The following is a 72,089-nucleotide window of genomic DNA, read 5'->3' on the forward strand; positions in this document are numbered from 1 at the left end:
CCCAGGGGACTTTGCAGACAAGTTTCTTGGGCTGAAGTTCGCCCTTCGGAAGTCCAAGGTGAAGGTTCTGTTGGTTTCGGCTGGTTATGAGGCAATTTAGGGCAGAAATCAGTTTTCTGAGGATGAACTCTGCTGGTTTCCCATGAAAATCAAGGCGTTGCAGCAGGAAATCAAAAGATTGGTTCTGGAAATCTTGTGCTTTGATTCTGAAATCTTATGGTTTGTGGCGAAAAGTTGTTTTCGGGTGGTTGTGTGACTATTTAGGTAAGAAATCTGCATGTCTGTGGATGAACTCTGCAGGATTCCCATGAAAATCAAGTAATTTCAGCAGGAAATCGACAGATTGGGTCTGGAACTCTTGTGCTTTGATTCTGAACTCTGCTGGATTTTGGTGAAAATTTTGTTTCGGCTAGATATGAGACGATTTAGGTAAGAAATCTGCTTGTCTGAGGATGAACTGTGCAGTTTTCCCATGAAAATCAAGGCGTTGCTGCAGGAAATAGAATAGAATAGAATAGAATAGAATAGAATAGAATAGAATAGAATAGAATAGAATAAACCAGGTTGGAAGAGACCTTCAAGATCATCACGTCCAACCTATCACCCAACACCACCTAATCAACTAACCCATGTAACCAAGCACCCTGTCAAGTCTCCTCCTGAACACCTCCAGTGATGGGGACTCCACCACCTCCCCGGGCAGCCCATTCCAATGGGCAATCACCCTTTCTGTGTAAAACTTCCTCCTGACCTCCAGCCTGAACTTCCCCTGGCACAGCCTGAGACTGTGTCCTCTTGTTCTGGTACTGGGTGCCTGGGAGAAGAGACCAACCTCTGCCTGTTTACAACCCCCCTTCAGGTAGTTGTAGAGAGCAATAAGGTCACCCCTGAGTCTCCTCCTCTCCAGGCTAAGCAGCCCCAGCTCCCTCAGCCTCTCCTCATAGGGCTTGTGTTCCAAGCCCCTCACGAACTTCATTGCCCTTCTCTGGACTCGTTCCAGCAAGTCAACATCCTTCCTAAACTGAGGGGCCCAGAACTGGACACAGTACTCGAGGTGTGGCCTAACCAGTGCAGTGTACAGGGGCAGAATGACCTCCCTGCTCCTGCTGGCCACACTGTTCTTAATGCAGGCCAGGATGCCATTGGCCCTCTTGGCTGCCTGGGCACACTGCAGATTGGGTCTGGAAATCTTGTTCTTTGACTGTGAATTGTATTGGGTTGAATTGAGGTAGAGTTAATTCTCCTCACAGCATCGTTCTAGTGCTGTATTTTTTTTTTCAGCAGTAGTTGATAACACAGCAGTGTTTTGGCTACAGCTGAATTTGGTATCCGAGCTGTGTCCTTTCAACATTTCTCTGCTCCAGGAGTACATTGAGGGGTGGGCAGGATCTTGGGAGGGGACACAACTGAGCCAGCTGACTCAGACTGGCCAAAGTGGTATTCCATACCATATGATGTCAGCTCAGGTATAAGAAGGACGTGAAAGAAGGAAGTTTGGGGATTCGTCCATGGTGTTTATCCTCCCAAGGAACCACCAAGCTTAGAGAGCCCTGCTTCCCAAGACCGACCACCATCCTGCTGATGGGACTAACATCTCTCTCTCTGCTTTCTTTGCTTCCGCGCGGTCTATTTGCTGTTTGCTTATTAGTGTTATTAAATTGCTCCTATCTTATCCCTGGCTTCTGTTATATTTTCTCTCCCTTCTTCCACTGTTCACTTAAGAGGGGGAGTGATAGAGCTGCTTGGGGGGTATCTGGCCTCCAGGCCAGAGCCAAACCACCACAGTCCTTTTTGGTGCATTGGCCGGGAAAATGAAAATATAACATAGCTGTAGTTTCTGCAGGGTTTTTTTTATATAAGCTTGCTTATGATACAGGCTTCTGTGCTGGTCACGTGGCTTGCTGATAATTTCTGCTTTGCTTTGGTAATACTTTGTTTAGGAACATGCCGAAGCAAATAATGGCTATGTGTCTCTTTCTCCTGCTTGTAGGGCTGCTGTTCTGTGGGAGCGATGCTAGAGAGGTCATCATTTCTGTCTCCCCACCTGAAATTAGTGTAGAGAATTTTATTATGCAGGCCCCCAAGATTTTGATCCATCCATATGTGAGCTCCCTAGTACTGCTTATCAACATTACTGGCATGTTGCGGGTTTTGTGGAGTTTGATTCCATCAGGGCATGAAAAGGACAGTCTTCGGGTGGGGATATATTGAAGTGCGACTTGAAGCGGCCAGTCCCTGGGTGGCAGGGTGTGTGGAAGGACTTGGGCAGATTCCTAGGACGGTTATCACCTCCCATAGCCTGGGACTTTACCCCAGAAGAGGCGAGCGATCCTACTAAACTAACTCGCCATCTGATAGAAGGGTGCCTCGCTTATCCCAATGAGAACAAACAAGTTCTTGCACTTTACTGGGGCCTGGCCTGTGCTTACCGAGCCACAGTTCAATACTCTATGAGGACTATGGCTGAGGCAGGCACCCAAACACTACCTGAGGACACCATGGTGGAGATGGGGACCCAGACAGCAACCAGAGAGATTGCCCCAGTTGTAAAAAGGAAGCAGTGGACAAGGAGGTCAACAGGTCCCTCTCATCGATTGATAAGGGATGAGGAAGATTATGATCAAGAGGCTGGTCCATCAAGTGGGAGATCAGAGGATGTGAGTGAGATTAGACAAGAAGCAGAGACTACTCGGTCCTTGACCTCAGCAGAACTGAGAGACATACGCAAGGATTATAGTCGCCAGCCAGGAGAGCGAATTGCTGCTTGGCTGCTCCGGTGCTGGGATAATGGGGCTGACAGCCAACTGCTGGAAGGCAAAGAGGCCCAACAATTGGGACCCATTGCTAGAAACAGAGGTATTGAGAAAGGCATTGCAAAGGAGACAGGCATATGCAGCCTCTGGAGACGACTCCTGCTAAGTGTGAGGGCCAGGTACCCATGCAAGGAGGACCTTATGAGTTCTCCAGGGAAGTGGAATACAGCAGATGAAGGAATCCAATACTTAAGAGAATTAGCGGTGTTGGAAGTTATCTATAGTGATTTAGATGATCAAAGTGTCTCCACAGATCCAGAAGATGTCCCATGCACACGGGCCATGTGGAGGAAAGTGATCCAAGGTGCTCCAGCATCGTATTCTAACAGCCTAGCAATGATGTACTATTTGGATGAGGACGCACGGTCTGTGGAGATTGTGTCAGCCTGGCTCCAGAATTTTGAAGATAACCTCTGTACTAACTCATTTCCACGCGCCAGTGCCTCATTGACCAGGTCTACTCCAAGAAATCTGTCCCCTCCTGCCTCAGTCGGAGGGAAAGGGAGCCCCAGCCGCACACCACGTGGAATACTCTGGTTTTTCCTTCGTGACCAGGGGGAGGACATGAGGAAGTAGGATGGTGAACCCACTTATAAACTGGAAGCTCGGGTACGTGAACTGAAAGGAAAAACAACAACTAAAAAGAGATCATTTAAGAAAACAGCAAAGGTATCTGCTGTAAAAAGCCAAGAAAGTAATCAACGATCTCTCAGGAGAAAAAGAATTGAGGTTACACCCCTTGATCCCAATGAGGGAGCCTCTGGCCAGGTACTACCCAGATCAGACAGTGAATGCTCTGATGAGGACCAGGAGTAGAGGGTCCCTGCCTTCGGCCAGGAGGAGGAGAGGGATGACAGAGTATATTGGACTGTGTGGATTCAATGGCCTGGCACATCAAAGCCACAGAAATACAAGGCACTGGTAGACACAGGGGCGCAGTGTACATTGATGCCATCAAGGCATAGAGGTGCTGAATCTCTTTGGATTTCTGGAGTGACAGGAGGCTGCCAGGAGCTGTCTGTATTAGAAGCTGATGTGAGCCTAACAGGGGACAAGTGGGAAAGACATCCCATTGTGACTGGACCAGAAGCCCCTTGCATTCTTGGTATTGATTACCTCAAGAGAGGGTACTTCAAGGATTCAAAGGGTTATAGATGGGTTTTTGGTGTGGCCACGGTGAATACAGAGAAGATCAGACAGCTGTCTACCCTGCCTGGCCTTTCAGAAAGTCCTTTCGTTGTGGGATTGCTGCAGGTTGAAGAACAACAGGTGCCAATTGCTACTAGAACAGTGCACCAACGGCAGTATCGTACAAACCGAGACTCCCTGGGTCCCATTCATGAACTGATTCACCAGCTGGAGATCCAGGGAGTGATCAGCAAAACACACTCACCTTTTAACAGCCCCATATGGCCAGTGCCAAAATCTGATGGAGGATGGAGATTAACTGTGGACTATCGTGGCCTGAACGAAGTGACGCCACCACTGAGTGCTGCTGTACCAGACATGCTAGAGCTCCAGTATGAGCTGGAGTCAAAGGCAGCTAAATGGCACGCTACAACTGACATTGCCAATGCGTTCTTCTCAATCCCATTGGCAGCAGAGTGCAGGCCACAATTTGCTTTCACCTGGAGGGGTGTTCAATACACGTGGAATCGATTGCCCCAGGGGTGGAAGCATAGCTCCACCATTTGTCATGGACTAATTCAGAGTGAACTGGAAAAGGGTGAGGCCCCTGAACATCTCCAGTACATTGATGACATCATTGTGTGGGGCGATAAAACAAAGGAAGTGTTCAAGAAGGGAGAAAACATCATTCAAATACTCTTAAAGGCTGGGTTTGCTAGAAAGAAAAGCAAAGTCAAAGGACCCGCGCAAGAAATTCAGTTCTTGGGAATAAAGTGGCAGGATGGACGCCGTCATGTACCTATGGACGTGGTCAACAAGATAACAGCCATGTCTCCACCGTCCAACAAGAAAGAGACACAATCCTTTCTAGGCCTTGTGGGGTTCTGGAAAATGCATGTTCCAGGCTACAGTCAGCTTGTCAGCCCTCTCTATCGAGTAACTCGAAAGAAGAATCAATTTGAATGGGGTAGTGAGCAGCAACAAGCTTTCAAACAGATCAAACAAGAGATAGCTCATGCAGTGGCACTTGGGCCCATTCGCACAGGACCATCGGTGCAGAATATCCTTTACACCGCAGCTGGGGAGCATGGTCTTACTTGGAGCCTCTGGCAGAAGACACCAGGTGAAACCCGAGGTCGGCTGTTGGGATTTTGGAGTAGAGGATATCGAGGATCAGAGGCCCACTATACACCAACCGAGAAGGAGATCTTAGCAGCCTATGAGGGAGTTCGAGCTGCATCAGAAGTAGTGGGTACAGAAGCAACTCTCCTCTTAGCACCAAGGCTGCCTGTGCTTCATTGGATGTTCAGAAGAAACATCCCTTGTACACATCATGCCACCAGTGCTACATGGAGTAAGTGGGTAGCACTGATTACACAGCGAGCTCGACTGGGAAAACCAAACCACCCAGGAATTCTGGAAGAGATTATGGACTGGCCAGAAGGCAGGGATTTTGGAGCATCACCTGAGGAAGTGGTTCGTGCCCAAGAGGCACCACCATACAACGAGTTACCTGAAGATGAAAGGCCTTATGCTCTGTTTACTGATGGATCGTGTCGTGTAGTAGGAAGCCATCGGAAGTGGAAAGCTGCTGTATGGAGTCCTACACGACAAGTTGTTGAGACTACTGAAGGAGAAGGTGAATCAAGTCAATATGCAGAGATGAAAGCCATCCAACTTGCTCTAGAAATTGCTGAAAGAGAAAAGTGGCCAGTACTTTATCTTTACACAGATTCTTGGATGGTGGCTAATGCCTTGTGGGGATAGCTACAGCAGTGGAAGAAGACCAATTGGCAACGCAGGTGTAAGCCTATTTGGGCTGCCTCACTGTGGCAGGACATTGCTGCTCGGGTGGAGAACATGCCTCTGAGGGTACGTCATGTTGATGCTCACGTACCTAAGAGTTATGCTAATGAAGAACATCAAAACAATGAGCATGCAGACAAGGCTGCCAGGATTGATATAGCTCAAGTGGATCTAGACTGGGAGCGAAAAGGTGAACTGTTTGTAGCTCGATGGGCCCATGAAACATCAGGACATCTAGGGAGAGATGCTACGTACAGGTGGGCTCGTGACCGAGGGGTGGACTTGACCATGGAAGCCATCGCACAGGTCACACATGACTGTGAAACCTGTGCTGCCATCAAGAGGGCCACCAGAGCCAAGTCTCCCTGGAACAGAGGGCGGTGGCTGGGTTTTCGCTATGGCGAGGCCTGGCAGATTGACTATATTGGACCACTGCCACGAACACGCCAAGGCAAGCGCTATATCCTCACCATGGTGGAAGCAACTACAGGCTGGTTAGAAACATACCCTGTAAATCATGCTACTGCCCGGAACACCATCTTAGGCCTTGAAAGGCAAATCCTGTGGCGGCACGGTACCCCTGAATGGATCGAGTCTGACAACGGGGCTCACTTCAGGAACAATGCCATCAGCTCCTGGGCCAAGAAACATGGCATCGAATGGGTGTATCACATTCCCTATCACCCACAAGCCTCTGGGAAGGTTGAAAGATATAATGGACTGTTAAAGACTATGCTGAAAGCATTGGGTAATTTGTTTGTTTTTGTCTTTTGCAGCAGCAGTTGATAACACAGCAGTGTTTTGGCTACAGCTGAATTTGGTATCCGAGCTGTGTCCTTTCAACATTTCCCTGCCCCAGGAGTACATTGAGGGGTGGGCAGGATCTTGGGAGGGGACACAACTGAGCCAGCTGACTCAGACTGGCCAAAGAGGTATTCCATACCATATGACATCAGCTCAGGTATAAGAAGGACGTGAAAGAAGGAAGTTTGGGGATTCGTCCATGGCGTTTATCCTCCCAAGGAACCACCAAGCTTAGAGAGCCCTGCTTCCCGAGACCGACCACCGTCCTGCTGATGGGAAGTAGAGACTAACATCTCTCTCTCTGCTTTCTTTGCTTCCGTGCGGTCTATTTGCTGTTTGCTTATTAGTGTTATTAAATTGCTCCTATCTTATCCCCGGCTTCTGTTATATTTTCTTTCCCTTCTTCCCCTGTTCACTTAAGAGGGGGAGTGATAGAGCGGCTTGGTGGGTATCTGGCCTCCAGGCCAGAGGCAAATGACCACACCCGAGCGAGCTGCCAGACGAAGAGAGCCTGCGCGAGTTGCAGCAGAGCCTTTTAAATTCAGCCGCTCCCGCCGCTGGGATCACGAGTCTGACCACGTGAAAGGGCGGATGTTCCTTCCTCGCAGAAAAAACTCGGCAGCGATGGCAATTCCCGCAGCCCGAAAAGGAGAGCAGCGGCTGGTCCCGGCCGGTTGCTGGCCTTGGTGCTGTCCTGAGTGAGGTGCCCAACGAAGAGAACCGATTTCCTGCTGCAACGCATAGATATCTATGGGAAACGAGCAGAGTTCATCCTCAGACAAGCAGATTCCTTGTGTAAATCGTCACATAACCTGCACAAACCTACTTTTCCACCACAATCCAGTCGAGTTCAGAATCAAAGCACAAGATGTCAAGACTCAATCTGTCGATTTCCGGCTGCAACTCCTTGGTTTTAATGGGAAACTAGCAGAGTACATCCTGAGACCTGTAGATTTCGTGCCTAAATCGTGACATAACCTGCAGAAACCAAGTTTTCCAACACAATCCCTTTGAGTTCCGAATCAAAGCACAAGATTTCAAGACTCAATCTGCTGATTTCCTGCTGCAACTTCCAACCCTGAATGAAACTATGAAACTATGAAACTAAACTATCTACTTAGACCAGGTTGAGTCTGTGGCATGATGTGGTGTGGAGCCTTTGCCTTTGAACATCCAATTCAAAACTGGTAATCTGGGAGCTAAGAGAAGTTGTGATTCAGTTCCAATCACTTCAGAAGATGCTTTTACTCCTTCATAGGCAGCTAAAATTTCTTTCTCTGTTGGAGTATAATTAGCCTCTGAACCTCTGTAACCTCGACTCCAGAAACCAAGAGGTCGTCCACGTGTCTCACCTGGAGCTTTTTGCCACAAGCACCAGGTTGGACCATTGTCACTTGCAGCCGTGTACAAAATGTTCTTAATGTCTGGACCATCCCGGACAGGTCCCAGACCCATTGCTTGAATCACCTCTTGCTCTATCTGGTCAAAGGCTGCTTGTTGTTCAGGTCCCCAGTGGAAATGGTTTCTCTTTCGAGTTACATCATACAGAGGTTTCACAATCTGACTGTATCCAGGAATGTGCAGTCTCCAAAATCCCACTATCCCCAAGAAACTTAGGGTCTCTTGCTTGTTTGTGGGACTTGCCATGGTAGAGACTCTATTTACAACATCCACTGGAATGTGTCGGCGTCCATCCTGCCACCGCACTCCCAGAAACTGAATCTCTGTGGTAGGTCCTTTCACCTTGTCTCGCTTGATGGCAAAACCTGCATCCAGAAGAATGTCAATGATTTTGTTACCTTTCTCGAAGACTTCCTCAGCAGTTTTACCCCAGACGATGATATCATCGATGAACTGGATGTGTTCTGGAGCACCGTCTTTCTCCAGAGCATCGTGGATCACTGCATGACAGATGCTTGAGCTGTGGATCCAGCCCATTGGCAGTATGTTGCAAGTGTTCAGAAGGTGCTTCCTCCCACTTCACCAATGAAATAGTTTAGATTCTTCTTCCGTTTACCAACATCCGTCCCCCATATTCCCTTTCTTAAGGGGACAGCCTCAGCCGGTGACAGGGGAAAGGCCGGGCCTTCTCCCCCCCATGTAAGTAAAGGGAAGAAAAAAAAATTGAAAGGGAAAAAAACACACAGCCGGATTAGCGAAGGAGTGTGTGCTGTATATTTAGAAAGCAGTTTAGGGAACGTAGGGAAATATATACAGAATTTACAGTATTTACAATATATACAGAAATATACATCAGATTGAGAGATCCCACTTCTGACAACTGGCGAATCTTTTAGGGACGAGCGGGTTGAATGCCTGTGGGTAAGAATTAGAGGGAAGACCGGCAGGGCAGATATCCTGGTTGGAGTCTGTTATAGACCACCCAACCAGGAGGAAGATTTTGATGAAGCATTCTATAGGCAGCTTAGGGCTGTCTCAAGATCTCCGGACCTAGTTCTCATGGGCGACTTCAACCTGCCTGACATCTGCTGGGATCTCAACACAGCAGAGAGGAGACAGTCTAGGAGGTTCTTAGAATGCATGGAGGACAGCTTCTTATCCCAGGTGCTGCGAGAGCCTACCAGGGGCAAGGCTATGCTTGACCTCCTCTTCACAAACAGGGAAGGGCTGGTGGGTGATGGGGTGGTCGGAGGGTGTTTGGGGTCCAGTAACCACGAGATAATTGAATTCTTCGTTTTTTGGTCAATCTCATGCCGTTGGATTTTGCCCATCTGTCCAGCCTGTCAAGGTCCCTCTGCAGAGCCTTTCTACCCTCCAGCAGATCAACTCCTGCCCCCAGCTTGGTGTCGTCAGCAAATTTACTGATGATGGACTCAATGCCTTCATCCAGATCATCAATAAAGATGTTAAAGAGCACAGGGCCCAGCACTGATCCCTGGGGCACACCACAAGTGAGTGGCCGCCAACTGGATGTGACACCATTCACCACTACTCTCTGGGCTCGGCCCTCCAGCCAGTTCCTAACCCATCGCAGTGTGCTCCCGTCCAAGCCATGGGCTGACAGCTTGGCCAGGAGTTTGCTAGGGGGGACGGTGTCAAAGGCCTTGATGAAGTCCAGGTAGACTACATCCACAGGCCTCCCCACATCCACCAGGCGGGTCACCTGATCATAGAAGGCGATCAGGTTGGTCAGGCAGGACCTGCCCTTCCTAAATCCATGCTGGCTAGGCCTGATCCCTTGGCCATCCTGTAAGTGCTGTGTGATTGCACTCAGGATGACCTGTTCCATGATCTTGCCTGGCACTGAGGTCAGGCTGACAGGCCTATAATTCCCTGGCTCATCCAACCGGCCCTTCTTATGGATGGGCACCACGTTGGCCAGCTTCCAGTCCTCTGGGACCTCTCCAGTGAGCCAGGACTGCTGGAAAATGATGGATAGTGGCTTGGCCAGCTCATATGCCAGCTCTCTCAGTTCATAATCACAGCACACTATTTCAAGACTCAGTCTGTCGATTTCCTGCTGCAGCTCATTGGTTTTAATGGGGAACCAGCAGAGTTCATGCTCAGACAAGCAGATTTCCTATCAGATAACCAGCTGAAATCAACCTTTCACCACAAACCATTAGAGTTCTGTATCAAAGTACAAGATTTCCAGACCCAATCAGTCGACTTCTGGCTGCAACGCATAGATATCCATGGGAAACGAGCAGAGTTCATCCTCAGACAAGCAGATTCCTTGTGTAAATCGTCACATAACCTGCACAAACCTACTTTTCCACCACAATCCAGTCGAGTTCAGAATCAAAGCACAAGATGTCAAGACTCAATCTGTCGATTTCCGGCTGCAACTCCTTGGTTTTAATGGGAAACTAGCAGAGTACATCCTGAGACCTGTAGATTTCGTGCCTAAATCGTGACATAACCTGCAGAAACCAAGTTTTCCAACACAATCCCTTTGAGTTCCGAATCAAAGCACAAGATTTCAAGACTCAATCTGCTGATTTCCTGCTGCAACTCCGTGCTTTTAATGGGAAACCAGCAGGATTCCTCCTCAGACAAGCAGATTTCTTACCAACAGAAACCAACTTTTCACCACAAACCAGTAGAGTTTAGAATCAAAGCACAAGATTTCGAGACCCAATCTGTCGATTTCCTGCTGCAACGCCTTGGTTTTCATGGGAAACAAGTAGAGTTGATCCTCAGACAGGCAGATTTCTTGCCTCAATCTTCACATAACCAGCAGAAACCGACTTTTGCAACACAATCCTGTAGAGTTAAGAATGAAAGCACAAGATTTCCAGACTCAATCTGTCGATTTCCTGCTGCAATGCATTGATTTTCATGAGGAACTTGCAGTTTCAACATGAGACAAGCTGCTTTCTGCCCTAAATCGTGACTTATCCATCAGAAACCAAAATTTCCACCACGATCCATTAGAGTTCACAATCAAAGCACACGATTTCAAGACACAATCTGTCGATTTCCTGGTGCAACGCATTGATTTCCATGGGAAATGAGCAGAGTTCATCCTCAGACAAGGAGATTACTCGTGTAAATCATCACATAACCATCAGAAACCAACTTTTCCACCACAATCCACTCGAGTTCAGAATCAAAGCACAAGATTTCAAGACTCAATCTCTAGATTTCCTGCTGCAACCCCTTGCTTTCAATGGGAAACCAGCAGAGTTAATTCTGAGACAAGCAGATTTCTTACGTAAATCGCCACATCACCAGCAGAAACCAACTTTTCACCCACAAGCCTCTGGGAAGTTTGAAAGATATAATGGACTGTTAAAGACTATGCTGAAAGCATTGGGTAATGGAGCATGGAGGCACTGGGATGTAAATTTAGCAGAAGCCACTTGGCTGGTTAATTCTCGAGGATCTGCTAACCGTCCTGGTCCTGCCCAAACAGAACCCTTGCACACTGTGGGGGGAGATAAAGTCCCTGTAGTACACATGGGAAAGTGGCTAGGAAAGGCAGTGTGGGTTGCTCCTCCCATGGGGAAAGGCAAACCCATTCGTGGGATTGTCTTTGCTCAGGGGCCTGGATGTACACGGTGGGTAATGAAAAGAAATGGGGAGACTCAGTGTGTGCCACAAAGGGACCTAACACTGGGGGAAAGGTAATTTAGAATGTGAATAATGTGAGTTGCATGTTGCAGAAAGTAATGAAGTAAGAAGAACACAGACTGATGAAGTTTTGCAAGGATCAAGAACGACACAGTGGTTGAGACCATCTGGAGTTGCTGTCCAAGGACAGAATATCCTGCTTCTCCTGTCTTGAATATTCCCAAATGACATCTGCAGGAGCAGAAAAAAAACTTTAAGAGAGGACTGAGACATTGATATAAGTCTCTATATGTTGGAGTATTGAGATAGTTTAAGTATGTAGATCAGGTTGTGAATGTAAGCAAGACATTTTTTTTTGTGTTCTTTTGTTATTTTGGTGTAGGAATCAAATGAGATGGTTAAATGTATTGAAATGTGTAGAACCTGAGCTTGATGCAAATGGTATGGAATAAGGGGTGGAGATTGTATTGGGTTGAACTGAGGTGGAGTTAATTCTCCTCACAACATCGTTCTAGGGCTGTGGTTTTTGTTGGTTTCTTTTTTTTGTCTTTTGCAGCAGCAGTTGATAACACAGCAGTGTTTTGGCTACAGCTGAATTTGGTATCCGAGCTGTGTCCTTTCAACATTTCCCTGCCCCAGGAGTACATTGAGGGGTGGTGTGAGAGTCTAATAAGTTTGCCTCTTTCTATGTGGGTCAACAAAGATAAAGTGATAGCAGAGCCACTGGAAAGAAGGTGGAAAGAATCCTGTCCACCAATCCTGGATGCAAATCAGCTTGTGATTGCATCGTGATAACTCGGGACTACAACAATGGACCCAAGGACCCAGCCATCACACCTTTAGGGCAAGATAATCTCCACCTATTTCCTGAGCCTTGTCTGGATGAAGACGGGGTAGACGGAGATTCCCCCCCCTCCAGCCAGGATCTTGCCCAAACACACAGCAATACACAGAACCTAAGGATTATTTCCTGCCACTGGAATTCCTGAGGGACAATATTTGAATACATACCTAAGGACTGAAAACTGTATAAAAGACTGAAGCAACTACTGGTTTGTAGAGAGAAACAGAGGAGAAAAACGGGGAGAAAAACGGAGATGAAGGAAAACACAGGAGACGGGCCAGGCCGCTGAGAAGAGAAAGCCGGGATAATGCTGCTCCGGAGAAAAGAAGCTGCCCGGAGGACCAAGCCTCAGCACCCTTTCTCTACAGACCCAGGCTGCCCAGAGGAGCCTCAGCACTGTTCCTGTATCAACCCAACATCTCCCCAGAGGACCACAGCTGTTCTCCAGCAAAAGCCTCACCACCGTTTCTCTACAAACCCAACATCTCCTGCAGCACCTTTCCTCCACAGACTTTAACTGTCTTGGGGAGGATGAGGGGTGTGGTAATATAATTCCTTTCCTCTTCTCTCTCTCTTCTCTCTCTCCCTCTCTCCTTCTTATGTCCACTTTATTTATGTAATAAATAGTTTAGCTGTTGATACTTTGGCCTCGTTTGTGCCTCTAATTTCACAACACGGGAATATTTAAAAGAACTGTGTCTCCGGACCGAGGCATTTAATGTCTCCGGACCGTGACAGGTGGGCAGGATCTTGGGAGGGGACACAACTGAGCCAGCTGACTTAGACTGGCCAAAGAGGTATTCCATACCATATGACGTCAGCTCAGGTATAAGAAGGACGTGAAAGAAGGAAGTTTGGGGGATTCGTCCATGGCGTTTATCCTCCCAAGGAACCACCAAGCTTAGAGAGCCCTGCTTCCCGAGACCGACCACCGTCCTGCTGATGGGAAGTAGAGACTAACATCTCTCTCTCTGCTTTCTTTGCTTCCGTGCGGTCTATTTGCTGTTTGCTTATTAGTGTTATTAAATTGCCCCTATCTTATCCCCGTGTTCTGTTATATTTTCTTTCCTTTCTTCCCCCGTTAACTTAAGAGGGGGAGTGATAGAGCGGCTTGGTGGGTATCTGGCCTCCAGGCCAGAGCCAAACCACCACACTGAACTCCACTGAATTGAGGTGGAAAAGTTGGTTTCTGCTGGTTATGTCACGATTTAGGTAAGAACTCTGCTTGTCTCAGGATGAACTCTACAGGTTTCCCGTTGAATCCATGGATCTCCAGCAGGAAATGGACAGATTGAGTTTTGAAATCTTGTGCTTTGGTTCTGAACTTGACTGGATTGTGGTGGAAAAGTTGGTTTGTGCTGATTATGTCACGATTTAGGGAAGAAAATTGCTTGTCTGATGTTGAAACTGACAGTTCCTAATGAAAATCAATGTTTTGCAGCAGGAAATCTACAGATTGGGTCTGGAAATCATGTGCTTTGATTCTGAACTCTACTGGCTTGTGTTGAAATGTTGGTTTCTGCTGGTTATGTGACGATTTAGGTAAGAAATCTGCTTCTCTGAGGATGAACTCTGCTGGTTTTCCATTAAAACCAAGGAGTTGCAGCAGGAAATCAACAGATTGAGCCTTGAAATCTTGTGCTTTCATTCTTAACTCTACAGGATTGTGTTGCAAAAGTCGGTTTCTGCTGGTTATGTGAAGATTGAGGCAAGAAATCTGCCTGTCTGAGGATCAACTCTACTTGTTTCCCATGAAAACCAAGGCGTTGCAGCAGGAAATCGACAGATTGATTGTGGAAATCTTGTGCTTTGATTATGAAGTCGACTGGATTGTGGTGGAAAAGTTGGTTTCTGCTGGTTATGTGAAGAATTTGGTAAGAAATGAGCTTATCTGAGGATGAACTCTACTTGTTTCCCATGAAAACCAAGGCGTTGCAGCAGGAAATCGACAGATTGAGTCTGAAAATCTTGTGCTTTGATTCTGAACACAGCTGGATTGTGGTGGAATAGTTGGTTTCTGCTGGTTATGTGACAATTTAGGCAAGAAATCTGCTTCTCTGAGGACGAACACTGCTGTTTTCCCATGAAAACCAAGGTCTTGCAGCAGGAAATCGACATATTGGTTGTGGAAATCTTGTGCTTTGATTCTGAACACGACGGGATTGTGGTGTAAAGTTGGTTTCTGCTGTTTATGTCACGATTTAGTGAAGAAATCTGCTTCTCTGAGGATAAACTCTGGTGGTTTCCCATGAAAATCAACAAATTTCAACAGGAAATCGTCAGATGGGGTCTGGAAATCTTGTGCTTTCATTCTGAACTCGACTGTTTTTTGGCGAAAAGTTGGTTTCTCCGGTTTATGAGACAAATGAGGTGAGACATCTGCTTGTCTGAGGATGAACTGTGCTGGTTTTTTATATGAAAATCAACAAATTCCAGCAGGAAATCGACAGATTGGTTCTGGAATTCTGGTGCTTTGATTCTGAGCTCGACTGGATAGCGATGGAAAAGTTGGTTTCTGCTGGTTATGTCACAATTTAGGTGACAAATCTGCTTGTCTGAGGATGAACCCTGCTGGTTTCCCATTAAACCCAAGGAGTTGCAGCAGGAAATCAACAGATTGAGTCTTGAAATCTTGTGCTTTGATTCTGAACTCGACTGGATTGTGGTGGAAAAGTAGGTTTGTGCAGGTTATGTGACGATTTACACAAGGAATCTGCTTGTCTGAGGATGAACTCTGCTCGTTTCCCATGGATATCTATGCGTTGCAGAGTTTATCCTCAGAGAAGCAGATTTCTTACCTAAATCGTCACATAACCAGCAGAAACCAACATTTCAACACAAGCCAGTAGAGTTCAGAATCAAAGCACATGATTTCCAGACCCAATCTGTAGATTTCCTGCTGCAAAACATTGATTTTCATTAGGAACTGTCAGTTTCAACATCAGACAAGCAATTTTCTTCCCTAAATCGTGACATAATCAGCACAAACCAACTTTTCCACCACAATCCAGTCAAGTTCAGAACCAAAGCACAAGATTTCAAAACTCAATCTGTCCATTTCCTGCTGGAGATCCATGGATTCAACGGGAAACCTGTAGAGTTCATCCTGAGACAAGCAGAGTTCTTACCTAAATCGTGACATAACCAGCAGAAACCAACTTTTCCACCTCAATTCAGTGGAGTTCAGTGTGGTGGTTTGGCTCTGGCCTGGAGGCCAGATACCCACCAAGCCGCTCTATCACTCCCCCTCTTAAGTTAACGGGGGAAGAAAGGAAAGAAAATATAACAGAACACGGGGATAAGATAGGGGCAATTTAATAACACTAATAAGCAAACAGCAAATAGACCGCACGGAAGCAAAGAAAGCAGAGAGAGAGATGTTAGTCTCTACTTCCCATCAGCAGGACGGTGGTCGGTCTCGGGAAGCAGGGCTCTCTAAGCTTGGTGGTTCCTTGGGAGGATAAACGCCATGGACGAATCCCCCAAACTTCCTTCTTTCACGTCCTTCTTATACCTGAGCTGACGTCATATGGTATGGAATACCTCTTTGGCCAGTCTAAGTCAGCTGGCTCAGTTGTGTCCCCTCCCAAGATCCTGCCCACCTGTCACGGTCCGGAGACATTAAATGCCTCGGTCCGGAGACACAGTTCTTTTAAATATTCCCGTGTTGTGAAATTAGAGGCACAAACGAGGCCAAAGTATCAACAGCTAAACTATTTATTACATAAATAAAGTGGACATAAGAAGGAGAGAGGGAGAGAGAGAAGAGAGAGAGAAGAGGAAAGGAATTATATTACCACACCCCTCATCCTCCCCAAGACAGTTAAAGTCTGTGGAGGAAAGGTGCTGCAGGAGATGTTGGGTTTGTAGAGAAACGGTGGTGAGGCTTTTGCTGGAGAACAGCTGTGGTCCTCTGGGGAGATGTTGGGTTGATACAGGAACAGTGCTGAGGCTCCTCTGGGCAGCCTGGGTCTGTAGAGAAAGGGTGCTGAGGCTTGGTCCTCCGGGCAGCTTCTTTTCTCCGGAGCAGCATTATCCCGGCTTTCTCTTCTCAGCGGCCTGGCCCGTCTCCTGTGTTTTCCTTCATCTCCGTTTTTCTCCCCGTTTTTCTCCTCTGTTTCTCTCTACAAACCAGTAGTTGCTTCAGTCTTTTATACAGTTTTCAGTCCTTAGGTATGTATTCAAATATTGTCCCTCAGGAATTCCAGTGGCAGGAAATAATCCTTAGGTTCTGTGTATTGCTGTGTGTTTGGGCAAGATCCTGGCTGGAGGGGGGGGAATCTCCGTCTACCCCGTCTTCATCCAGACAAGGCTCAGGAAATAGGTGGAGATTATCTTGCCCTAAAGGTGTGATGGCTGGGTCCTTGGGTCCATTGTTGTAGTCCCGAGTTATCACGATGCAATCACAAGCTGATTTGCATCCAGGATTGGTGGACAGGATTCTTTCCACCTTCTTTCCAGTGGCTCTGCTATCACTTTATCTTTGTTGACCCACATAGAAAGAGACAAACTTATTAGACTCTCACACCACCCCTCAATGTACTCCTGGGGCAGGGAAATGTTGAAAGGACACAGCTCGGATACCAAATTCAGCTGTAGCCAAAACACTGCTGTGTTATCAACTGCTGCTGCAAAAGACAAAAAAAAGAAACCAACAAAAACCACAGCCCTAGAACGATGTTGTGAGGAGAATTAACTCCACCTCAGTTCAACCCAATACAATCTCCACCCCTTATTCCATACCATTTGCATCAAGCTCAGGTTCTACACATTTCAATACATTTAACCATCTCATTTGATTCCTACACCAAAATAACAAAAGAACACAAAAAAAAATGTCTTGCTTACATTCACAACCTGATCTACATACTTAAACTATCTCAATACTCCAACATATAGAGACTTATATCAATGTCTCAGTCCTCTCTTAAAGTTTTTTTTCTGCTCCTGCAGATGTCATTTGGGAATATTCAAGACAGGAGAAGCAGGATATTCTGTCCTTGGACAGCAACTCCAGATGGTCTCAACCACTGTGTCGTTCTTGATCCTTGCAAAACTTCATCAGTCTGTGTTCTTCTTACTTCATTACTTTCTGCAACATGCAACTCACATTATTCACATTCTAAATTACCTTTCCCCCAGTGTTAGGTCCCTTTGTGGCACACACTGAGTCTCCCCATTTCTTTTCATTACCCACCGTGTACATCCAGGCCCCTGAGCAAAGACAATCCCACGAATGGGTTTGCCTTTCCCCATGGGAGGAGCAACCCACACTGCCTTTCCTAGCCACTTTCCCATGTGTACTACAGGGACTTTATCTCCCCCCACAGTGTGCAAGGGTTCTGTTTGGGCAGGACCAGGACGGTTAGCAGATCCTCGAGAATTAACCAGCCAAGTGGCTTCTGCTAAATTTACATCCCAGTGCCTCCATGCTCCATTACCCAATGCTTTCAGCATAGTCTTTAACAGTCCATTATATCTTTCAAACTTCCCAGAGGCTTGTGGGTGAAAAGTTGGTTTCTGCTGGTGATGTGGCGATTTACGTAAGAAATCTGCTTGTCTCAGAATTAACTCTGCTGGTTTCCCATTGAAAGCAAGGGGTTGCAGCAGGAAATCTAGAGATTGAGTCTTGAAATCTTGTGCTTTGATTCTGAACTCGAGTGGATTGTGGTGGAAAAGTTGGTTTCTGATGGTTATGTGATGATTTACACGAGTAATCTCCTTGTCTGAGGATGAACTCTGCTCATTTCCCATGGAAATCAATGCGTTGCACCAGGAAATCGACAGATTGTGTCTTGAAATCGTGTGCTTTGATTGTGAACTCTAATGGATCGTGGTGGAAATTTTGGTTTCTGATGGATAAGTCACGATTTAGGGCAGAAAGCAGCTTGTCTCATGTTGAAACTGCAAGTTCCTCATGAAAATCAATGCATTGCAGCAGGAAATCGACAGATTGAGTCTGGAAATCTTGTGCTTTCATTCTTAACTCTACAGGATTGTGTTGCAAAAGTCGGTTTCTGCTGGTTATGTGAAGATTGAGGCAAGAAATCTGCCTGTCTGAGGATCAACTCTACTTGTTTCCCATGAAAACCAAGGCGTTGCAGCAGGAAATCGACAGATTGGGTCTCGAAATCTTGTGCTTTGATTCTAAACTCTACTGGTTTGTGGTGAAAAGTTGGTTTCTGTTGGTAAGAAATCTGCTTGTCTGAGGAGGAATCCTGCTGGTTTCCCATTAAAAGCACGGAGTTGCAGCAGGAAATCAGCAGATTGAGTCTTGAAATCTTGTGCTTTGATTCGGAACTCAAAGGGATTGTGTTGGAAAACTTGGTTTCTGCAGGTTATGTCACGATTTAGGCACGAAATCTACAGGTCTCAGGATGTACTCTGCTAGTTTCCCATTAAAACCAAGGAGTTGCAGCCGGAAATCGACAGATTGAGTCTTGACATCTTGTGCTTTGATTCTGAACTCGACTGGATTGTGGTGGAAAAGTAGGTTTGTGCAGGTTATGTGACGATTTACACAAGGAATCTGCTTGTCTGAGGATGAACTCTGCTCGTTTCCCATGGATATCTATGCGTTGCAGCCAGAAGTCGACTGATTGGGTCTGGAAATCTTGTACTTTGATACAGAACTCTAATGGTTTGTGGTGAAAGGTTGATTTCAGCTGGTTATCTGATAGGAAATCTGCTTGTCTGAGCATGAACTCTGCTGGTTCCCCATTAAAACCAATGAGCTGCAGCAGGAAATCGACAGACTGAGTCTTGAAATAGTGTGCTGTGATTATGAACTGAGAGAGCTGGCATATGAGCTGGCCAAGCCACTATCCATCATTTTCCAGCAGTCCTGGCTCACTGGAGAGGTCCCAGAGGACTGGAAGCTGGCCAACGTGGTGCCCATCCATAAGAAGGGCCGGTTGGATGAGCCAGGGAATTATAGGCCTGTCAGCCTGACCTCAGTGCCAGGCAAGATCATGGAACAGGTCATCCTGAGTGCAATCACACAGCACTTACAGGATGGCCAAGGGATCAGGCCTAGCCAGCATGGATTTAGGAAGGGCAGGTCCTGCCTGACCAACCTGATCGCCTTCTATGATCAGGTGACCCGCCTGGTGGATGTGGGGAGGCCTGTGGATGTAGTCTACCTGGACTTCATCAAGGCCTTTGACACCGTCCCCCCTAGCAAACTCCTGGCCAAGCTGTCAGCCCATGGCTTGGACGGGAGCACACTGCGATGGGTTAGGAACTGGCTGGAGGGCCGAGCCCAGAGAGTAGTGGTGAATGGTGTCACATCCAGTTGGCGGCCACTCACTTGTGGTGTGCCCCAGGGATCAGTGCTGGGCCCTGTGCTCTTTAACATCTTTATTGATGATCTGGATGAAGGCATTGAGTCCATCATCAGTAAATTTGCTGACGACACCAAGCTGGGGGCAGGAGTTGATCTGCTGGAGGGTAGAAAGGCTCTGCAGAGGGACCTTGACAGGCTGGACAGATGGGCAAAATCCAACGGCATGAGATTGACCAAAAAACGAAGAATTCAATTATCTCGTGGTTACTGGACCCCAAACACCCTCCGACCACCCCATCACCCACCAGCCCTTCCCTGTTTGTGAAGAGGAGGTCAAGCATAGCCTTGCCCCTGGTAGGCTCTCGCAGCACCTGGGATAAGAAGCTGTCCTCCATGCATTCTAAGAACCTCCTAGACTGTCTCCTCTCTGCTGTGTTGAGATCCCAGCAGATGTCAGGCAGGTTGAAGTCGCCCATGAGAACTAGGTCCGGAGATCTTGAGACAGCCCTAAGCTGCCTATAGAATGCTTCATCAAAATCTTCCTCCTGGTTGGGTGGTCTATAACAGACTCCAACCAGGATATCTGCCCTGCCGGTCTTCCCTCTAATTCTTACCCACAGGCATTCAACCCGCTCGTCCCTAAAAGATTCGCCAGTTGTCAGAAGTGGGATCTCTCAATCTGATGTATATTTCTGTATATATTGTAAATACTGTAAATTCTGTATATATTTCCCTACGTTCCCTAAACTGCTTTCTAAATATACAGCACACACTCCTTCGCTAATCCGGCTGTGTGTTTTTTTCCCTTTCAATTTTTTTTTCTTCCCTTTACTTACATGGGGGGGAGAAGGCCCGGCCTTTCCCCTGCCACCGGCTGAGGCTGTCCCCTTAAGAAAGGGAATATGGGGGACGGATGTTGGTAAACGGAAGAAGAATCTAAACTATTTCATTGGTGAAGTGGGAGGAAGCACCTTCTGAACACTTGCAACATACTGCCAATGGGCTGGATCCACAGCTCAAGCATCTGTCATGCAGTGATCCACGATGCTCTGGAGAAAGACGGTGCTCCAGAACACATCCAGTTCATCGATGATATCATCGTCTGGGGTAAAACTGCTGAGGAAGTCTTCGAGAAAGGTAACAAAATCATTGACATTCTTCTGGATGCAGGTTTTGCCATCAAGCGAGACAAGGTGAAAGGACCTACCACAGAGATTCAGTTTCTGGGAGTGCGGTGGCAGGATGGACGCCGACACATTCCAGTGGATGTTGTAAATAGAGTCTCTACCATGGCAAGTCCCACAAACAAGCAAGAGACCCTAAGTTTCTTGGGGATAGTGGGATTTTGGAGACTGCACATTCCTGGATACAGTCAGATTGTGAAACCTCTGTATGATGTAACTCGAAAGAGAAACCATTTCCACTGGGGACCTGAACAACAAGCAGCCTTTGACCAGATAAAGCAAGAGGTGATTCAAGCAATGGGTCTGGGACCTGTCCGGGATGGTCCAGACATTAAGAACATTTTGTACACGGCTGCAAGTGACAATGGTCCAACCTGGTGCTTGTGGCAAAAAGCTCCAGGTGAGACACGTGGACGACCTCTTGGTTTCTGGAGTCGAGGTTACAGAGGTTCAGAGGCTAATTATACTCCAACAGAGAAAGAAATTTTAGCTGCCTATGAAGGAGTAAAAGCATCTTCTGAAGTGATTGGAACTGAATCACAACTTCTCTTAGCTCCCAGATTACCAGTTTTGAATTGGATGTTCAAAGGCAAAGGCTCCACACCACATCATGCCACAGACTCAACCTGGTCTAAGTAGATAGTTTAGTTTCATAGTTTCATAGTTTCATTCAGGGTTGGAAGGGACCACAAGGATCATCTAGTTCCAACCCCCCTGCCATGGGCAGGGACACCCCACACTAGATCAGGCTGGACAGAGCCTCATCCAGCCTGCTCTTAAACACCCCCAGGGACGGGGCCTCGACCACCTCCCTGGACAACCCATTCCAGGGTTTCACCACTCTCATGGTGAAGAACCTCCTCCTCACATCCAGCCTGAATCTCCCCACCTCCAGCTTCATTCCATTCCCCCTAGTCCTATCACTACCTGAGATCCTGAGAAGTCCTTCCCCTGCCTTCCTGTAGGCCCCCTTCAGATACTGGAAGGCGACAATTAGGTCACCTCGGAGCCTTCTCTTCTGCAGACTGTACAGCCCCAACTCCCTCAGTCTGTCCTCATAGGAGAGGTGCTCCAGCCCTCTGATCATCCTCGTGGCCCTTCTCTGGACACGTTCCAGCACCTCCACATCCCTCTTGTAATAGGGGCTCCAGAACTGGACACAGTACTCCAGGTGGGGTCTCACCAGGGCTGAGTAGAGGGGCAGGATCACCTCCCTCGACCTGCTAGCCACACTTCTCCTGATGCAGCCCAGGATCTGATTGGCTTTGCGGGCTGCAAGTGCACACTGAGAGCTCATGTTGAGCTTTTTGTCCACCAGCACCCCCAAGTCTCTCTCCTCAGGGCTATCCTCCAGCCAGTCACTGCCTAGCCTGTATTTGTGCCTGGGATTGCCTCGACCCAGATGCAGGACCCTGCACTTGCTCTTATTGAACTTCATGAGGTTGGCCTGTGCCCACCTCTCCAGCCTGTCAAGGTCCCTCTGGATGGCCTCCCTTCCCTCCAGCGTGTCTGCTGCACCACACAGCTTGGTGTCATCAGCAAACTTGCTGAGGGTGCACTCAATGCCACTGTCCATGTCCCCCACAAAGATGTTGAATAAGATAGGTCCCAGGACTGATCCCTGAGGGACTCCACTTGTCACTGGCTCTGATAACACAGAGAGGTCGAATGGGAAATCTTGAAAGACCTGGTCTAGTGGAGGTGATCTCAAGTTGGCCTGAAGGTATCAACTGTGCCAAACCTCCAGAGGAGAAAGTAACTCGTGCTGAGGAAGCTCCTCCTTACAATGACCTTTCTGATGATGAAAAGAAATATGCTTTGTTCACAGACGGTTCCTGTTGTCTTATTGGAAAAAAGCGAAGGTGGAAGTCGGCAGTGTGGAGTCCAACACGCCGAGTTGCAGAGGCGAAGGATGGAGAAGGAGAATCCAGTCAGTTCGCAGAGGTAAAAGCTGTCCAGCTAGCTCTCGACGTAGCTGAACGTGAGAGATGGCCAAAGCTTTATCTCTACACCGACTCATGGATGGTAGCCAATGCTCTATGGGGTTGGCTAAAGAACTGGAAAAAGAGTGGTTGGCAGAGAAAAGGAAAACCCATTTGGGCAGCCGACCTGTGGCAGGACATTGCTGATCGAATCGAGAGAATTCCAGTGAAAGTGAGACACATCGATGCTCACATTCCTAAGAGCAAAGCTACTGAGGAACAGCAACACAACCATCAGGCAGATCTAGCTGCAAGAGTTTCTCAAGTAGACATGGACTCTAATCTTGATCTCGACTGGAAACACCGAGGCGAGATATTCTTAGCTCGGTGGGCTCATGATTCGTCAGGACATCAAGGCAGAGATGCAACATACCAATGGGCTCGTGACAGATCCATAGACATTTCCATGGATGCTGTCACACAAGTCATCCATGACTGTGACATTTGTGCTGCTATTAAGCACGCAAAATGACTTAAGCCCTTGTGGTATGGTGACAGATGGTCCAAGTACAAGTATGGTGAAGCTTGGCAGATTGACTACATCACTCTACCACGTTCTCGTTCTGGTAAGCAATACGTGCTTACTATGGTAGAGGCAAACACTGGATGGTTGGAAACTTATCCAGTTCCACATGCAACTGCACGCAACACCATTCTCGGTCTGGAGAGACAGATCCTGTGGAGACACGGAACTCCAGAGAGGATTGAGTCAGACAACGGAACTCATTTCAAGAACAACCTTGTAAAGAACTGGGCAAAAGAGCACGGTATTGAGTGGATATTCCACATTCCCTACTATGCACCAGCTTCAGGGAAGATTGAACGCTACAACGGTTTGTTGAAGACCACTCTTAAAGCCATGGGGGGTGGATCTTTGAAAAACTGGGAAAAACATTTAGCACAAGCAACCTGGCTGGTAAATAGTAGAGGTTCAGTGAACCGAGCTGGACCTGCACATTCAGATTTGCTACGGAAAGTAGAAGGTGACAGAGTTCCTGTTGTTAGAGAAAAGAATCTGTTAGGTAAAACTGTTTGGGTATTTTCACCCTCAAGAGAATCTAAACCTGTCCGAGGGGTGGTTTCAGCTGAAGGTCCGGGTCACACTTATTGGGTAATGCAAGAGAATGGTGAAATTCAGTGTATTCCACAAAGAAATTTAACTTTAGCTGACAGAGGTTAATTTCGAACTGTTGTACAGCTACATCGCGTCCAAAGGAAGAATCAACGAGGAATCTACGGTGCACGAACCCTGAGATCCCTGAGAGCCCTGAGTCAACTAAGAGACCCTGAGATTCCCTGTTTCCCTTTTCTTCGCTTCGTCGGTGAAGAAATGAACTGTTTTCCATTTTTCTCATTTTCTGATTTTCTTGGACTTTTGAATCATCTACATCTGAGCATAGCCGGAATGGACTATGAACTTTACTGGTGAACTGTAAATATCATTTTGGATTGGATGGACAGTATGAACGGCCAATGAAATAGTTTAGAAGGGGTGGACTGTGGCCGGTTGACGTTGTCCCCTTAAGAAAGGGAATATGGTGGATGGAAGTTGGTAAACGGAAAGAATAATCTAAACTAATTTCATTGGTGAAGTGGGAGGAAGCACCTTCTGAACTGGGAGTGAACTGGGCATTTCCAGCACTTCTCTGTCAGTCTTGCTTCCGCCTCTTCTTCGTGCTGCAGCTCTCTCTGTGCTGGGCTTTCTGCCAAGACTTCGGCCTTGAAACCGATAAGATAGAAGGCCTGTATTGACTCCTTTCCAATTAACACAAAACTGCTTTTAACTTCTTTCTTTCTCTTTTTCTCCCTCTTTTCCGAACTACTCTGGGGAAAGGGGGGGGAGAGAGGGGAGAGCGGAGGTGGGTAACCCCTCGGCAAGGGGGGCTACTCTCATTTCTGTGTTACTTTATTGTATATCTTTGTATATATTGTAGATATTGTAAATTTGTATATATTCCCCTGCAAATCCTACACTGCTTTGTAAATATAGCTCCACTGCCTTGCTAATTCAGCTTGTGAGGTTTTTTTTTCCCTTTCCCTTCAATTTTCTTTCCCTTTGCCTTGCAAGGGGGAAGGGAGGAGGCTTCTTGGCCTTACCCTTCCAACCCACCACACTGAGCTGCTGACTTGTCTCCAACTGTTAGAGCTGGAGCACCTGTATCATAACACCTACTAAGCCAAGCTAGAACTGGCTCCTTATCTGCCCTGGTGTAATCTTTACGGACATTTCTTAGCTGTTCGCGGGGTGACGAACACTCAGTAATGTCATCTTCTTGTTGCTCCTCCCCCTCAACTGGTTGCCCTAATAATCCTCCTGCCATTTTCTCAAGGATCTCTTTAAGCGGAGAACCACCTTTGCCAGCTCCTTTCCTAGCTGCATCGCTATCGGGCTTTGCTCTCACTAGGTCAGCTACATCTTTAAAACAAATCTTCTCTTCCTCCTCAGCAGGATTTCTTAGAGTAGAGGGCCCCTCACCAGGATCAGTGTCCTGCTCTTCTTCTCCATCAGCTTTGGTCTTTCCACTTCTAGTCTTTAAAACAGCCACCTTAACTGGAGCTGTGTTTGAATTTACAGCCACCTTATTACAAGTTGACTAGTCCTGAGATGTATCAGCTGCTAGGGCGGTGACTTCCGGTCCCACCGAGAGAGTGGGAGGAAATGACGTTGCTCCATTAATGGCCGATGGAGAGGAAGGAGGAGGAGAAGGAGTAGACGCCATGTTGATACCAGCCACCGCCCTTCACAGCCTGCCAGAATCAGCGGCAAAGTCGTTCAGGGCTGCTTTACCAATTAACTTTTTAGCACTCTTTTTAACTGACACAGATTCTCCACACTCCTCATCACTAGATGTCTCTGGGACTGACGCAGAGCCACGGCGTTTTCTCTTTGATCTAGTTTTAATAACATAACATGGTCCGGATATCTTCCACTCCCGTCGCAAAGAAAATAGTAAATATGAAATCACCATCACCTGCAGCAGATTATAAACGCCATTCACGCCTTCAGGGCAAGATAATTCACCTAAGGATTATTTCCTGCCCCTGGAAATCCTGAGGGACAATACTTGGACGCATACTAAAAACTGTATCACAATATCACAGTATCACAGTATAACTTAGGTTGGAGAGGACCTCGAGGATCATCGAGTCGACCTATCAACACAGACCCCATGACTAGACCATGGCACCAAGTGCCACGTCCAATCTCCTCTTGAACGCGTCCAGGGTCTATGACTCAACCACCTCCCTGGGCAACCCGTTCCAATGACGAATTACTCGCTCGGTGAAGAACTTCCTCCTCACCTTGAGTCTAAACCTCCACTGGCGCAGCTTGAGACTGTGTCCCCTTGTTCTGGTGCTGGTTGCCTGGGAGAAGAGACCAACCCCCTCCTGGCCACAACCACCTTTCAGGTAGTTGTAGAGGGCAATGAGGTCACCCCTGAGCCTCCTCTTCTCCAGGCTAAACAATCCCAGCTCCCTCAGCCTCTCCTCATAGGGCTTGTGTTCAAAGCCTCTCACCAGCCTTGTTGCCCTTCTCTGGACACATTCAAGTGTTTCGATGTCCTTCTTAAACTGAGGGGCCCAGAACTGGACACAGTACTCAAGGTGCGGCCTAACCAAAGCAGAGTACAGGGGCACTATGACCTCCCTGCTCCTGCTGGCCACACTATTCCTAATGCAGGCCAGGATGCCATTGGCCCTCCTGGCCACCTGGGCACACTGTTGGCCCATATTCAGGTGGCTGTCGATCAGCACACCCAGGTCCCTCTCTGTCTGGGAGCTCTCCAGCCACTCCGATCCCAGCCAACAGAGAAGGAAATTTTAGCTGCCTATGAAGGAGTAAAAGCGTCTTCTGAAGTGATTGGAACTGAATCACAACTTCTCTTAGCTCCCAGATTACCAGTTTTGAATTGGATGTTCAAAGGCAAAGGCTCCACACCACATCATGCCACAGACTCAACCTGGTCTAAGTGGATGGCTCTGATAACACAGAGAGCTCGAATGGGAAATCTTGAAAGACCTGGTCTAGTGGAGGTGATCTCAAGTTGGCCTGAAGGTATCAACTATGATAAACCTCCAGAGGAGAAAGTAACTCGTGCTGAGGAAGCTCCTCCTTACAATGACCTTTCTGATGATGAAAAGAAATATGCTTTGTTCACAGACGGTTCCTGTCGTCTTGTTGGAAACAAGCGAAGGTGGAAGTCAGCAGTGTGGAGTCCAACACGCCGAGTTGCAGAGGCAAAGGATGGAGAAGGAGAATCCAGTCAGTTTGCAGAGGTAAAAGCTGTCCAGCTAGCTCTCGACGTGGCTGAACGTGAGAGATGGCCAAAGCTTTATCTCTACACCGACTCATGGATGGTAGCCAATGCTCTATGGGGTTGGCTAAAGAACTGGAAGAAGAGTGGTTGGCAGAGAAAAGGAAAACCCATTTGGGCAGCCGGCCTGTGGCAGGACATTGCTGATCGAATCGAGAGAATTCCAGTGAAAGTGAGACACATCGATGCTCACATTCCTAAGAGCAAAGCTACTGAGGAACAGCAACACAACCATCAGGCAGATCTAGCTGCAAGAGTTTCTCAAGTAGACATGGACTCTAATCTTGATCTCGACTGGAAACACCGAGGTGAGATATTCTTAGTTCGGTGGGCTCATGATTCGTCAGGACATCAAGGCAGAGATGCGACATACCAATGGGCTCGTGACAGATCCATAGACATTTCCATGGATGCTATCACACAAGTCATCCATGACTGTGACATTTTTGCTGCTATTAAGCCGGCAAAACGACTTAAGCCCTTGTGGTATGGTGACAGATGGTCCAAGTACAAGTATGGTGAAGCTTGGCAGAGTGACTACATCACTCTACCACATTCTCGTTCTGGTAAGCGATACGTACTTACTATGGTAGAGGTAAACACTGGGTGGTTGGAAACTTATCCAGTTCCACATGCAACTGCACGCAACACCATTCTCAGTCTGAAGTGACAAATCCTGTGGAGACACGGAACTCCAGAGAGGATTGAGTCAGACAACCGAACTCATTTCAAGAACAACCTTGTAAAGAACTGGGCAAAAGAGCACGGTATTGAGTGGATATTCCATATTCCCTACTACGCACCAGCTTCAGGGAAGATTGAACAGTACGATGGTTTGTTGAAGACCACTCTTAAAGCCATGGGGGGTGGATCTTTGAAGAACTGGGAAAAACATTTAGCACAAGCAACCTGGCTGGTAAATAGTAGAGGTTCAGTGAACTGAGCTGGACCTGCACATTCAGATCTGCTACAGAAAGTAGAAGGTGATAGAGTTCCTGTTGTTAGAGAAAAGAATCTGTTAGGTAAAACTGTTTGGGTATTTTCTCCCTCAGGAGAGACTAAACCTGTCCGAGGGGTGGTTTCAGCTGAAGGTCCGGGTCACACTTATTGGGTAATGCAAGAGAATGGTGAAATTCAATGTATACCGCAAAGAAATTTAGCTGAAAGAGGTTAATTCCAAACTGTTGTACAGCTACATCGCGTCCAAAGGAAGAATCAATGAGGAATCTACGGTGCACAAACCCTGAGATCCCTGAGAGCCCTGATTCAACTAAGAGACCCTGAGAATCCCTGTTTCCCTTTTCTTTGCTTCGTCGGTGAAGAAATGAACTGTTTTCCATTTTTCTCATTTTCTGATTGACTTTTGAATCATCTACATCTGAGCATAGCCGGAATGGACTATGAACTTTACTTACGAACTGTAAATATCGTCTTGGATTGGATGGACAGTATGAACAGCCAATGAAATTTTTTAGAAGGGGTGGACTGTGACCGTTTGAGGCTGTCCCTTTAAGAAAGGGGACATTGTGGTTGAATGTTTGTAAACGAAAGACGGATCTAAACTAATTTAATTGGTAGATTGGGAGAAAGCACCATTTGAACTGGGAGTACAGCAGTTTTCTGGTCAGTCCTGTGCTTTCCTTCTTCCCCTTTGCAGCTCGTAGCTTTCTGGGCTTTCTGCCAGACTTGACCTTGAAGCGGACAAAAGCGTGCGGCCTCTACTCACAAATTCTGCTTAAACTAACAGTTTCTCTTTTTCTCTCTTTCTAACCCTCTCTGGGGAAAAGGGGAGAGAAGGGGGATACAGGGGTGGTGTGAGAGTCTAATAAGTTTGTCTCTCTTGATGTGAGTCAACGAAGATAAACTGATAGCAGAGCCACTGGAAAGAAGGTGGAAAGAATGCTGTCTACCAATCCTGGATGCAAATCAGCTTGTGATTGCATCGTGATAACTCGGGACTACAACAATGGACCCAAGGACCCAGCCATCACGCCTTTAGGGCAAGATAATCTCCACCCATCAAGTACACTGGGCAAGGTAACACAATGGTTTTTACCACCTGTTTCCTGCTGTGTAAGGAATGTGGGGGGCTTGTAGACGGGGGAGATGGAGATTCCCCCCCTTCCATCCAAAAATCTTGCCCAAACACACAGCAATACGCAGAAAGATTTCCAGGGAAACGAATATTTTAATACATACCTAAGGACTAAAAACTGTATAAAAGACTTGAGCAACTACTGCTTTGTAGAGAGAAACCGGAGAGAGAAACTGTGTCTCCAGACCGAGGCATTTAATGTCTCCGGACCTTGACAGGTGGGGAGCCCTCCTCATCAGAGGAGGGAAATCTCATTTCCATATATATTGTAAATACTGTAAGTTCTGTATATATTTCCCTGCGTTCCCTAAAATGCTTTGTAAATATACAGCACACACTCCTTCGCCAATCCGGCTGTGTGTTTTTTACACTTTCAAGTTTTTTTTTCTCCCCCTTACTTACGGGGGGGGAGAAGGCGCGGCCTTTCCCCCAACCCGACGACGTTATGTCACGATTTAGGGAAGAAATCTGCTTGTCTCAAGATGAACTCTGATGGTTTCCCATAGAAATTAATGCATTGCAGAAGGAAATCGACAGATTGATTCTGGGAATCTTGTGCTTTGATTATGAACTCGACAGGATTGCAGCGGAAAAGTTGGTTTCTGCTGGTTATGTCACGATTTAGGGAAGAAATGTGCTTGTCTGATGTAGAAACTGGTAGTTCCTCATGAAAATCCATGAGTTGCAGCAGGAAATTGGCAGATTGAGTCTTGAAATCTTGTGCTTTGATTCTGTACTCTAATTGTTTGTGGTGAAAAGTTGGTTTCTGCTGTTTATGTGAACATTTACATAAGAAATCTGCTTCTGCGAGCACGAACTCTGCTGGTTTCCAATTAAAACCAAGGATTCGCAGCAGGAAATCGACAGATTGATTGCGGAAATCTTGTGCTTTGATACTGAACTCTAATGGTTTGTGGTGAAAAGGTGTTTTCGCCTGTTTATGTGAAGATTTAAGTAAGAAATCTGCTGGTCTCAGGGTGAACTCTGCTGGTTTCCCTTTAAAAGAACGGAGTTGCAGCAGGAAATTGACTGATTGAGTCTGGAAATCTTGTGCTTTGACTCTGAACTCGACTGGATTGTGGTGGAAAAGTTGGTTCCTCGTGGTTACGTCACGATTTAGGAAAGTAATCTCCTTGTCTAAGGATGAACTCTGATGGTTTCCGATGGAAATCAATGCGTTGCAGCAGGAAATCGACAGATTGAGTCTAGGAATCTTGTCCATTGATTCTGAACTCGACTGGATTGTGGTGGAAAAGTTGGTTCCTGGTGGTTACGTCACGATTTAGGAAAGTAATCTCTTTGTCTAAGGATGAACTCTGATGGTTTCCGATGGAAATCAATGCGTTGCAGCAGGAAATCGACAGATTGAGTCTTGGAATCTTGTCCTTTGATTCTGAACTCGACTGGATTCTGGTGGAAACGTTAGTTTCGGCTAGTTATGTCAAGATTTAGGGAAGAAATCTGCTTGTCTCAGGATGATCCCTGATGGTTTCCCAGTAAAACCAAGGATTCACAGCAAGAAATCGAGAGATTGAGTCTTGAAATCTTGTGCTTTGATTCTGAACTCGACTGGATTGTGGTGGAAAAGTTGGTATCGACTGGTTATGTCAAGATTTAGGGAAGAAATCTGCTTGTCTCAGGATGATCCCTGATGGTTTCCCATTAAAACCAAGGATTCGCAGCAAGAAATCGAGAGATGGAGTCTTGAAATCTTGTGCTTTGATTCTGAACTCGACTGGATTGTAGTGGAAAAGTTGGTTTCTGCAGGTTATGTCACGATTGAGGGCAGAAATCTGCTTGTCTGATGTTGAATCTGCTAGTTCCTCATGAAAATCAATGTGTTGCTGCAGGAAATCTACAGATTGGGTCTAGAAATCTGCTTTGATTCTGAACTCTAATGGCTTGTGGTGAAATGTTGGTTTCTGCTGATTATGTCATGATTTAGATAAGAAATCTGCTGGTCTCAGGATGAACTCTGCTGGTTTCCCATTATAACCAAGGAGTTGCAGCTGGAAATCGGCAGATTGAGTCTAGAAATCCTGTGCTTTGATTCTGAACTCGATTGGATTGTGGTGGAAAATTTGGTTTCTGCTAGATATGTCACGATTTAGGGAAGAAATCTGCTTGTCTAAGGATGAAGTCTAATGGTTTCCCATGGAAATTAATGCTTTGCAGCAGGAAATCGACAGACTGCGTCTGGAAATCTTGTGCTTTGATTCTGAACTCGGCTGGACTGTGGTGGAAAAGTTGGTTTCTGCAGGTGATGTCATGATATAGGGAAGAAATCAGCTTGTCTAAGGATGAAGTCTGATGGTTTCCCATGGAAATTAATGTGTTGCAGCAGGAAATCGATAGACTGGGTCTTGATACTTGTGCTTTGATTCCGAACTATACTGGATTGTGGTGGAAAAGTTGGTTGCTGCTGGTTATGTCACGATTTAGGTAAGAATTCTTCTTGTCTGAGGATGAACTTTGCTGGTTTTCCCATTGAAAGCATGCAGTTGCAGCTGGAAATCCACAGATTCATAGTATCATTCAGGTTTGGAAGGGACCACAAGGATCATCCAGTTCCAACCCCCCTGCCATGGGCAGGGACACCCCACAATAGATCAGGCTGGCCAGAGCCCCGTCCAGCCTGATCTTAAACACCTCCAGGGATGGGGCCACGACCACCTCCCTGGACAACCCATTCCAGGGTTTCACCACTCTCATGGTGAAGAACCTCCTCCTCACATCCAGCCTGAATCTCCCCACCTCCAGCTTCATCCCATTCCCCCTAGTCCTATCACTACCTGAGATCCTGAGAAGTCCTTCCCCAGCCTTCCTGTAGGCCCCCTTCAGATACTGGAAGGCCACAATTAGGTCACCTCGGAGCCTTCTCTTCTGCAGACTGAACAGCCCCAACTCCTTCAGTCTGTCCTCATAGGAGAGGTGCTCCAGCCCTCTGATCATCCTTGTGGCCCTTCTCTGGACACGTTCCAGCACCTCCACATCCCTCTTGTAATAGGGGCTCCAGAACTGGACACAGTACTCCAGGTGGGGTCTCACCAGGGCTGAGTAGAGGGGCAGGATCACCTCCCTCGACCTGCTGGCCACACTTCTCCTCATGCAGCCCAGGATCTGATTGGCTTTGCGGGCTGCAAGTGTACACTGAGAGCTTGTGGCCGGTTGACGCTGTCCCCTTAAGAAAGGGAATATGGTGGACGGAAGTTGGTAAACGGAAAGAATAATCTAAACTAATTTCATTGGTGAAGTGGGAGGAAGCACCTTCTGAACTGGGAGTGAACTGGGCATTTCCAGCACTTCTCTGTCAGTCTTGCTTCCGCCTCTTCTTCGTGCTGCAGCTCTCTCTGTGCTGGGCTTTCTGCCAAGGCCTCGGCCTTGAAGACCAGATAAAGGCCGGTATTAACTCCCTTCCAATTAACACGAACTGCTTCTAACATTTTTTTTTCTCTCTTTTCTCTCTCTTTCTATCCCACTCTGGGGAAAGGGGGAAAGAGGGGAGAGCGGAGGTGTGAAACCCCCCTCAGCCGAGGGGGGGAACTCTCATTTCTGTGGTACTTTATTGTATATCTTTGTATATATTGTAGATATTGTAAATTTGTAAATATTCCCCTGCAAATCCTACACTGCTTTGTAAATATAGCTCCACTGCCTTGCTAATTCAGCTTGTGAGTTTTTTTTTCCCTTTCCCTTCAATTTTTCTTTCCCCTTACTTATAGGGGGAAGGGAGGAGGCTTCTTGGCCTTACCCTTCCAACCCACCACATTTTTTTATTGGCGCCCAACGTGGGGCTGATAATTAGTTTAATTTATTACTTGATTGATTTAGTGTTTTCTGGCTGAATTAGCAAACATGAAGGAGTTGTGGTTTGTGGAGCGATTATTCTTTTCAATTTTTGGGGCTCTGGTTTACAGGTATTGTTTGGGTTTGATTTTGGATTACCTGGGTAAATATTTGGTGCGGACAATTTATATGTGGGTTATGTATAGAGTTAAATTATGGTATGGAAAATGTATTAATATCTTATGGCCAGTGAGATACAGGAATGTTACCTCCACCACTCTCCCAATTGAGATAAAGGGTTTTAAGATTCCACCGGAGTAGAGAGTAACTTTAGGTGATGCCTGGGATCCAAAGGTGATTTATGTGATGTGTATAATTCTGCTGCTGGTGATAACTAATGTGTTTACTCTGTATTCCTTGTGGCGAGAGAAAAAGGTGTCCAGAGCTTGTTTTGTTATTAAAACTAGATCAAAAAGAAAACGCCGTGGCTCTAGATCAGTCCCAGAGTCATCTAGTGATGAGGAATGTCCAGAATCCGTGTCAGTTAAAAAGAAGTCTAAAAAGTTAATTGGTAAAGCAGCTCTAAATGACTTTGCTGATTCTGGCAAGCTGCCAAGGGCGGCGGCTGGTATCAACACGGCGCCTACTCCTTCTCCTACTCCTTCTCCTCCTTATTCTTCTCCGTCGGCCATTAACGGAGCAACGTCACTTCCGCCTACTCCCTCGGTGGGACCGGAAGTCACTGCCCCAGCAGCTGATTCATCTCAGGACCTGTCAGCTTCCATTAAGGTGGCTGTAAATTCAAACACAGCTCCAGTTAAGGTGGCTCCTTTAAAGACTAGAGGTGCAAAGGCCAAAGATGGAGAAGAAGAGGAGCTGGAGACTGATCCTGGTGAGGGGCCCTCTACTCTAAAAGATCCTGCTGAGGAGGAAGAGAAGGTTTGTTTTAAAGATCTAGCTAACCTAGTGAGATCAAAGCAGGATAGAGATGAAGTTAGGAAGGCAGCTGGCAAAGGTGATTCTCAGCTTAAAGAGATCCTTAGGAGAATGACAGCAGGATTATATGGACAAAGAATTCAGGGAGACGAAGACCAAGATGATATTTCAGACTGTTCGTCACCACGGGAGGAATTGCGAAATGTCCGTAAAGATTTCACCAGGGCAGATAAGGAGCCAGTTCTAGCTTGGCTTAGTAGGTGTTATGATACAGGTGCTCTGGCTCTAACAGTTGGATACAAGTCAGCAGCTCAGTTAGGAACTCTCTCAAGGGACAATGGAATAGATAGACATCTAGGCGACGCTCTCGGTAAGGTTAATCTGTGGATATGCCTTTTAATGGCGGTTGCCCTGAGATACCTTTCCCGAGATGATCTTCCATGGAACCCTAAACCCTGGACTACCATAGATGAGGGAATTAAGCACTTGAGAGAATTTTCTGTTAGAGAGCTACTCTATGGTGAACATGAAACTCTGAATCCTGATGACATTCCTGTGGGTATTGGTCTTGCTAAAAAGATCATCAAACTTGCTCCTTCCAATTATGCAAACATTCTGGCAAGCAGAATTGTGTCAAGAAATTATGGTGGAGTTTCTCCTACGGTTGGCCAATTCAGTGATCAAATCAGACAATTGGACGATAGCATGACACGTGGTTCTTTCGTTTCGGCCATCAAAACTATGTCTGGTGATATTCAGAACTGCATAAGAGAGTTAAAAGATGAATTTAGAAATTCCATATCCCAATTGGCACAAAGGGATAATTTCAATTCTTCCTCCAGGTGGGTACAAGTCTCATCTGCGAGGAATACACGTCCTCCAAGGAGGTCATTCCAAAACAGGTCATTCCAAAACAGGTCGTTCCAGAACAGACCACCAAGGCAATCACGTAGAACTATTTGGATAACTCTGCGTGATCAGTTTGGTGAGAACATGAACCGCTGGGATGGCCAACCAACTTCTAATCTTTTCAGGAGACTGAGGGAATTGCAAAGTGGCAGAACCCGAGGTAGCAATACCAGAAGGGTAGCTGTTACTTCCACAGTTCCCCAGAACGACTCTTATGGCTCCAACAGGGGCTCCAGTTATAACATGCAAAGTTATAACCCTGCAAACTATGTGCAATGCACATGTGCGCATGTTCCCCATAACTAGGGGTGCCCAGCCTCCCGCCAGGGGGAGGAGAGCGATAACAGAGATAATAGAATCTATTGGGATGTGTACATCCAGTGGCCTGGCACTTCACAATTTCGGAAGTACAGGGCCTTGGTTGACACAGGAGCTCAGTGCACCATAATACCATCAAATTATCAGGGATCACAGTCTATAACTATTCTGGGAGCCACTGGTGGATCTCAAGAGTTAAGTAAGGTAGAGGTTAATATAAGTTTAACTGGTAAACAATGGAGGAAGCATACAGTTGTGACCGGACCTGATGCACCTTGTATTTTGGGAATTGATTTTCTGAGAGAAGGGCATTTCAAAGACCCTAGAGGTTACAAATGGGCTTTTGGAGTAGCTTCCATAGAAATTGATGGACAAAAATTGAAGCTGTCTGCCAGACCTGAGCTTTTTGAAGAATCTGCAGTTGTGGGACAACATAAGATACAGGACATTAAATTGCCGGTTGCTTCTCAGACTGTGCATCACAGACAATACAGAACCAACCGTGACTCTTTGTTGCCCATTCAGAATCTGATTCGTCAGTTGGAGAGTCAGAAAGTCGTCAGCAAAACTCATTCACCTTTCAACAGTCCAGTGTGGCCTGTGCGGAAGCAGAATGGAGACTGGCGTCTGACAGTAGACTACCGAGCCCTGAATGAAGTGACACCACCTATGAGTGCAGCAGTACCAGACATGATGGAGCTACAGTATGAGCTGGAATCTAAAGAGGCCAAATGGTATGCTACCATAGACATTGCTAATGCATTTTTCTCTATTCCCATAGTAGAGGAATGCAGGCCTCAGTTTGCTTTCACCTGGAGAGGAATCCAGTACACTTTCAACAGACTGCCAATGGGCTGGATCCATTGCTCAAGCAGCTGTCGTGCAGTGATCCACGATGCTCTGGAGAAATTCGGTGCTCCAGAACACATCCAGTTCATCGATGATATCATTGTCTGGGGTAAAACTGCTGAGGAAGTCTTTGAGAAAGGTAACAAAATCATTGACATTCTTCTGGATGCAGGTTTTGCCATCAAACGAGACAAGGTGAAAGGACCTACCACAGAGATTCAGTTTCTGGGAGTGCGGTGGCAAGATGAACGCCGACACATTCCAGTGTATGTAGTAAATAGAGTCTCTACCATGGCAAGTCCCACAAACAAGCAAGAGACCCTACGTTTCTTGGGGATAGTGGGATTTTGGAGACTGCACATTCCTGGATACAGTCAGATTGTGAAACCTCTGTATGATGTAACTCGAAAGAGAAACCATTTCCACTGGGGACCTGAACAACAAGCAGCCTTTGACCAAATAAAGCAAGAGGTAATTCAAGGAATGGGTCTGGGACCTGTCCGAGATGGTCCAGACATTGAGAACATTCTGTAAACGGCTGCAAGTGACAATGGTCCAACCTGGTGCTTGTGGCAAAAAGCTCCAGGTGAGACACGTGGACGACCTCTTGGTTTCTGGAGTCGAGGTTACAGAGGTTCAGAGGCTAATTATACTCCAACAGAGAAAGAAATTCTCGCAGCCTATGAAGGAGTAAAAGCATCTTCTGAATTGATTGGAACTGAATCACAACTTCTCTTAGCTCCCAGACTACCACTTTTGAATTGGATGTTCAAAGGCAAAGGTTCCACACCACATCATGCCACAGACACAACATGGTCTAAGTGGATGGCTCTGATAACACAGAGAGCTCGAATGGGAAATCTTGAAAGACCTGGTCTAGTGGAGGTGATCTCAAGTTGGCCTGAAGGTATCAACTGTGCTAAACCTCCAGAGGAGAAAGTAACTCGTGCTGAGGAAGCTCCTCCTTACAATGACCTTTCTGATGATGAAAAGAAATATGCTTTGTTCACAGACGGTTCCTGTCGTCTTGTTGGAAACAAGCGAAGGTGGAAGTCGGCAGTGTGGAGTCCAACACGCCGAGTTGCAGAGGTGAAAGATGGAGAAGGAGAATCCAGTCAGTTTGCAGAAGTAAAAGCTGTCCAGCTAGTTCTCGACGTAGCTGAACGTGAGAGATGGCCAAAGCTTTATCTCTACACCGACTCATGGATGGTAGCCAATGCTCTATGGGGTTGGCTAAAGAACTGGAAAAAGAGTGGTTGGCAGAGAAAAGGAAAACCCATTTGGGCAGCAGACCTGTGGCAGGACATTGCTGATCGAATTGAGAGAATTCCAGTGAAAGTGAGACACATCGATGCTCACATTCCTAAGAGCAAAGCTACTGAGGAACAGCAACACAATCATCAGGCAGATCTAGCTGCAAGAGTTTCTCAGGTAGACATGGATTCTAATCTTGATCTCGACTGGAAACACCGAGGTGAGATATTCTTAGCTCAGTGGGCTCATGATTCGTCAGGACATCAAGGCAGAGATGCAACATACCAATGGGCTCGTGACAGATCCATAGACATTTCCATGGATGCTATCACACAAGTCATCCATGACTGTGACATTTGTGCTGCTATTAAGCAGGCAAAACGACTTAAGCCCTTGTGGTATGGTGACAGATGGTCCAAGTACAAGTATGGTGAAGCTTGGCAGATTGACTACATCACTCTACCACGTTCTCGTTCTGGTAAGCAATACGTGCTTACTAAGGTAGAGGCAAACACTGGATGGTTGGAAACTTATCCAGTTCCACATGCAACTGCACGCAACACCATTCTCGGTCTGGAGAGACAGATCCTGTGGAGACACGGAACTCCAGAGAGGATTGCGTCAGACAACCGAACTCATTTCAAGAACAACCTTGTAAAGAACTGGGCAAAAGAGCACGGTATTGAGTGGATATTCCATATTCCCTACTATGCACCAGCTTCAGGGAAGATTGAATGCTACAACGGTTTGTTAAAGACCACTCTCAAAGCCATGGGGGGTGGATCTTTGAAAAACTGGGAAAAGCGTTTAGCACAAGCAACCTGGCTGGTAAATAGTAGAGGTTCAGTGAACCGAGCTAGACCTGCACATTCAGATTTGCTACGGAAAGTAGAAGGTGACAGAGTTCCTGTTGTTAGAGAAAAGAATCTGTTAGGTAAAACTGTTTGGGTATTTTCACCCTCAGGAGAGGCTAAACCTGTCCGAGGGGTGGTATCAGCTGAAGGTCCGGGTCACACTTATTGGGTAATGCAAGAGAATGGTGAAATTCAGTGTATTCCACAAAGAAATTTAACTTTAGCTGAAAGAGCTTAATTTCAGACTGTTGTATAGCTACATCGCGTCCAGAGGAAGAATCAATGAGGAATCTACGGTGCACGAACCCTGAGATCCCTGAGAGCCCTGAGTCAACTAAGAGACCCTGAGATTCCCTGTTTCCCTTTTCTTCGCTTCGTCGGTTAAGAAATGAACTGTTTTCTATTTTTCTCATTTTCTGATTTTCTTGGATTTTTGAATCATCTACATCTGAGCATAGTCGGAATGGACTATGAACTTTACTCACAAACTGTAAATATCGTTTTGGATTGGATGGACAGTATGAACAGCCAATGAAATTGTTTAGAAGGGGTGGACTGTGGCCGGTTGACGCTGTCCCCTTAAGAAAGGGAATATGGTGGACGGAAGTTGGTAAACGGAAAGAATAATCTAAACTAATTTCATTGGTGAAGTGGGAGGAAGCACCTTCTGAACTGGGAGTGAACTGGGCATTTCCAGCACTTCTCTGTCAGTCTTGCTTCTGCCTCTTCTTCGTGCTGCAGCTCTCTCTGTGCTGGGCTTTCTGCCAAGGCCTCGGCCTTGAAGACCAGATAAAGGCCGGTATTAACTCCCTTCCAATTAACACGAACTGCTTCTAACATTTTTTTTTCTCTCTTTTCTCTCTCTTTCTATCCCACTCTGGGGAAAGGGGGAAAGAGGGGAGAGCGGAGGTGTGAAACCCCCCTCAGCCGAGGGGGGGAACTCTCATTTCTGTGGTACTTTATTGTATATCTTTGTATATATTGTAGATATTGTAAATTTGTAAATATTCCCCTGCAAATCCTACACTGCTTTGTAAATATAGCTCCACTGCCTTGCTAATTCAGCTTGTGAGTTTTGTTTTCCCTTTCCCTTCAATTTTTCTTTCCCCTTACTTATAGGGGGAAGGGAGGAGGCTTCTTGGCCTTACCCTTCCAACCCACCACAGAGCTCATGTTGAGCTTTTTGTCCACCAGCACCCCCAAGTCTCTCTCCTCAGGGCTGCTTTCCAGCCAGTCACTACCCAGTCTGTATTTGTGCCTGGGATTGCCTCGACCCAGATGCAGGACCCTGCACTTGCTCTTATTGAACCTCATGAGGTTGGCTTGTGCCCACCTCTCCAGCCTGTCAAGGTCCCTCTGGATGGCCTCCCTTCCCTCCAGCATGTCTGCTGCACCACACAGCTTGGTGACATCAGCAAATTTGCTGCGGGGGCACTCAATGCCACTGTCCATGTCACCCACCAGGATGTGGTTCTGGACAGTGTCGAAGGCTTTGCTCGGGTCCAGGTAAATGACATCAGTTGCTCGCTCCTCATCTATTAATTTTGTCACCTGCTCATAGAAGGCAACCAGGTTGATCAGGCAGGATTTGCCCTTGGCAAAGCCATGCTGACTGTTCCAAATAATCTCTTCACTATTCTTCTGAGACATTAGTGCCTCCAGGAGGATCTGCTCCAAGATCTATCCGGGCACAGAGGTGAGACTGACTGGCCTGTAGTTCCCTGGTTCCTCCTTCTTACCCTTTTTGAAGATGGGGGCAATGTTTCCCCTTTTCCAGTCTGTGGGGACTTCACCAGATTGCCATGACTTTTGAAATATAATAGAGAGGGGTTTAGCAACCTCATCTGCCAGTTCTCTCAGTACCCGTGGGTGTATCCCGTCGGGTCCCATGGACTTGAACACTTTCAGGGTCTTCAGGTGATCACGAACCTGATCTTCACTTACAATGGGCAGTTCTTCCTCCCCGTCCCTGGCATTGTCTTCCATAACATCAGGAGTGTGTCTAGAGGCCCTGACAGTGAAGACTGAGGTAAAGAAGTTATTAAGTACCTCAACCTTTTCCTCATCACTTGTGACCATGTCACCATTTTCCTTTCTGAGGGGGCCCACACCTTCCCTAGTCTTCTTCTTCCCATTAATATACCTGTAGAAGTTCCTAGTGTTCCCTTTAATCTCCCTGGCTAGATTCAATTCGAACTATGTTTTGGCTTTCCTCACCAGGACTCTTGCTGCTCGGGCAGCTTCCTTATATACCCCCTGTTCTAGCTGTCCTTCTCTCCACTTCCTGTAGAGTTTCCTTTTAAGTAATAGTGTGTCCAGTAGCTCCTTGCCCATCCAGGCAGGCCTCCTAACATTCTTACCTGCTTTTCTCTTTGTTGGTTGTCACCGGCTGAGGCTGTCCCCTTAAGAAAGGGAATATGGTGGACGGAAGTTGGTAAACGGAAAGAATAATCTAAACTAATTTCATTGGAAAAGTGGGAGGAAGCACCTTCTGAACTGGGAGTGCAGGAGGACTATCCTGGGCACTCCGGCACTCTATCTTTAGTCTTGCTTCCGCCTCTTCTTTGGGCAGCAGCTCTCTCTGTGCTGGGCTTTCTGACAAGGCTCCAGCCTTCAAACTGACAAACTTGATAAGGCCTGTATTAACTGCTTCCAATTAACACAAAACTGCTTTTAACTTCTTTCTTTCTCTTTCTCCCTCTTTTCTGAACTACTCTGGGGAAAGGGGGGGGGGAGAGAGGGGAGAGCGGAGGTGGGGAACCCCTCGGCAAGGGGGGTTACTCTCATTTCTGTGTTACTCTGTTGTATATCTTTGTATATATTGTCAATATTGTAAATTTGTATATATTCCCCTGCATATCCTTCATTGCTTTGTAAATATAAAGCTCCACTGCTTTGCTAATTCAGCTTGTGAGTTTTTTTTTCCTTTCCCTTCAATTTTTTTCTTTCCCTTTACCTTACAAGGGGGAAGGGAGGAGGCTTCTTGGCCTTACCCTTCCAACCCACTACATTGGTATACAGAGCTCCTGGACACAGAGGAGGTGGTCCTTGAATATTGACCAGCTGTCCTGGGTCCCTCTTCCTTCCAGGGTTTTGTCCCACGACACTTTGGCTATCAGATCCCTGAAGCGATCAAAATCTGCATGCCTAAAGTCTAGGGTCGTAAGCTTGGAATACTTCCTCCTGATTGCCCTGAGGATATTAAATTCAACTGCTTCATGGTCACTGCAGCCAAGGCCGTCTATGAGCCTCACATTGCTTACCAGCCCTTCCCTGTTGGTGAGAACAAGGTCCAGCATAGCACCATTTCTTGTTGGTTCCTCTACCATTTGGAAGAGGAAGTTGTCTTCTATGCAGTCCAGGAACATCCTGGATTGCTGGTGCCTTGCTGTGTTGTCCCTCCAGCAGATGTCCAGGTGGTTGAAATCACCCATGAGGACCAGGGCTTGTGACCTGGAAGCCGCTTCTATTTGCCTGTGGAGGGCCTCATCTGCTTGGATCTGCTGGTCAGGTGGCCTGTAGGAGACCCCCACAGTAATATCTCCTTCCCCTGCCCTGCCTTTAATTTTAACCCATACACTCTCAACCAGCTCATCATCCCTCCCCAGGTGGAGCTCCACTGATTCCAACTGGCAATTGACATAGAGGGCAACACCTCCTCCTCTCCTTCCCTGCCTATCCTGCCTAAAGAGTTTATAATCTATCTCTACATTCCAGTCATGGGATTCATCCCACCAAATTTCAGTAACAGCCACTATGTCGTGGCATCCCAGCAGCACAGTGGCCCTTAACTCATCCTGTTTGTTGCCCAAGCTGCATGCATTCGCATAGAAGCACTTCAGCTGGGCTGGCCCTGTCCTCTTGTGCCAATTCCCCTCAGTTTCCACAGAATGTCCTGGCGGATCATTCGTGGCTTGCCTCAGGGCAGCAAGTTGAGAGCCCTTTCCAGCTCTCCTTCTCTCTACTGCTGGTGAGCTGCCCCTCTGTCACCAGCCAGCAGGAGACTATTAACCCCTTCCCCCTTCAAATCTAGTTTAAAGCCCTATCAATGAGCCCTGCCAATTCCTGCCCCAGGAGTCTTTTCCCCTCTGGGACAAGTGTGTCCCATAAGTTGTTTTCAGCTCTGGTGCCTTGAAAACCAATCCATGATTGTGGAACCCAAAGCCCTGTCGATGGCACCAGCCCCTGAGCCATGAATTGACCTGTCGGCCCTTCCTCAGTGTGTCCTCATCCATTGCTGACGTTAGAGGGATAGCAGAGAATACTACTTGAGCCCCTGATCCCTTTAGCATTTGCCCTAAGGTTCTGAAGTCTTTTCTAATAGATTGTGGGCCTCTCATTGTTACATCATCACTGCCCACCTGAAAGACCAGCAGTGGGTAGTAGTCTGAAGGACTCACGAGGTTGGGAATTCTATCTACAATGTCTTTTACTTGGACACCAGGGAGGCAGCTGACCGCTCTATGAAATGGGTCTGGTCTGCATATTGGGCCCTCTGTTCCCCTCAGTAGGGAGTCTCCTATGACGATGACCCTACGAGGTTTCTTTTCTGGGTAAGTTTTGATGGCTGGCCTGAGGCAACCTGTCATTGGTGCAGCTTCTGACCTTCTTGAGTCCTCGACCTTACCAATGACCTGTTCCTCCTGCAGAGCCTCATACCTGTTCTGTAACTGCACTGGAGGCAGCGTGCTGTTCAATCTAGCAGACTTCCTTCGTTTGCATTTCTTCCGTCGGGCAGAGACCTGTTCCCATTGGCCCTGCTCATGTGGGTTACTACAGGGAGGTTGAGAGTCATGCTGCTGGGAAGGTATCAAACTCCCTGTTCCACTAAGAGTTACCCCCTGTTCTGGTTTAGAAGAGATTACATTATGGGAATCGTCAATTTTCTGCTCACCATCTCTTCTAGCTCTTAGCCTTTCCACCTCTTCTTTTAGTTTGACCACCATGCTCATCAGATCACTGACCTGCTCACACCTGACACAGGAGCTGCACCCTCCATCCTCCATATCGAGTGCCAGGCTCCAGCACTCACTGCAGCCACCTACCTGAACATCTGCATGCTTGTGTGTAGTCTCTGTTTGGGTGCCCACTGTGCTTCTGTTAGCCTTTGCTCTAGTAGTGACCATCTTGCAGTAACCACCCTCTCCACCCGTGGGTTGTTTTTTTTTTTTTCCCTGTCAGTAAGAAGGCTGAGCTGCGCTGAGCTGAGCTGCGCTCCGCAAGCTGCCTCCTCTCTCTTCAGCCACGTGCTGGGTTCTGTTTGGTTTGCACGCGGTCTCCGCGGCAACCCCTCCCCCAGCTACGTCACTGCCGTCCCTCCTCCTCTCTTCGGGAAGTCCCAAGCCACCAGCCCCTTACCGCCTGAAAAGCAAGGCAATCAAGGCCAAAAGCCAAAAGCCAAACTCCCAGAGCTGCGCTCCTCAAGCTGCCTCCTCTCTCTTCAGCCACGCGCTGGGTTTTGCAGGTTATGTCATGATTTAGGCAAGAAATCTGCTTGTCTGAGGATGAACTCTGCTGATGTCCAATTAAAACCAAGCAGTTGCAGCAGGAAATCTGCAGATTTAGTCCAAAAATCTTGTACTGTGATTCTGAACTCGACTGGATTGTGGTGGAAAAGTTGGTTTCTCCTGGTTATATCACGATTTAGGCAAGAAATCAGCTAGTCTGAGGATGAACTCTGCTGATGGCCCATTAAAACCAAGGAGTTGCAGCAGAAAATCGACAGATTGAGTGTGGAAATCTTGAGCTTTGATTCTGAACTCGACCGGTTTTTGATGGAAAAGTTGGTTTCTGCTGGTTATGTCACAATTTAGGGCAGAAATCTGCTTGTCTGATGTTGAAACTGCTAGTTCCTCATGAAAATCAATGCGTTGCAGCAGAAAGTCTACAGACTGGGTCGGGACATCTTGAGCTTTGATTCTGAACTCTAAAGGTTTGTGGTGAAAAGTTGGTTTCTGCTCTTGTCTGAGGATGAACTCTGCTGGTTTCCCATTAAAACCAAGGAGTTGCAGCGGGAAATTGACAGTTTGAGTCTTGAAATCTTGTACTCACATGCCTAAATATAAAGGATTGTGGTGGAAAGGTGGTTTCTGCTGGTTATGTCAAGGTTTAGGGAAGAAATCTGCTTGTCTGAGGTCGAAATCTACTGATGTCCCATTAAATCCAAGGAGTTGCAACAGGAAATCTACAGATTGGGTTTGGAAATCTTGAGCTTTGATTCTGAAGTCGACTGGATTGCAATGAATATTGGTTTCTGCAGGTTATGTTACGATTTAGGCAAGAAATCAGCTTGTCTGTGGATGAAATCTGCTGGTTTCCCAGGAAAATCAACAAATTGCAACCAGAAATCGACAGATTGACTCTGGAAATCTTCTGCTTTGATTCTGAACTTGACTGGATTTTGGTGGAAAAGTTGGTTTCTGCTGGTTATGTCAAGATTTAGGGAAGAAATCTGCTTGACTGATGTTGAAACTGCCAGTTCCTCATGAAAATCAATGTGTAGCAGCTGGAAATCTACAGATTGGGTATGGAAATATTGTGCTTTGATTCTGAACTCTAAGGGTTTGTGGTGAAAAGTTGGTTTCTGCTGGTTATGTCACGATTTAGGCAAGAAACCTGCTTCTCTGAGAATGAACTCTGCTGATGTCCCAATAAAACCAAGGAGTTGCAGTAGGAAATCGACAGATTGGGTCTGGAAATCTTGTCCTTTGATTCTGAACTCGACTGGATTGTGGTGGAAAAGTTGGTTTCTGCTGGTTATGTAATGATTTAGGGCAGAAATCTGCTTGTCTGAGGATGAACTCTGCTGCTTTCCCATTATAACCAAGGAGTTGCTGGAGGAAATCGACAGATTGAGTCTTGAAATCTTGTGCTTTGATTCTGAAGTCGATTGGATTTTGGTGGAAATGTTGGTTTCTGCTGGTTATGTGACAATTTAGACAAGAAATCAGCCTGTCTGAGGATGAACTCTGCTGGTTTCCCATTAAAACCAAGGCGTGGCAGCATGAAATCGACAGATTGAGTCTTGAAATCTTGTGCTGTGATCCTTAACTCTACAGGATTGTGGTGGATAAGTTCGTTTCTGCTGGTTATGTCACGATTTGGGGAAGAAATTTTAGAATCAACCAAACCAGGTTGGAAGAGACCTTCCAGATCATCTCGTCCAACCCATCAACCAATCCAACCCACCTAAACAACTAACCCATGGCACCAAGTACCCCATCAAGTCTCTTCCTGAACACCTCCAATGACGGCGACTCCACCACCTCCTTGGGCAGCCCATTCCAATGGGCAATCACTCTTTCTGTATAGAACTTCTTCCTAACATCCAACCTGAACCTCCCCTGGCACAGCCTGAGACTGTGTCCTCTTGTTCTGGTACTGGGTGCCTGGGAGAAGTGACCATCATCCGCCTGTCTACAACCTCCCTTCAGGTAGTTGTAGAGAGTGATAAGGTCACCCCTGAGTCTCCTCTTCTCCAGGCTGAGCAACCCCAGCTCCCTCAGTCTTTCCTCATAGGGCTTGTGTTCCAAACCCCTCACCAACTTTGTTGCTCTTCTCTGGACTCGTTCCAGCAAGTCAACATCCTTCCTAAACTGAGGGGCCCAGAACTGGACACAGTACTCGAGGTGTGACCTAACCAGTGCAGTATACAGGGGCAGAATGACCTCCCTGCTCCTGCTGGCTACACTGTTCCTGATGCATGCTGGGATGCCATTGGCCCTCTTGGCTGCCTGGGCACACTGCAGGCTCATGTTCAGCCTACCATCAACCAGCACCCCCAGGTCCCTCTCTGCCTGGCTGCTCTCCAGCCACTCTGACCCCAGCCTGTAGCTCTGCATGGGGTTATTGTGGCCAATGTGCAGAACCCGGCACTTGGATGTGTTCAATCTCATGCCGTTGGATTCTGCCCATCTGTCCAGGCTGTAGAGGTCCCTCTGCAGAGCCTCTCCACCCTCCAGCAGATCAGCTCCTGCCCCCAGCTTGGTGTCATCAGCAAATTTACTGATGATGGACTCAATGCCCTCATCCAGAGCATCAATAAAGATGTTAAAGAGGATGGGGCCCAGCACTGATCTTTGGGGCACACCACTAGTGACTGGCTGCCAGCTGGATGTGGCACCATTCACCACCACTCTCTGGGCTCTGACATCCATCCAGTTCCTAACCCAGCTCAGAGTGCTGCTGTCCAAGCCATGGGCTGACAGCTTGGCCAGGAGTTTGCTATGGGGGACGGTGTCAAAGGCCTTGCTGATGTCCAGGTAGACAACATCCACAGGCCTCCCTGCATCCACCAGGCGGGTCACCTGATCATAGGAGGAGATCAGGTTGGTCAGGCCGGACCTGCCCTTCCTAAATCCATGCTGTCTGGGCCTGATCCCTTGGCCATCCTGTAAGTGCTGTGTGATTGCACTCAGGATGACCTGTTCCATGATCTTGCCTGGCACTGAGGTCAGGCTGACAGGCCTATAATTCCCTGGCTCATCCAACCAGCCCTTCTTATGGATGGGCACCACGTTGGCCAGCTTCCAGTCCTCTGGGACCTCTCCAGTGAGCCAGGACTGCTGGAAAATGATGGATAGTGGCTTGGCCAGCTCATCTGCCAGCTCTCTCAGCACCCTAGGATGAATCCCATCTGGTCCCATGGACTTGTGGGGATCCAAGCTGCTGAGGAGCGTTCCAAACACCTTCGCATGGAACATAGGGAAACCGTGCAGCTCCCTGGCTCCTTCTGCCAGCTCTGCAGGCCACCTATCAGGAAGACCTCAATCCAGTCGACTTCAGAATCAAAGCACATGATTTCCAGACCCAATCTCTAGATTTCCTGCTGCAACGCATCGATTTTCATCAGGAACTGGCAGTTTCAAAATCAGACAAGCAGATTTCCTCTATAAATCGTGACAGAACCAGCAGAAACCAGCTTTTCACCACAAACTAGTAGAGTTCACAATCAAAGCACAAGACTTCCAGTATCAATCTGTTGATTTGCAGCGGCAAGGCCTTGATTTTCATTGGAAACCAGCAGAGTGCACCCTCAGACAAGCAGATTTCTTGCATAAATCGTCCGATACGTAGCAGAAACCAACTTTTCACCACAAACCATTATAGTTCAGAATGAAAGCACAAGATTTCCATACCCAAACTGTCAATTTCCTGCTGCAACACACTGATTTTCAGGAGGAACTAGCAGTTCCAACACCAGACAAGCATATTTCTGCCCTAAATCATCACATAACCCGCAGAAACCAACTTTTCCACCACAATCCAGAAGAGTTCAGAATCAAAGCACCAGATTTCAAGACTCAATCTGTCGATTTCCTGGTGCAACTCCTTGGTTTTAATGGGAAACCAGCATAGTTCATTCTCTGAGAAGCAGCTTTCTTACCTAAATTGTAAGATAAACAGCGGAAACCAACGTTTCACCACAAACCATTAGAGTTCAGAATCAAAGCACAAGATTTCCAGACACAATCTGTGGATTTCCTGCTGAAATTTGTTGATTTTCATGGCAAACCAGCAGAGTTCATCCTCAGACACGCAGATTTCTTGCCTAAGTTGTGACATAACCAGCAGAAACCGTCTTTTCCACCACAATCCATTCGAGTTCAGAATCAAAGCACAAGATTTCCAGGCACAATCTGTCGATTTCCTGCTGAAATTTGTTGATTTTAATGGGAAACCAGCAGAGCTCATCCTCAGGCAAGCAGATTTCTTGTCGAAATCGTCACATAAGCAGGAGAAACCAACTTTTCCACCACAATCCAGTTGATTTCAGTTTCAAAGTACAAGATATCCTGACCCAATCTGTAGATTTCCTGCTGCAACGCCTTGATTTTCATGAGGAACTAGTAGTTTCTACATCAGACAAGCTGATTTCTTACCGAAATCATCACATACACAGCAGAAACCAACTTTTCGACCACAAACCAGTAGAGTTCAGAATCAGAGCACCCCATGTCCCGACCAAATCTATAGATTTCCTGCTGCAACGCATTGATTTTCATGGGAAACCAGCAGAGGTCATCCTCAGACAAGCAGATTTCTTACCTAAATCGTGACATAATGTAGTGGATATGCCCTCAGAAATGAGCGGCAGAAGTATCAATGAAAATATAAGTTTACTTTTATATATATACCAACTCTGTAACGGGGTATTTACAGTCACCCTTCACAGGTATCAATATTCAGTTAGTGGAGCTATCTTTATCTTTACAGAATCTTATGTATGGGCACTTAAATCAAAATGATTCACAGAACTTATACTCGAAACTGAGTCAGAGGGTGGCGGGGGAGGGGTTGGTCAGTGACCGGCAACCCTCCACCCAGAGCAATATAAACGCTACCCTAACTGAAGCTCTATAAAGAAAGGCTTGGCTTACAAGCTGAGAACTTTGTGAAGTCTTTCCTTAATAATGTTTATAGTCCAGAGAACGTGGCGTGGATGTGCCGTAATAAGGAGACGGGAAATGGCACTGGCCGTGTGGCCACACTGCGTGGCTCTGTTGTTCTCTCCCAGGATACAAAAGGTTCCTCGCTCGGAGGGGGGCTGTGGCAGGTCAGCAACGCTGGTTCGCACGGGCTACCAGGTTTTCTCCTACAGTGATGGATCACGCAGCAGTTGATCCCACAGAGTGCTGCCCACAGCACCGCATGCAGCTGGGTGACGGTGGCAAAGGACCACGAGGCTTCTTGAAGCACTGGCATGCACACACACAGGCTCCAACACCAAGGTGGGGGGGCTCATTTACCAAACGACCCCTATTTACCATTTGCCCCAGTGAATACTGGTCCAATAAGCATCTGTTGCTAACGCAAAGATTAACCAATGAAGTGACACCTACCAAATATGGCCTGAGTATATGCTATACCCAGGGAAGCAAACATATAGCCTGCCTCTTGTGTACTACAGGGGTGAGACCACGCCCAGGTAGGCTGTTTACCTGGACTCAGTGGTGCCAAGATCCCCCCCTGTCGCCTCCAGAAAGGAGGGGGGACCAAAGGAGGGTTAACACACACAGAGAAATATATCGTACAAACGTTTGGGGCACAATCCTGACCATAAGCATCCTTCACTACATTCCACCCCCTGCTTATGGGTATGTATATGTGGGCAAATGTTGTTCTATGATTAAACTCTACCAAAGATGAATTAAACATTATATATAAACATCACAAGAACATCATACATATATATATACATATATGTATATATATGTATATATATATGTATATAACATAGCAGAGAAGTGGCAATCTAGGAGGTTCTTAGAATGCATGGAGGACAGCTTCTTATCCCAGGTGCTGCGAGAGCCTACCAGGGGCAAGGCTATGCTTGACCTCCTCTTCACCAATAGGGAAGGGTTGGTGGGTGATGTGGTGGTCGGAGGGTGCTTAGGGGCCAGTGACCACGAGATAATTGAATTCTCATTATTTGGTCAAGCTAAGAAGGGTAGCAAGAAGACCTCCACTCTGGATTTCCGGAGGGCGGACTTCAGGCTACTCAAGGAACTAATTCAGAGGGTTCCTTGGGATAAAGCCCTTAAAAACAAAGGGGTCCAGGAGAGCTGGTCCTACTTCAAGGAAGAACTGTTGAAGGCTCAGGGACAGGCTGTGCCAATGTGCCGGAAGATGAGCCGCCGGGGCAGACGGCCAGCCTGGATGGTTAAAGAACTTTTAATGGAACTAAGGGAAAAAAAGAGGGTGTATCACCTTTGGAAGAGAGGGGAGGCAACCCGTGAAAAATTTAAGGATGTTGCTAGGTCTTGCAGGAAGAAAATTAGGGAGGCAAAAGCGCATTTGGAGCTTAGTCTGGCCTCTGCTGTGAAGGACAACAAAAAGTCCTTCTATAAATACATTAATAGTAAGAGGAAGGGCAGAGACAACCTCCACTCCTTGGTGGACACGGAGGGGAACGTTGTGATAAGGGATGAGGAAAAGGCAGAGATACTTAACACCTTCTTTGCCTCAATTTTTACTAGCAGGACAGAATGTCTTCCAGACAGATGGCCTGCAGAGCTGGCAGAAGGAGCCAGGGAGCAGCATAGTTTTCCACTGTTCCAAAATGGGGTAGTTGGTGATCTGCTCAGCCGCCTGGATCCCCACAAGTCCATGGGACCAGATGGGATCCATCCTAGGGTGCTGAGGGAGCTGTCAGAGAAGCTGGCCAAGCCGCTCTCCATCATTTTTCAGCAGTCCTGGCTCACTGGCGAGGTCCCAGAGGACTGGAAGCTGGCCAACGTGGTGCCCATCCATAAGAAGGGCCAGTTGGATGAGCCAGGGAATTACAGGCCTGTCAGCCTGACCTCAGTGCCAGGCAAGATCATGGAACAGGTCATCCTGAGTGCAATAACACAGCACTTACAGGATGGCCAAGGGATCAGGCCTAGCCAACATGGATTTAGGAAGGGCAGGTCCTGCCTAACCAACCTGATCTCCTTCTATGATCAGGTGACCCGCCTGGTGGATGTGGGGAGGCCTGTGGATGTAGTTTACCTGGACCTCAGCAAGGCCTTTGACACCGTCCCCCATAGCAAACTCCTGGCCAAGCTGTCAGCCCATGGCTTGGACAGCAGCACTCTGAGCTGGGTTAGGAACTGGCTGGATGGCCGAACCCAGAGAGTGGTGGTGAATGGTGTCACATCCAGCTGGCAGCCAGTCAGTAGCGGAGTCCCCCAGGGATCTGTGCTGGGCCCCATCCTCTTTAACATCTTTATTGATGATCTGGATGAGGGCATTGAGTCCATCATCAGTAAATTTGCTGATGACACCAAACTGGGGACAGGAGTTGATCTGCTAGAGGGTAGAGAGGCTCTGCAGAGAGACCTCGACAGGCTGGACAGATGGGCAGAGTCCAACGGCATGAGATTTAACGCATCCAAGTGCCGGGTTCTGCACATTGGCCACAACAACCCCATGCAGTGCTACAGGCTGGGGTCAGAGTGGCTGGAGAGCAGCCAGGCAGAGAGGGACCTGGGGGTGCTGGTTGATGGTAGGCTGAACATGAGCCTGCAGTGTGCCCAGGCAGCCAAGAGGGCCAATGGCATCCTGGCCTGCATCAAGAACAGTGTGGCCAGCAGGAGCAGGGAGGTCATTCTGCCCCTGTACACTGCACTGGTTAGGCCACACCTCGAGTACTGTGTCCAGTTCTGGGCCCCTCAGTTTAGGAAGGATGTTGACTTGCTGGAACGAGTCCAGAGAAGGGCAACGAAGTTAGTGAGGGGCTTGGAACACAAGCCCTATGAGGAGAGACTGAGGGAGCTGGGGCTGCTTAGCCTGGAGAGGAGGAGACTCAGGGGTGACCTTATTGCTCTCTACAACTACCTGAAGGGGGGTTGTAAACAGGCAGAGGTTGGTCTCTTCTCCCAGGCACCCAGTACCAGAACAAGAGGACACAGTCTCAGGCTGCGCCAGGGGAAGTTCAGGCTGGAGGTCAGGAGGAAGTTTTACACGGAGAGAGTGATTGCCCATTGGAATGGGCTGCCTGGGGAGGTGGTGGAGTCGCCATCACTGGAGGTGTTCAGGAGGAGACTTGACAGGGTGCTTGGTTACATGGGTTAGTTGATTGGGTGGTGTTGGGTGATAGGTTGGACGCGATGATCTTGAAGGTCTCTTCCAACCTGGTTTATTCTATTCTATTCTATTCTATATCTCAGAAGTGTACAACTGTACTCTAAACAAAGCATGCTACAACACAGGATAGAACTCGTTAATTCTAAGGTCAGTATCGGTGACCTTAGTGTTTCTAGTCTCCACCCCCTGACTGGTGGTGGACCCCTGGTCCTCCCGAGATGGGTCTTCCTTTCCAGGATAGTCTGTCCACTGGAACCGTTGTCACTCTGTGGAGAAACAAAACTGGCCACGGTGTTTAAAGCCGGGCTTGACAGTTAGTAATTTGGAACGACCCACCGAGCACTTATGCGATGAGTTTTCCCATTGATGTCAGTAGCTTCCCAAGCGTATAGTCCCCTGGGCTTAGCCAGCTTCATGGGTACAATCCTGATAGAAGGCAGTTTCACTAACACTGGTTGGCCCACCTGCATCTGTGTTACTGAATGTGGGTGTTCATCCTTTGCCTCCCCTGGCATGTGGCTGACATCCCTAACTGGGTCAGCAGGGCAGAATGCCTTGACTTTGGGGCTGCCATAATTCCCCCATCGGTTGTTTACAATGAAAACTGCAGAAGGCAGGCGTTTGTCCCAAATACTCCTTGAAACATTTGCATGTTTCTTAATGAGGCCATTTGCCCTTTCCACTATGCCATTTGCCTGGGGATAATATGGAGTATGAAATGTCCATTTGACTCCTTCCCCTCGGGCCCAGTCTTGCACTGAGGCTGAGGTGAAATATGAACCATTATCACTCTGAATATGTTCAGGCATAGGCAGAATGCTGAACCAATCCTTTAGAGTTTCAATGGTTTGAGCTCCTGAAGCAGTGCTAGTAGCAGTGGCCATGACTAAGCCTGAAACCACTTCTACCCCTACCAGTATGTATTTTTTCCCATGTGAAGGTCGGAGGGGACCAACATAATCAATTTGCCATGTGCTCCATAGCACTTTGTCTTTCTTAATATGCTGGGCTGGTAACGGAGGCGACGGAGATGGGAATCAATACAGCTGACCAATATGATCGAGTATTGTTCCTTTATTGTTCCAGTGTTTGTGGTGGAGGGGGGAGGAAAGAGCCCTGGGGGGGTTTGGGTGTACCCCCAGGTGGGGATGGGATGTTCTTGGGCATGTTCTGGGATTTCTCTCTTTGTCACGGTTCTTGTGGTTCTCTGTAAAGCTTTCATTGTTGTTTGTTTTTAAATTGTTTTTTTTTCTATTTAAACTTTCCACCACTTTTGCAATCCCTTTGTCTGAGTTGTTGTTTCTGCCCTGTGGTGGGGAGGGGGTTTGCCCCAACCCATTACAGTGTTGCAGGCCGATGGTGCAGGCCTGAGGTGCAGGCCTATGGAGCAGGCCTGTAGTGCAAGCATAGCACAGTAAAGTAAAGAAGAAACAGGAGACAGGAAAGGCAGAAGTGCGTAGCAAGGGAACTGCTACAAGTTATATAAACTCGGAGTGCCTTGTTGGCATAGCTCCATTGGTTCCCTCTGAGTGACCACACATTGCACTATTACAGATTATTGGTCCAACTACTAATGACACACAAGGTTTGTTGATGCAGGTGCATGTCCTGTTGTCCCAAGATAACTGTCCATGTTAATAGCTACCAGTGTCTTGTTTTAGTTACATGCGGCAGGCACAGCACTGTTTTGCTACACTGCTAGCTGGCTCTGCATTTATGCTGAGCATGGCCTACCACCATGTCAGGCTCTAGGCCTACACTGCCAGATTGCTCACACTGCTCGTCGCTGGCATTGCCACAAATCCCCCTTTTTGGTTTTGTGAGTAATCTGGTCATGGGAGTTGTTCTCATCCCATACAAGATGCTACTGCAAACACAGAAGCAAGCAAGGTAAAGCTAAGTTGTATAGCAGAAGCAAGAGTTCTGTAGTGCAGCATGTCTAACAGACTGATGTAACCCATACACGGCACAACGCTTAAGTTGAACTAGTTACAATGCTCTACAGAGTTGGCATAATACATGGTCAAAGATAACAAACATTGTAAAGAAGAACTTAGATCTTAATAGTTCCGATCTTTACATTTCACTCCTCTTATTCACAGAGAAGACTTGATTATGCCTGAATGCATTGCACACAGAGATTGAGGCACAAATGCAATCCTTAGCACTCTCTTTTACAATCTGCTTTAGGATTATGTTGCATCTTTATTTTCCCTAGGATGTTCAAAAATCATGAATTGTTTAATGGTAGCAAGATTTCTTTAAACTGTAAAGGTAGATCTGGCCAGGTTTGCTGACTGTAATTTTAATAACAGTCGTGCCGTGTTCGTGCTGTCTTGTGGTGAGAGGGTTACAGCACTTTGCAAAGTTGTTGTTTCTAGGGTTACAGCACTTTCTAGGGTTGATGTTCCTAGGGTTACAGCATTTCCAGGGTTGCCATGAGCTAATTTTTTGCTATGGGGTACTCTCTCTTTTCCTCCTTTTTTTTTTTTTTGTTAATAATCACTACTAAGCAAAATGTAAAGATGAAACTGTATCCTCTAGGATGTCTACATTCTGAGGCACACTTAGTTAACAAGAGAGAATACAAAGTTATCAAGCAACCACAATATTCAGTCCTAATTCACATGATGCTGTGGTACATTCTTCTGATTGATGCTGTTTGATCCCAAATGATCATAGCAGTTATTGTGATCGATGTTCAACTGCATGGGAAATTCTGTGTCCTCATGGTCTTGATTCCTCTGCCGTTGTTTATTGCGATGATTGTAGTTAGCAGAAAAGAAGGCTCGAGGTGTCCTGATCGTGGCCATCCAGTATCTGAAGAGAGCCTACAAGAATGCTGGGGAGGGACATCCTAGCATGTCAGGAAATGACAGGACTAGGGAGAATGGAACAAGGCTGGGGATGGGAAGATTCCGGCTGGATGTGAGGAAGAAACTCTTCACCGTCAAGGTGGTGAAGCCCTGGAATGGGTTGCCCAGGGAGGTGGCCGAGGCCCCATGCCTGGAAGTGTTTAAGACCAGGCTGGACAAGGCTCTAGCCTGCCTGATCCAGTGTGAGGTGTCCCTCCCATAGCAATGGTTGGAACTAAACGATCCTTGTGGTCCTTTCCAACCCTGACTCATTCCACGAGTCTATGATTCCACATATTTTGTAACTAATTTTGACTGGTTTTTGTTTGTTTTTAATGTGAGCTATTTTCAACTTTGTGATTAATTTTTTGCTTAATTTCTTTAATATTTTGAAATCTACTTTCAATAAATCTATTTCATTTTTGTTTGATTTCATTATATATTTATATATATATAAATATATATAAAAATATATGTATAAATATATATATATTTAATTTTTTTCTAAGTTAATTTTTTTTCATTATTTTTACATGTTTGCAATTGTTTTTGTTTAATTTTGTAATTTCTTTTGAGTTCAATTTTATTTTTTGTAAATTATTTTTATATTTTACCTTGTTAAATTCCAATTTGAGCTGTTTCATATTTTATTTTGAATGAATTTCTTTTATTATTTATCTTTGTTTCTTTTTGTTATTTCATTTCATTTCTAGTTATTATTTTCTATTGAGAATTTATTATTTCATATGTTTAATATTTTTACTTTTAATCTAGTTCTTTTGTTTACACTTAAATGCATTTTTATTTTTGTTTTAAAATTACTTTTATACAGTTTTAATGTTTTTGGGTTTTTTTTCATTGCATGTTATTATATTTTTTTATCTGCACTTTTTAATTATTTTTGTTAACTTTTTTTGTTTTGTTAACTTTAATCTAATTTTTATATTTATGTTATTTAATTAATTTTTGTTATTTTGTATTTTAATTTTCTTTGTTCTTTAAATTTTTATTATTATTATTAACTTACTTTTTATCATATTTAAAATTTATTTCTTTTTTACCTTCTTTATTATTAGTTTTATTTTGTTATTGCCAGTTTTTAATCTGTATTTTAATTTATTCTAATCAATTTTTTCTTTTCAATTTCTTTTATTTTTGTAATTTCTATTTTTTTTATCTAGTGTTTAATCTTTTCTTTTTGATCTTACATACTTTATTGCAATTATTTTGCATGTTTGTTTAATTTAATCTATTTTCCATTTTAATTCTCACTTTTGCTTTTTTATTATATTTTTTAACCTTTTCTATTAAGTCTTTTTTACTATAATTTTTCATTTTAATTTTCTTGGTTCTTTCTTTGTATAATTTTTTGTTTGTCTTAATCTAGAAGTCTTGATAATCCTTAATTATTTTTTTTTGCTAACAATTCTTATGTGGTTTTTTTTTGTTAATAGCTATTCTGTGTTAGTAATCCTTATGATTTTTCAATGTGTCATATTTTGTTTTTAATAATTTGTTTTCATTGTTCCTCTTCTTTCTAATTATTATTCTGTTATTTAGTACTCTATTTTTTGTATCCAGAGTTTTTGTGCTTTTGTTATATATTTCTACGTTTACATTTTTTCTTTGCACATGTTATCTTTTTGTTTACCTTTTTCTTTGTTGAATTTTTTGTATTTTTTCTAGTCTATGTCTAAGAAGGAAATATAAAGACATTACCTTAGCTAAGGAATACTTTTTAAAATTAATACCTATTTACTACAAATCTTAACTATATTACATGGAGCTCCTTTGGAATGCCTAGGCACATAACTAAGAAGGTTGGAACCAAAATAAAATCTTGCAATGTGAACTCATTACTAAGTACTTACACCTTACTACAATTACTATGTACTAGGTATCTGTAAATACCAAATGCTTACCATTCACAGTATCACAGTATCACAGTATCACTTAGGTTGGAAAGGACCTCGAGGATCATCAAGTCCAACCTATCAACACAGACCCCATGACTAGACCATGGCACCAAGTGCCACGTCCAATCTCCCCTTGAACGCCTCCAGGGTCGATGACTCAACCACCTCCCTGGGCAACCTGTTCCAATGACGAATTACTCGCTCGGTGAAGAACTTCCTCCTCACCTCAAGTCTAAACCTCCACTGGCGCAGCTTGAGACTGTGTCCCCTTGTTCTGGTGCTGGTTGCCTGGGAGAAGAGGCCAATCCCCTCCTGGCCACAACCACCCTTCAGGTAGTTGTAGAGGGCAATGAGGTCACCCCTGAGCCTCCTCTTCTCCAGGCTAAACAATCCCAGCTCCCTCAGCCTCTCCTCATAGGGCTTGTGTTCAAGGCCTCTCACCAGCCTTTTTGCCCTTCTCTGGACACGCTCAAGTGTTTCGATGTCCTTCTTAAACTGAGGGGCCCAGAACTGGACACAGTACTCAAGGTGCGGCCTAACCAAAGCAGAGTACAGGGGCACTATGACCTCCCTGCTCCTGCTGGCCACACTATTCCTAATGCAGGCCAGGATGCTATTGGCCCTCCTGGCCACCTGGGCACACTGTTGGCTCATATTCAGGTGGCTGTCGATCAGCACCCCCAGGTCCCTCTCTGTTTGGGAGCTCTCCAGCCACTCTGACCCCAGCCTATAGCTCTGCATGGGATTGCCGTAGCCAAAGTGCAGCACTCGGCACTTGGACTTGTTGAATGCCATCCCATTGGACTCTGCCCATCTGTCCAGTCGGTCGAGGTCCCTCTGCAGAGCCTTTCTACCCTCTAACTGACTAACATCTGCCCCTAACTTTGTGTCATCTGCAAACTTGCTGATGACTGACTCGACCCCTTCATCCAGATCATCGATGAATATGTTGAAGAGGACAGGGCCCAGCACTGATCCCTGGGGGACACCACTGGTGACTGGCCGCCAGCTGGATGTGGCACCGTTCACTACCACTCTCTGGGCCGGGCCCTCCAGCCAGTTCCTAACCCAGCACAGAGTGTAATGGTCCAATCCACGGGCTGACAGCTTAGCCAGCAGTTTGCTGTGGGGGACGGTGTCAAAGGCCTTGCTGAAGTCCAGGTAGACCACATCCACAGGCCTCCCCACATCCACCAGACGGGTCACCTTATCATAGAAAGAGATCAGGTTGGAGAGGCAGGATCTGCCCTTCCTAAATCCATGTTGGCTGGACCTGAGCCCTTGGCCATCCTTCAGGTGCACAGTTATTGCCGCCAGGATAATCTGCTCCGTCACTTTCCCTGGCACTGAGGTCAGGCTGACCGGCCTGTAGTTTCCAGGTTCCTCCATCCGACCCTTCTTGTGGATGGGGACCACGTTGGCCAGTTTCCAGTCATCTGGGACCTCACCGGTGAGCCAGGACTGGAGGAAAATGATGGAGAGTGGCCTAGCTAGCACATCTGCCAGCTCTCTCAGCACCCTAGGATGGATCCCATCCGGTCCCATGGACTTGTGAATATGCAAGTGTCTCAGCAGGTCTCGAACTAATTCCTCATGGATTTCTGGGGCATTACACTGCTCCCCGACCCCATCGCCCAGCTCTGGAGGCCACTCGTCCTGAACTCCTTCCCTGCTGTTAAAAATTGAGGCAAAGAAGGTGTTCAGGACCTCAGCCTTCTCCTCATCTTCAGTCACCGTGTTCCCCTCCAGGTCCAATAGGGAGTGCAGGTTCTTCCTGCCCTTCTTCTTATTGTTAATATATTTATAAAAATGCTTTTTATTGTCTTTGACTGTGGTGGCCAGCTTCAGTTCCAGCTGGGCCTTAGCCTCCCTAATTTTATTCCTACATAATCTAACAGCTTCCTTGAACATACCTCGAGAAGCCTTCCCCTCCTTCCAAAGGTGATACAGCCTCTTCTTCCCCCTTAAATCCTCCAGGAGCTGCTTGCTCATCCAGGCCGGTCGCCTTCCCCGCCGGCTTGCCTTCCGGCACGTGGGAACCGCCAGTTCCTGTGCCTTGAAGAGCTCCTGTTTGAAGTAGGTCCAACCCTCCTGAACCCCTTGGTTCATGAGGGCTGGTACCCAGGGGACTTTGCAGACAAGTTTCTTAAATAGGCTGAAGTTCGCCCTTCAGAAGTCCAAGGTGAAGGTTCTGTTGGTGCTCCTCCCTATCTCCCTGCACATTGAAAACTTCACTATCTCGTGGTCACTGCACCCTAGCCAGCCTCCCACGATCACGTCTCCCACCAGCCCTTCCCTATTGGAGAACAGCAGTCAAGCAGAGCCTGTCCCCTGGTAGGCTCGCTTAACAGCTGTGTCAGGAAGCAGTCCTCCATGCGCTCCAGGAATCTTCTGGACTGCCTCCTCCCTGCTGAATGAAGTTCCCAGCAGATATCTGGGAGGTTGAAGTCGCCGACAAGGACAAGATCTGATGATCTTGAGACAGCCTCCAGTTGCTTGTAGAACACTTCATCAGCCTCCTCATCCTGGTTGGGTGGTCTGTAACAGATTCCAGTCAGGATGTCAGATTTGTTAGGTTGTCCTCTGATTTTGACCCACAGGCTCTCAACTACCTCATCTTCCACCTCAAGTTGTGTGGCAGAGAGTGACTCTCTAATATACAGAGCCACCCCTCCTCCTCTTCTCCCTCGCCTGTCTCTCCTAAAGAGCCTGTAACCCCCCATTGTAGCACTCCAATCGTGGGTGCTGTCCCACCAAGTTTCTGAGATGGCGACTACATCATAGTCGCCCTGATGGATTAGGACCTCCAACTCCTCTTGCTTGTTGCCCAGGCTGCGTGCATTGGTGCACATGCATCGCAGCTGGGTTCCTGACTTCTCAACTGACCCTACCTTGTGCCCTACTCCTACCTCTGCAGAGGGACCGATTGCCTCACCCACCCCCTTCAGGTCTAGTTTAAAGCCTATTATTATTATGCTTACCAGGAAAACTTAGCAAAACCCTAGATAACAAATCTAAGGACATTGCAATCAGAAATAAAGAAGTTAGCACTGTAGTTTTAAATCAGAGCAGAGCTTTGGTTGGCAAGAGTCGTACCAGAAAATCCTCCCTTTTCTGGGGGTGGGGGTGGGGGTGGGTGGCTAGCAAGGTGTGACCTAGTTGCTATTGTTTCTGTATTAGGGTCTTAACGACTTGCAGCCTATCGTGTCTGAACGACCATTGTTCCACCCATACTGGAGTATGTGTTTTCCATTTTAATTTGAGGGTTGGTTGCTGACTAGTAGCCACTACAAAGAAGGAACGGTAACAAGTTTTGCTCCTAGCTGACTTAAGGCATATCAGCCCAATAGAGCAACTGGAAGGGTTAACACGTACGGTCTTACAGTGATTGATTTACTGTAGTTAAAAGCTAATTGCACTGGCTCTTTGCTAACCCAGGTTGTTTGGATACCTTTTAAACACATGACTTCAACATTTGCCATGAGCAATGGCTAGTGACCATTCCATTTATGACTAGGTATAATGATGACATCGTCTCCAGTATCCACAATAATTGAAAATTTTATAATTTGTCCACAAGGGTGTCTGACAGTTACAATCTGTTCCAGTTTTCCCTTTTGGATTTCTAGGGCTAATAAGGTATTAGGCATATCGGTGGAACCTGAGCCTTCTTGCCCTTGGACCCTGTTAGAAGTTTTAGGCACTCAGGACTCAGGTGGTATTAGCTGAGCAATTTCTGTCCCAACAAGAGTGGTAGCACGAGAGGCAATGGTATAGAGCATAATTTTCATAACCAAGTCATAATCAGAATGTATTGAATCAGGAATTATAAGGATGCCCTCTCTACAGGTAGACAATCGGCCAATTAACAGAGCACAGGGTCTGTGAACCAAAGGACCATTCCAACTGAACTCGACAACGCTTTGTGGATCTGGACCTGAGCAAAGCCTTCGACACTGTCCCGCACCACATCCTGGTCTCCAAACTGGTGACACATGGGTTTGATGGGTGGACCACTAGATGGAGAAGGAACTGGCTTGATGGCCGCACCCAAAGAGTGGCTGTCAATGGCTCCATGTCCCAGTGGAGGCCAGTGACAAGCAGAGTCCCTCAGGGATCAGTCCTGGGACCTGTCTTGTTCAACATCTTTGTGGGTGTAATGGACCATGGCATTGAGTGCACCCTCAGCAAGTTTGCTGATGACACCAAGCTGTGGGGTGTAGCAGACACGCTGGAGGGAAGGGAGGCCATCCAGAGGGACCTTGACAGGCTGGAGAGGTGGGCACACGCCAACCTCATGAGGTTCAATAAGAGCAAGTGCAGGGTCCTGCATCTGGGTCGAGGCAATCCCAGGCACAAATACAGACTGGGCAGTGACTGGCTGGAAAGCAGCCCTGAGGAGAGAGACTTGGGGGTGCTGGTGGACAAGAAGCTCAACATGAGCTCTCAATGTGCACTTGCAGCCCGCAAAGCCAATCAGATCCTGGGCTGCATCAGGAGAAGTGTGGCTAGCAGGTTGAGGGAGGTGATCCTCCCCCTCTACTCAGCCCTGGTGAGACCCCCCCTGGAGTACTGTGTCCAGTTCTGGAGCCCCTATTACAAGAGGGATATGGACATGCTGGAACATGTCCAGAGAAGGGCCACGAGGATGATCAGAGGGCTGGAGCACCTCTCCTATGAGGACAGACTGAAGGAGTTGGGGCTGTTCAGTCTGCAGAAGAGAAGGCTCCGAGGTGACCTAATTGTGGCCTTCCAGTATCTGAAGGGGGCCTACAGGAAGGCTGGGGAAGGACTTCTCAGGATCTCAGGTAGTGATAGGACTAGGGGGAATGGAATGAAGCTGGAGGTGGGGAGATTCAGGCTAGATGTGAGGAGGAGGTTCTTCACCATGTGAGTGGTGAAACCCTGGAATGGGATGTCCAGGGAGGTGGTCAAGGCCCCATCCCTGGTAGTGTTTAAGACCAGGCTGGATGAGGCTCTGGCCTAGTGTGGGGTGTCCCTGCCCATGGCAGGGGGGTTGGAACTAGATGATCCTTGTGGTCCCTTCCAACCCTGAATGAAACTATGATACTATTCAAAAGGTGATATGCGGCTGTTGTCAGGTCCGCTGTGCGCTGCCAGAGGGGGCTACAGGGGGGGAAGGGGGGGGGGGGGCACGATCCAAGCACCCTGGTTTGGTGTCGTCGTGCGGGGTATATTCACGCTGCAGGAGCAGCTTCTGCGACGATCTTGAGTAAAATGATTAGATCTGTGACACTTTCGAGTCTGTCCGACAGTCAGACACATTGATTTAAGGTACCTAGGTTTCTCAGAGGCACGATGATTTTGAGCCAGGTTGTTTCCTTTGTGCGGTGGGTTGTACTGGTGGTTTCAAGACTGCGTCTATGGCCATCACTAGATACATTGCTGTTTGTCGATGCCTTCATTCCTTGTGGCGTCCAGCAGTCATGCGACAGTGGCACCTGTTGATAAAATGCTGAGAACCTGTTTAGTTTCTTCATTAGCACTGTCAAATGCCAAAATATCCAGCATTTTTACCTTCATATCGTGAGTCAGGTCTGAATTAGTATTGAATGCCGTATGTAAGGGATGGTATTGACAAAGGAACCAAGTGTCCCTGTTAGACCCTGCTGAGTAATAAGAAACACAGGATCAGAGTTATTGTCCTGGATTCTGGACCACTCTTTGATCACTAGATCCTGACTTAATTGCAAAGCCTTCTCAGGAAGCTGCATGTGCTGATAAGATCTGGCAAAGATCGCGCCCCAACAAGATGGTTAATGGTGACACCTTGTAAAGAAGCTGCTGGCTGCCAGGGCGTGGATTCCGAGGCATTTGCAAGTGAATTACCACGTAATTGAGAAGTTGCAAGGTCTAAGGCGGTGTGACTTTCAAAGTCTCTGCTTGCTGACAGGGGCAAAAACTCAGAGAGACTGTCTTACGATGTAACTTTTAAGTTTCAATCCGAATATCATCCATAGATTTATAGATGAGAAAGTCACAATGGGTCTATTTAAGTGGGAAGAGAGTGCCAGAGAATTCAAGCATGCTGTGACCATTTGAGGCTGTCCCCTTAAGAAAGGTGTGGTGGGTGGAAGGGTAAGGCTGAGAAGCCTCCTCCCTTCCCCCTTGTAAAGTAGAGGGAAAGAAAAAATTGAAGGGAAAGGGGAAAAAAAACTCACAAGCTGAATTAGCAAAGCAGTGGAGCTATATTTACAAAGCAGTGTAGGGAATGCAGGGGAATATTTACAAATTTACAATATCTACAATATATACAAAGATATACAACAGAGCAATACAGAAATGAGAGTGACCCCCCTCGGCAGAGGGGTCCCCCACCTCCGCTCTCCCCTCTCTTCCCCCCCTTTCCCCAGAATGGGATAGAAAGAGAAAGAAAAGAGAGGAAAAAAAAGTTAGAAGCAGTTTGTGTTAATTGGAAGGGAGTTAATACAGGCCTTATCAAGTTTGTCAGTTTGAAGGCCGGAGCCTTGGCAGAAAGCCCAGCACAGAAAGCTGCTGCACGAAGAAGAGGCGGAAGCAAGACTGAAGATAGGGTGCTGGAAAAACCCAGTATAGTCCCAGCTCAGAAGGTGCTTCCTCCCACTCTCCCAATGAAATTAGTTTAGACTATTCCTTCCGTTTACCAACTTCCGTCCACCATATTCCCTTTCTTAAGGGGGCAACGTCAACCGGCCACAAAAGGGAATATGGTGGACGGATGTTTGTAAACGAAAAAGATGGATCTAAACTAATTTCATCGGTAGATTGGGAGGAAGCACCTTCTCAACTGGAAGTGCAGCAGGGTATCTTGGGCTTTCCTACACTTTTCCAGTTTAGTTTCTGTCTCCCCTCCTTCGGTAGCAGCAGCTAGCTATTCTGGGCTTTCGGCCAAGGCTTGACCTTGAAACTGATAAACTGCAAGGCCTGTGTTAACCGCTTTCCAATTAACACATAACTGCTTCTAACTTTTTCCTCTTTTCTCTCTTTTCTAACCCGCTCTGGGGAAAGGGGGAGAGAGGGGGGAGCGGAGGTGGGAAGCCCCCTCAGCAGAGGGGGGAGCTCTCATTTCTGTGCTAATTTATTGTATATCTTTGAATATATTGTATCACAGTATCACAGTATCACAGTATCACTTAGGTTGGAAAGGACCTCGAGGATCATCAAGTCCAACCTATCAACACAGACCCTCATGACTACACCGTGGCACCAAGTGCCACGTCCAATCTCCCCTTGAACGCCTCCAGGGTCGATGACTCAACCACCTCCCTGGGCAACCCGTTCCAATGACGAATTACTCGCTCGGTGAAGAACTTCCTCCTCACCTCAAGTCTAAACCTCCACTGGCGCAGCTTGAGACTGTGTCCCCTTGTTCTGGTGCTGGTTGCCTGGGAGAAGAGACCAACCCCCTCCTGGCCACAACCACCTTTCAGGTAGTTGTAGAGGGCAATGAGGTCACCCCTGAGCCTCCTCTTCTCCAGGCTAAACAATCCCAGCTCCCTCAGCCTCTCCTCATAGGGCTTGTGTTCAAAGCCTCTCACCAGCCTTGTTGCCCTTCTCTGGACACATTCAAGTGTTTCGATGTCCTTCTTAAACTGAGGGGCCCAGAACTGGACACAGTACTCAAGGTGCGGCCTAACCAAAGCAGAGCACAGGGGTACTATGACCTCCCTGCTCCTGCTGGCCACACTATTCCTAATGCAGGCCAGGATGCCATTGGCCCTCCTGGCCACCTGGGCACACTGCTGGCTCATATTCAGGTGGCTGTCGATCAGCACCCCCAGGTCCCTCTCTGTTTGGGAGCTCTCCAGCCACTCTGACCCCAGCCTATAGCTCTGCATGGGATTGCCGTAGCCAAAGTGCAGCACTCGGCACTTGGACTTGTTGAATGCCATCCCATTGGACTCTGCCCATCTACCCTCTAACTGACTAACATCTGCCCCTAACTTTGTGTCATCTGCAAACTTGCTGATGACTGACTCTACCCCCTCATCCAGATCATCAATGAAGATGTTGAAGAGGACAGGGCCCAGCACTGATCCCTGGGGGACACAACTAGTGACTGGCCGCCAGCTGGATGTGGCACCGTTCACTACCACTCTCTGGGCCCGGCCCTCCAGCCTGTTCCTAACCCAGCACAGAGTGTAATGGTCCAATCCACGGGCTGACAGCTTAGCCAGCAGTTTGCTGTGGGGGACGGTGTCAGAGGCTGTCACCGTTTGAGGCTGTGCCTTTAAGAAAGGGAATATGGTGGACGGAAGTTGGTAAACGAAAAGAACAATCTAAACTAATTTCATTGGTAAAGTGGGAGGAAGCACCTTCTGAACTGGGAGTGCAGGAAGGTATCCTGGGCACTCCGGCACTTTTATCTTCAGTCTTGCTTCCGCTTCTCCTTCGGACAGCAGCTTGCAGCTCTTGGACTTTCTGCCAAGGCTTCGGCCTTGAAACTGATAAAGGCCTGTATTAACTCCCTTCCAATTAATACAAACTGCTTCTAACTTTTTTCTCTCTTTTCTTCCTCTTTCTAACCCACTCTGGGGAAAGGGGGAAATAGGGGAGAGCGGACGTGGGAAATCCCCCTCAGCAGATATTGTATATCTTTGTATATATTGTACATATTGTAAATTTGTATATATTCCCCTGCATATCCTACATTGCTTTGTAAATATACTGCTCCACTGCTTTGCTAATTCAGCTGTGAGTTTTTTTTCCTTTCCCTTCAATTTTCTTTCCCTTTACTTTACAGGGGGGAGGGAGGAGGCTTCTTGGCCTTACCCTTCCAACCCCTTGACATTTTTTTTCTTGGCGCCCAACGTGGGGCAGATAATTAGTTTAATTTATTACTTGATTGATTTAGTGTTTTCTAGCTGAAGTAGCAAACACGAAGGTGTTGTAGTTTGTAGAGCGATTATTCTTTTCAATTTTTGGGACTCTGGTTTACAGATATTGTTTGGGTTTGATTTTGGATTACCTGGGTAAATATTTGGTGCGGACAATTTATATGTGGGTTATGTATAGAGTTAGATTATGGTATGGAAAATGTATTAATATCTTATGGCCAGTGAGATACAGGAATGTTACCTCCACCACTCTCCCAATTGAGATAAAGGGTTTTAAGATTCCGCCTGAGGAGAGAGTAACTTTAGGTGATGCCAGGGATCCAAAGGTGATTTATTTCATGCCTATAATTCTGCTGCTGGTGATAATTATTGTGTATCTCCTGACCTCTTTGCGGCGAGAGAGAAAGGTGTCCAGGTCTTGTTTTGTTATTAAAACTAGAACAAAAAGAAAACGCCGTGGCTCTGGGTCAGTCCCAGAGTCATCGAGCGATGAGGAATGTGCAGAATCTCTGTCAGTTAAAAAGAGGGCTAAAAAGTTAATTGGTAAAGCAGCTCTAAATGACTTTGCTGCTGATTCTACCAAGCTGTGCCACAAGCAGGTGCCGAACTAATTCCTCATGGATTACCGGGGCATTACACTGCTCCCCGACCCCATCACCCAGCTCTGGAGGCCACTCGTCCTGAACTCCTTCCCTGCTGTTAAACACTGAGGCAAAGAAGGCGTTCAGGACCTCAGCCTTTTCCTCATCGTCGGTCACCATGTTCCCCTCCAGGTCCAATAGGGAGTGCAGGTTCTTCCTGCCCTTCTTCTTATTGTTAATATATTTATAAAAATGCTTTTTATTATCTTTGACAGAGGTGGCCAGCTTCAGTTCCAGCTGGGCCTTTGCCTCCCTAATTTTATTCCTACATAATCTAACAGCTTCCTTGAACATACCTCGAGAAGCCTTCCCCTCCTTCCAAAGGTGATACAGCCTCTTCTTCCCCCTTAAATCCTCCAGGAGCTGCTTGATCATCGAGGCCGGTCGCCTTCCCCGCCGGCTTGCCTTTCAGCACGTGGGAACCGGCAGTTCCTGTGCCTTGAAGAGCTTCTGTTTGAAGTAGATCCAACCCTCCTGAACCCCTTGGTTCATGAGGGCTGGTACCCAGGGGACTTTGCAGACAAGTTTCTTAAATAGGCTGAAGTTCGCCCTTCAGAAGTCCAAGGTGAAGGTTCTGTTGGTGCTCCTCCCAATCTCCCTGCATATTGAAAACTTCACTATCTCGTGGTCACTGCACCCTAGCCAGCCTCCCATGATCACGTCTCCCACCAGCCCTTCCCTATTGCAGAACAGCAGGTCAAGCAGAGCCTGTCCCCTGGTAGGCTCGCTTAACAGCTGTGTCAGGAAGCAGTCCTGCATTCACTCTAGGAATCTTCTGGATTGCCTCCTCCCTGCTGAATTAAGTTCCCAGCAGATATCTGGGGGGTTGAAGTCGCCAACAAGGACAAGATCTGATGATCTTGAGACAGCCTCCAGCTGCTTGTAGAACAATTCATCAGCCTCCTCATCCTGGTTGGGTGGTCTGTAACAGATTCCAATCACAATGTTAGTTTTTTTAGGCTGCCCTCTGATTTTAACCCACAGGCTCTCAACCCCCTCATCTTCCACCTCAAGTTGTGTGGCAGAGAGTGACTCCCTAATACACAGAGCCACCCCTCCTGTGAAGATTTTGGTAAGAAATGAGCTTGTCTGAGAATGAATTCTACTTGTTTCCCATGAAAACCAAGGCTTTGCAGCAGGAAATCGACAGGTTGAGTCTGCAAATTTTGTCCTTTGATTCTGAAGTTGTCTGGATTATGGTGGAAAAGTTGGTTTCTGCTGGTTATGTCACGATTTAGGGAAGAAATCTGCTTCTCTAATGATGAACTCTGTGGGTTTCCCATTAAAACCAAGGAGAAGCAGCAGAAAATCAACAGATTGATTGTGGAAATCTTGTGCTTTGATTCTTAACTGTTCAGGATGGCGTTGGAAAAGTTGGTTTCTGCTGGTTATGTGAAGATTTAGGTAAGAAATCTGCTTGTCTGGCAATGAACTCTACATGTTTTCCATGAAAACCAAGGTGTTGCAGCACGAAATCGACAGATTGAGTCTGAAAATCTTGTGCTTTGATTCTGAAGTCAACTGGATTGTGGTGGAAAAGTTTGTTTCTGCGGTTTATGTGAAGATTTTGTAAAGAAATCTGATTGTCTGGGGAGAACTCTGCTGTTTTCCCATGAAAATAAAGGCTTTGCAGCAGGAAATCGACACATTGGATCTGGAAAGCTTGTACTTTGATTCCGGACTCAACCGGATTGTAATGGAAAATTTGGTTTCTGCTGTTTATGTGACGATTTAGGGCAAGAAATCTGCTTGTCTGGGGATGAACTCTGCTGGTTTCCCATGAAAATAAAGGCTTTGCAGCAGGAAATCGCCACATTGGGTCTGGAAAGCTTGTGCTTTGATTACGGACTCAACTGGATTGTAATGGAAAATTTGTTTTTTGCTGTTTATGTGACGATTTAGGTTATAAATCTGCTTGTCTGAGGATGAAACTGCTAGTTCCTCATGAAAATCAATGCATTGCAGTAGGAAATCTACATATTTGGTCAGGAGATTTTGAGCTTTGATTCTGAACTCTAATGGTACGTAGTGAAAATTTGGTATCTGCTGGTTATGTGACGATTTCGGCAAGAAATCTGCTTGGCTGATGTTGAAACTGCTAGTTCCTCATGAAAATCAATGCGTTGCAGTAGGAAATCTACATATTTGGTCTGTAAATCTTGAGCTTTGATTCTGAACTCTAATGGTTCGTGGTGAAAATTTGGTATCTGCTGGTTATGTGATGATTTAGGGCAAGAAATCTGCTTGTCTGAGGATGAACTCTGTGGGTTTCCCTTTAAAACCAAGGAGTAGAAGCAGGAAATCAACAGATTGATTGTGGAAATCTTGTGCTTTGATTCTTATCTGTTCAGGATTGTGTTGGAAAAGTTGGTTTCTGCAGGTTATGTGAAGATTTAGGTAAGAAATCTGCTTGTCTGGGGATGAACTCTACTTGTTTCCCATGAAAACCAAGGCGTTGCAGCAGGAAATAGACAGATTGAGTCTGAAAATCTTGAGCTTTGATTCTGAACTCTAATGGTTTGTGGTGGAAAAGTTGGTTTCTGCTGGTTATGTCACGATTTAGGGAAGAAATCTGCTTCTCTGATGATGAACTCTGCTGGTTTCCCATTAAAACCAAGGAGTAGCAGCAGGAAATCAACAGATTGATTGTGGAAATCTTGTGCTTTGATTCTGAAGTCGACTGGATTGTGGTGGAAAAGTTGGATTCGGCTGGTTATGTCATGATTTAGGTAAGAAATCTGCTTGTCTGAGGATGAAACTGGTAGTTCCTCATGAAAATCAATGCATTGCAGTAGGAAAACTACATATTTGGTCTGGAAATCTTGAGATTTCATTCTGAACTCTAATGGTTCGTGGTGAAAATTTGGTATCTGCTGGTTATGTGAAGATTTAGGGCAAGAAATCTGCTTATCTGAGGATGAACTCTGCTGGTTTCCCATGAAAATCAAGAAATTTCAGCAGGAAATCGACAGATTGAGCCTTGAAATCTTGTGCTTTGATTTTGAAGTCCATTGGATTGTGGTGGAAAAGTTGGTTTCTGCTGGTTATGTCACGATTTAGGTAAGAAATCTCCTTCTCTTAGGATGAACTCTGCTGGTTTCCCATTAAAACCAAGGCGTTGCAGCAGGAAATCAACAGATTGAGCCTTGAAATCTTGTGCTTTCATTCTAAACTCTACAGGATTGTATTGGAAAAGTCGGTTTCTGCAGGTTATGTGAAGATTTGGGTAGGAAATCAGCTTGTCTGAGGATGAACTCTACTTGTTTCACATGAAAACCAATGCGTTGCAGCAGGAAATCAACAGATTGATTGTGGAAATCTTGTGCTTTGATTCTGAACTCTAATGGTTTGTGGTGGAAAAGTTGGTTTCTGCTGGTTATGTCACGATTTAGGCAAGAAATCTGCTTGTCTATGGATGAACTCTAATTGTTTCCAATGAATACCAAGGCGTTGCAGCAGGAAATCGACAGATTGAGTCTGAAAATCTTGAGCTTTGATTCTGAAGTCGATTGGATTGTGGTGGAAAAATTTGTTTCTCCAGTTTATATGAAGATTTTGGTAAGAAATGAGCTTGTCTGCGGATGAACTCTACTTGTTTCCCATGAAAACCAAGGCGTTGCAGCAGGAAATCGACAGATTGAGTCTGAAAATCTTTAGCTTTGATTCTGAACTCTAATGGCTTGTGGTGAAAAGTTGGTTTCTGTTGGTTATGTCACGATTTAGGTAATAAATCTGCTTGTCTGCGGATGAACTCTACTTGTTTCCCATGAAAACCAAGGCGTTGCAGCAGGAAATCGACAGATTGAGTCTGAAAATCTTGAGCTTTGATTCTGAACTCTGATGGCTTGTGGTGAAAAGTTGGTTTCTTCAGGTTATGTCACCATTTAGGGCAGAAATGTGCTTGTCTGAGGACGAACTCTGTTGATGTCCCATTAGATCCAAGGAGTTGCAGCAGGAAATTGACAGATTGAGTCTGCAAATTTTGTCCTTTGATTCTAAAGTTGTCTGGATTATGGTGGAAAAGTTGGTTTCTGCTGGTTATGTCATGATTTAGGGAAGAAATCTGCTTCTCTGATGATGAACTCTGTGGGTTTCCCATTAAAACCAAGGAGAAGCAGCAGGAAATCAACAGATTGATTGTGGAAATCTTGTGCTTTGATTCTTAACTGTTCAGGATTGTGTTGGAAAAGTTGGTTTCTGCTGTTTATGTGAAGATTTAGGTAAGAAATCTGCTTGTCTGGGGATGAACTCTGCTGGTTTCTCATGAAAACCAAGGTGTTCCAGAAGGAAATCGACATATTGGTTGTGGAAATCTTGTACTTTGATTCTGAACTCTGCTGGTTTTAGGTGTAATGTTGGTTTCTGCTCTTTATGTGAAGATTTATGTAAGAAATCTGCATGTCTGGGGTGAACCCTGCTGTTTTCACATGAAAATAAAGGCTTTGCAGCAGGAAATCGACACATTGGGTCTGGAAAGCTTGTGCTTTGATTCCGGACTCAACCGGATTGTAATGGAAAATTTGGTTTCTACTGTTTATGTGACGATTTAGGTAATAAATCTGCTTGTCCGGGGATGAACTCTGCTGGTTTCCCATGAAAATAAAAGCTTTGCAGCAGGAAATCGCCACATTGGGTCTGGAAAGCTTGTGCTTTGATTCCGGACTCAATCGGATTGTAATGAAAAATTTGTTTTTTGCTGTTTATGTGACGATTTAAGTAAGAAATCCGCTTGTCTGAGGATGAAACTGCTAGTTCCTCATCAAACTCAATGCATTGCAGTAGGAAATCTACATATTTGGTCTGGAAATCTTGAGCTTTGATTCTGAACTCTAATGGTTCGTGGTGAAAATTTGGTATCTGCTGGTTATGTGACGATTTAGGCAAGAAATCTGCTTGTCTGATGTTGAAACTGGTAGTTCCTCATGAAAATCAATGCGTTGCAGAAGGAAATCTACATATTTGGTCAGGAAATCTTGAGCTTTGATTCTGAACTCTAATGGTTCGTGGTGAAAATTTGGTATCTGCTGGTTATGTGATGATAGAGGGCTAGAAATCTGCTTGTCTGAGGATGAAACTGCTGGTTCCTTATGAAAATCAATGCATTGCAGTAGGAAAACTACATATTTGGTCTGGAAATCTTGAGCTTTCATTCTGAACTCTAATGGTTCGTGGTGAAAATTTGGTATCTGCTGGTTATGTGAAGATTTAGGGCAAGAAATCTGACTATCTGTGGATGAACTCTGCTGGTTTCCCATGAAAATCAAGAAATTTCCGCAGGAAATCGACAGATTGAGCCTTGAAATCTTGTGCTTTGATTTTGAAGTCGATTGGATTGAGGTGGAAAAGTTGGTTTCTGCTGGTTATGTCACGATTTAGGGAAAAAGTCTGCTTGTCTGTGGATGAACTCTACTTGTTTCCCATTAAAACCAAGGCGTTGCAGCAGGAAATCAACAGATTGAGTCTTGAAATCTTGTGCTTTGATTCTGAAGTCGATTGGATTGTGGTGGGAAAGTTTGTTTCTGCAATTTATGTGAAGATTTTGGTAAGAAATGAGCTTGTCTGAGGATGAACTCTACTTGTTTCCCATGAACACCAAGGCGTTGCAGCAGGAAATCGACAGATTGAGTCTGAAAATCTTGAGCTTTCATTCTGAACTCTAATGGCTTGTGGTGAAAAGTTGGTTTCTTCTGGTTATGTCACCATTTAGGGCAGAAATGTGCTTGTCTGAGGACGAACTCTGTTGATGTCCCATTAGATCCAAGGAGTTGCAGCAGGAAATCAACAGATTGAGTCTTGAAATCTTGTGCTTTGATTCTGAAGTCGATTGGATTGTGTTGGAAAAGTTTGTTTCTGCAGTTTATGTGAAGATTTTGTTAAGAAATCTGCTTGTCTGGGGATGAACTCTACTTGTTTCCCATGAAAACCAAGGCGATGCAGCAGGAAATCGACAGATTGGGTCTGAAAATCTTGAGCTTTGATTCTGAACTCTGATGGCTTTTGGTGAAAAGTTGGTTTCTGCAGTTTATGTGAAGATTTTGTTAAGAAATGAGCTTGTCTGAGGATGAACTCTA

Source organism: Melanerpes formicivorus, unplaced genomic scaffold, assembly GCF_026170545.1.
Source record: "Melanerpes formicivorus ecotype bairdi unplaced genomic scaffold, bMelFor1.0.p_v2 SCAF_31, whole genome shotgun sequence".
Lineage (NCBI taxonomy): Eukaryota > Metazoa > Chordata > Aves > Piciformes > Picidae > Melanerpes > Melanerpes formicivorus.